We start from the raw sequence: 72,089 nt of genomic DNA, 5'->3' as shown, positions 1-72,089 counted from the left end.
CCACTCATCTTCCCTAAAGTGGGGAGATACAGCCTCAGAGTAGAGCAGAATATTTGGTTCCACAATGGGCTTTGATACTAGGCTTTAATTCTAACTTTTGACCCAGTCAGGGTAAAAAACAGAATTAAATAGGAAAAATATATCTATGAAGTTATGTGTTGGGATAGGAGTTTAATCAGAGATTATAGAAACCCAGCTAGAAAAATTGTTGTCTTCCATAACATTTCAAAATTATGAAATTTGGCTTTTCTGAAACAAATGTATAAAAACTTTCTGTTTCGAATATTTCATGTTTAGTCAATGATCATTTTCTAATATTAATACTACTATGACACTTTTGGAAAATTACTGTATGTAGAAGGTTAAAAGTACAGAGTAGGCACTCGCTGTACGTTGCCAAATGATCTATAAGAGTATTGCATAGAATTCTAGGAATTTGCGAAAATTAATTCCAAAAGATTCTTAAAACACTAAGTTAATATCTGTATTTTAATTTATAATAAAAATTATTATGTGTCTTTTAATTCCTTAATAAATATTCTGTCATTACTTAAAATTTTTTGAATAATTCATCCCAATATAGTTCTTTCCTTATAAATTTTCCCTAGGTTAACTTAAATTTAGAATTTTTCTGCTCATTCTAAATTTCCACCAAAAAGTGCATTTACATGTTACCAGGTTACTTTGATTTACTTATTTAAAATGAAGTGAAATTGTAAAGGAAATCATACTTGAAATTACAAGGTGATCCACGGACTAAGTGAGAAACCAGCTCATTCATTCATTCATTCACTCACAAAATTTCTTCATGAATCTTACATTATAGAGAGGTAAACAAACAATAAATACAACCCTTATAAATAAATAAATCCTATAGTATTTTAGAAAATATGTGTTTTGGAAAAATCAGAGCAGAGTAAAAGAGTTCAGACATACTACCAGCAGCTGGGCAGTTGCTTTTTAAGTTTTGTTTTAAAAATATAGTTAGGAGTGCCTGGGTGGCTCAGTAGGTTAAGTATCTGCCTTGAGGTCAGGTCATGATCTTGGGCTCCTGGAATGAGCCCTGCATGGGGCTCTCTGCTCAGCGGGGAGTTGGCTTCTCCCTCTCCCTTTACCCCTCCCCCCATGCTTGCTCTCTCTCTGTCAAATAAATAAATAAAATCTTTAAAAAATAATATTAAAATGGCACTTAGTTTTCTATGGGAAAATATATTTACCTTTACTAATAATTATTTTTTTTTAATTGTGGTCTGTGGTGGAACTCAAGAGAATCTGTCAAGTTCGGGGAGCAAGTAGGTGGATAGGATGAGACAGGGTCTCAAAACCCCTTTCTAACACACACGCACTGGAAAAATGAAATACTTATTTGCTGACTGTTACCTATGTTATAACTTACTAAAATGGGGAGTTGTAATATAAGCTCGTTATTTTGATAGGCATGTTCTATCTTAAGTAACTTTGAACGAAAGAATTTTTCAGTGAAACAAATATATTTTCCATGAAAAATTTGTTCATGATCATTAGTCCTGTAGAGGATATATCACCAAATGTGAAAGTCTTGTTTTATGTTTTAATTGATCTAGAACCCTCTATCTGGCACATAATTAAATATATCCTTTCCAATAAATATAGCAATGGTATTCTGGCTTATGGATCCTGATGGATAAAATAGCTGATGGGGAAATTAAAAAGAAGAAGAAGAAGAAGAAGAAGAAGAAGAAGAAGAAGAAGAAGAAGAAGAAGAAGAAGAAGAAGAAGAAGAAGAAGAAGAAGAAGAAGAAGAAAAATGGAAGATTTAGGAATCTTTCATGAAAGGTAAATTTTAAAAATTTGCATACTTTCTTATCTGTTTTAAATATAAATAAAAACTGAAGACTTTACCATGAAAAAACTATACCAGACATTGACATTCTAGCCAAAGAATCCAAAATAGCAAATTAATCATTGCTGCAAAAGGGAGTGCATTCAAACAAACAAACAAAAAATTCTCTTCCTATAACTGATGAAATAATGGCTTGGCCTCTTTAGGCATCTCTACCTAGCTTTATTTAGGAATCCTGATATTCTCACAAAGAAGGTAGGATTCAAGATCATTAAAAGGAAGATTTAATGGAAGTTAAAGTATCTTCTGTAAATCAAGTGAGGATCTTGCAAGATTACAAGTCCTATTAGTAGTGGTAGCTATAACATTAATATTTTGGTTGTGATTGAAAAATATTGAACACATTGATTAAGGTTACTATTAGGAAAAAAGCATTTGGGAAACTGTTGAAACCAAGTCCTCTTTTAAAGGAATAGGTAGTAGAAGAATGAACTATAATTAGGAGTTCAGAGATAAAATTTTAGTTACATTTATATATATGTAATATCTAATATATATTACACATTTTATGTATATACAGACAGTATATTAATGTAATATATATACATTATATTATTAGGTAATGTAATATAGATATATTATATTATTATACGTATTATATAAATAAATACACATTATTTATATACACATATTATATATTTTATATATATATATTACACTAAGGACTTGGGCGCCTGGGTGGCTCAGATGGTTAAGCGTCTGCCTTCAGCTCAGGTCATGATCCCAGGGTCCTGGGATCGAGTCCCGCATCAGGCTCCCTGCTCCTTGGGAGCCTGCTTCTCCCTCTGCCTCTCTCTCTCTCTCTCTCTCTCTCTGTGTCTCTCATGAATAAATAAATAAAAAGTTTAAAAAAAAACCACTAAGGACTTAATTTTGAAAGGTTAAGACTACTTAAGTAATAGTTTTCTAAGGAAATGAGTTTGCATTTGGAATATTTTTTAAGAACATTTGACAGTCAATAAACATTACAAGTGAAAATTTTACTATCCAAAGTTGAATTCTCCAAAATAGTGATTATATAAAAAACATGAAATGATGTTTCAGAATGATTCTGGGGCTTAGTCTTCATCTATGTAAAACAGGAGATGAAAAAATTGAGAACATACATTTCTCAGAGTGTGGGTTCTTTGGGGAAAAGCATTTTTCACATATTACCTATTTGTGATAATTTATGTTTTATGTGTGTTCTGAGATCTTCAAAGGGCAAGGATTTATACATAAATCTTCTTATTAAAGGCACAGTCTCTATATATTGATTAGCTAGGAGCGCACTATACTTTTCTTCTTTTACTCCATTATGTTGTTTTACATATACGCACACATATGGATGTATATGTGTGTGTATGTGTGTCTATTTATTATATATATTTAATTAGCTTATATATTTTTGTATGTAGAAGTGTGATACACTTAAAAATATGGAACTCAACTTTTTAAAAATATGTAAACTTGCAGGAAATTGCAAAAAGGCTTTTTATAATACTTAGCTTGTATTTAGCTTCTTTAATAGGTTTAAAATCCATTTCAAGTCTTTACCAAATGTTTCACTGAGAACTTATGATACATCCAACCATCAGAAAAGTCAAACATGTATTCTATTCTGGGAACCCTGGAACTTCATGTTTATTTAACAGTTTGATAATACACCAAAGAAAAAACGTTGCACTACATTCACCCTTATTTTCCATATTAGTACACCTCTATACACAACGACTGTGTTCTAGCTTATGGGTGAAAATTTCATCCACATTTAAGCTTTTGTATTTAGGTTATAAAGAAATAATTCTTGCCACTCTAAAATATTGAAAGCTTCTGGAAAGCAGAAATGATACATTGTGATGTTTATAGGCATATGTAGTTAGAACCAAAATGAGGTTAGATGACATTTCTCTGTGTAAAAATAGATAATGTTCAAGAACGATTTTTCCATGAAAAGGTACAAACTAATACAGCCACCACAATTCTAAGAAATTATTAGAACTTAATATGATGTTATCCCTTAATTTTTAAGTAAGAAATGTAAAACAATCTTTCTATATATTTTTCTTTACAGATATTTTGGAAAGTAAGAACAGTGCTTTTTGTTTAGGAAAGCATAGTAATTAAAATTATTATTCCCAGAAGAAGCACATAAGGAGATTCAAAATACTTATGGTGGATTAGTGTGGGAGTTTCTTTAGCTCAGGCCTCACAGAATATATTTCTGGAGTTAGAGGCGTGGACTGGCGTCTTTCTTCCTTTACAGCACAAACCTAGATGGACAGTGAACTGCCACCAAAGCATCCTGAATTTAGAATAGGCAAAGCAGTCCAGATACAATGGGCTGCACTGGTTATTTTTAATCATTTTGTATAACCTGATAAAATAACATCTATCTACCTGGAGACATAGCATATTAGTTTATAACTTGGGCATAAATTAAAGAATTCTACATCTGTGAGGACCGGATCTCAATAGAGATCTAGGTTAGCTCTCCAGTCTTCTTTATTATTCCACTAATTGCTTGTGTAAACACTTTCTAGGACTGAAAATGTAATAATGTTGTGATAATTATATTCATATATTAATGCATTTCTAAAATGCTATCTCTTTAGCAATCACAAACTTGTGAGATGTGAATGGTGTCATTACCATTTTATAGATGTGAAACTGAGGTTCAGATGTCAAATGACTTGCTGAAGGTCCCAAACCTCTCAAGTGGTAGCTCTTTCTTTGGATTCAGAAATGAGGTACCTTGCCCATGGTTCTATGTGTCCTAAGTCTCAGAACCTCTGTGGCTAAATGCATTCTTCTTTCTAATTAATCAAGTTACCTTTTAAGCTATTTCGGTACAAAATATAGATAAATATTGTGACTGAAAATGTCCCTACGTTCTTTGGGACATACAACCAGTAATCTGTATAGAGAATAACGGAGCCAGAGCAGGGAGAGGGCTGCTTGAGATTAGGAAGCGTTTTAGCTCAGGATAGAACATCTAAGATGAGAAGTGAAGGGTGGGAAGAAGCAAGCATGGGGTTACCTGTGAGTAAAAAATATCTGAGGCAGAGGAATCAGTAAAGACAAATAAAGCCTCTCAATCCTGGTTACCCACCTTTTAACACATTCCTTATCAATATATGAGGGCTAGAAATAAAGACAAAATTCCAGAAAGAATTTAACCAGCATGCTCTTAGATTACAGTTTTTCTTCCTGGTACTATATTTTTATCGGTGCAATTCAAAATAATTAGTCTTAAGGGAGCCTGGGTGGCTCAGTCAGTTAAGCATCTCCCTTCAGCTCAGGTCATGATCTCAGGGTCCTGGGAGCGAGCCCTGCATCGGGCTTCCTGCTCGGCGGGGAGTCTGCTTGTCCCCCTGCTTGTTCTCTATCTCTCTCAAATAAAAAATAAATAAATAAAAATGAAAAAAAATAATTAGTCTTAGTTTTTTGTCAGCCTAAGCATTCTTTCTTCATATTTGGTCATAATGAATACATAGAATAATATATATAGCATATGTGAGGTACAGCATGTTTAAAGAAGAAGCAGAGCAAAATGGTTAAGATCATGGACTATAGTTCCAGATGGTAGACCCCATATGGGTCTAGTCACAAGAATAGCATGTATATAACTAAAAAATCAATAAACAAAAATTAATATTTTCAAAAATAATTTAATTTCCATAAATTTTATTATTTTATTAAATACAACTTAAATTTAATGAGATTTAATTTAATTTTTAATTAAAATTAGTTCAAGATGCATTTTCCAAATAGTAGTTTTATTTTTTGGGGAGGTAATTCTTTATTTTACCCCCAATAGGTCAACTCCTGCAAAGGTCAACTTCAGGCCAAAGAGGAGACTGACACCCAAAGTAGCAATAGCTGAGAGCCAATAGATGGACACAATTATTGTGAAGAACAAAATTATTTTTATTTTAGTTAATAGCAGAAGAGAAACCGGAGAGATATAATGAGACTGAAGGTTCACATATCTGGAACCTAGCCAAAGAAAAAAACAAATATAGAAAGTCAGTCTAAATGCAAATTGACCTAGTGGATGTGGGTGCTGCAAAAAGAACAGCTTGGAGCCTGGGAGTTAGTACAGAGAGATGCTGGGGCATCCAACTCTAAACGACTGTGTTTTCTAAGATTCCCATATTGGCTCCTCTGAAGCAGATATGGTGGCTGACTCTCGACACTTTGAGGCAGTATTTTCATTCCACGTGATCTCAATTATGTCACATAGTTTTCCTTCCTCCGTTCGTCCCTTCCTCCCTTCTTTTTTTCCTTCCTCCCTCCATCTCTTCCTTCCTGCCTCCATCTCTTCCTTCCTTCCTTCCTTCCTTCCTTCCTTCCTCTTTTCTTTCTTTCTTTCCTCTTTCTTTCTCTCTCTCTTTCTTTCTTTCATAGATTTTTTTTTTATATAGCAGTTTTAGTTAGGTTCCCAGCAAAACTGAATAGAAGGTACAGAGATTTCTCATATACCTGCTGGTCCCACATAAGCATAACCTTTCCCATTATCAACATCCCCTACCAAAGTGGTACTTTTAGTATAATCGATGAAGCTACATTAACACATCATCACCCAGAGTACATAGTTTACATTAGGGCTCACTCTTGGTGTTCTACATTCTTTGGGTTTTGACAAGTTTATAATCACATGAATCCACTATTATAGTATCACAAAGAATATTTGCACTGCTCTAAAAATCCCCAGTGCTCTCCCTATTCATCTCTTCCCCACCCCTCATCTCCCTGACAACCACTGATCTTTTTTTAAAATTTTTATTTATTTGTTTTTATTATTAACATATAATGTATTATTCATTTCAGGGGAACAGGTCTGTGATTCATCAGTCTTACACAATTCACAGCGCTCACCATAGTACATACCCTCCCCAATGTCAATTACCCAGCCACCCCTTCCCTTCCACCCGCTCCACTCCAGCAACCCTCAGCTTGTTTCCTGAGATTAAGAGTCCCTTATGGTTTGACTCCCTCTTTGGTTTCATCTTGTTTCTTTTTTTCCTCTCTTCCCCTATGATACTCTGCCTTGTTTCTCAAATTCCTCGTATCAGTGAGATCATATGATAATTGTCTTTCTCTGATTGACTTATTTTGCTTAGCATAATACCCTTTAGTTCTATCCACATCGTTGCAAATGGCAAGATTTTATTCCTTTTGATGGCTGCATAATATTCCATTGTGTCCATTGTGTATATATATATATGTGTATATATATATACACATATATATATATATACACCACTTCTTCTTTATCCGTTCATCTGTTGATGGACATCTTGGCTCTTTCCATATTTTGGTTATTGTGGACATTGCTGCTATAAACATTCATAAACAAACAGGTACCCCTTCAGATTACTACATTTGTATCTTTGGGGTAAATAGCCAGTAATGCAATTGCTGGGTCATAGGGTAGCTCTATTTTCAACTTTTTAAGGAACCTCCATACTGTTTTCCAGAGTGGCTGCACCAGCTTGCATTCTCACCAAAAGTATAGGAGGGTTCCCTTTTCTCTACATCTTTGCCAACATCTGTCGTTTCCTGACTTGTTAATTTTAGCCATTCTGACTGGTGTGAGGTGGTATCTCATTGAGGTTTTGATTTGGATTTCCCTGATGCCGAGCGATGTTGAGCACTTTTTCATGTGTCTGTTGGCCATTTGCATGTCTTCCTTGCAAAAATGTCTGTTCATGTCTTCTACCCATTTCTAGATTGGATCATTTGTTCTTTGGGTATTGAGTTTGATGTTCTTTATAGATTTTGGATACTAGCCCTTAATCTGATATGTCATTTGCAAATATCTTCTCCCATTCTGTCAATTGTCTTTTGGTTTTGTTGACTGTTTCTTTTGCTGTGCAAAAGCTTTTTATCTTGATGAAGTCCCAATAGTTCATTTTTTTTTAAAGATTTCATTTATTTATTCATGAAAGACAGAGAGAGAGAGAGAGAGAGAGGCAGAGGGAGAAGCAGGCTCCTAAGGAGCAGGGAGCCTGATGTGGGACTCGATCCCAGGACCCTGGGATCATGACCTGAGCCGAAGGTAGATGCTTAACCATCTCAGCCACCCAGGTGCCCCCAATAGTTCATTTTTGCCCTTGCTTCCCTTGCCTTTGGAGATGTTTCTAGGAAGAAGTTGCTGCGGCTGAGGTCGAAGAGGTTGCTGCCTGTGGTGTCCTCAAGGATTTTGATGGATTCCTGTCTCACCAATGGATGGTCTTTCATCCATCTTGAGTCTATTTTTGTGTATGGTGTAAGTGGTCCAGTTTCATCCTTCTGCATGTTGCTGTCCAGTTTTCCCAACACCATTTGTTGAAAATACTGTCTTTTTTCCATTGGACATTCTTTCCTGCTTTGTCAAAGATTAGTTAACCATAGAGTTGAGGGTCCATTTCTGGGTTCTCTATTCTGTTCCATTGATCTATGTGTCTGTTTTTGTGCCAGTACCATACTGTCTTGATGATTACAACTTTGCAATAGAGCTTGAAGTCTACAATTGTGATGCCACTCGCTTTGCTTTGCTTTTTCAACATTCCTTTGGCTATTCGGGGTCTTCTTTGTTTCCATACAAATTTTAGGATTATTTGTTCCATTTCTTTGAAAAAAGTTGATGGTATTTTGATAGGAATTGCATTGAATGTGTAGATTGCTCTAGGTAGCATAAACATTTTTAACAATATTTGTTCTTTCAATCCATGAGCAGGAAACATCTTTCCATTTCTTTGTGTCTTCCTTAATTTCTTTCATGAGTATTCCATAGTTTTCTGCATACAGTTTCTTTGCCTCTTTGGTTAGATTTATTCCTAGCTATCTTGTGATTTTGGGTGCAATTGTAAATGGGATCGACTCCATAATTTCTTTTTCTCCTGTCTTGTTGTTAGTGTATAGAAATGCAACTGATATCTGCGCATTGATTTTATATCTTGCCATGTTGCTGAATTCCTGTATGAGTTCTAGCAGTTTTGGGGTGGAGTTTTTTGCGTTTTCCACATAGAGTATCATGTCATCTGCAAAGAGTGAGAGTTTGACTTCTTTGCTGATTCGGATGCCTTTTATTTCTTTTTGTTGTTTGATTTCTGAGGCTAGGATTTCTAGTACCATGTTGAATAGCAGTGGTGATAGTTGACACCACTGATCTTTTTACTTTCTCCATAGTTTTGCCTTTTCCAGGATGTCATATAGTTGGAAAAATAATAGGATATAGCCTTTTCAGATTGGCTTCTTTTGCTTAGGAATATGCATTTAAGCTTCCTCCATCTCTTTTCATGGTTTGATAGCTCTTCTTTAGGGTGAATAACATTCCATTGTCCAGATGTGCCACAGTTTGTGTTTTTTTGTTTGTTTGTTTATTTTTGTTTTTTTATCTACTTGCCTACTGAAGGACATCATGGTTGCTTCCAACTTTTGGCAATTATGAATAGAGCTGCTATAAACATTCATGTGCAAGTTTTTATGTGAACATAAGTTTTCAACTTCTTTGTAAAATACCAAAAAACATTATTACTGGATTATATTACATGGGTATGATTAGTATTATAAGAAACTTCCAATCTGTCTTCCAAAGGGACTGTACCACTCTGCATTCCCACCAGCAATGAATGAGAGCCCTGTTGCTCTACATCCTCACCTGCATTTGCTGTTTTCAGTGTTCTGGATTTGGGCCATTCTAATAGGTGTGTAGTGGCATCACTTTATTTTGAAATCAGAGTAGTATCCTTGTTATCTTTCTGTGAAGTTCAACATTATAAACTTAAGATTTTTTTATTCAACTAATTATCATGCTCAGCCCTATTCAATCTCTTCCTTCTTGCACTGACTGTGTTTCCTAAATATATTTTTATTTTCTCATCTTCTATTGTATAGATGTAACAGATTTAAAACATAACTAGGCTAGTTACATTCCCCTCCCCCAAACTAATTAATTGTCATTACTAATGGACACTTTCCTGACTTTCTCATATATTTTCCTAAATTTCTTTATTTACCAATAAAAACACACTTTTATGCTTTTACCTATCCTCTTATGATCAGTAGCCTTTTATGTTGTTAATTCCTAGATAGACAGGTGAAACTTTGTTAGTCTTGCTCTTTCCCTATTTTCACAAAACATTTGTTTTTTTAACATAGATATTGAAAAAATTACAAGATTGGTATCCCATTAATAATTTCTATAAATATATAGCATCTTCGTAGATAGTAGATATTTATGCATGCATAAAAACTATGTTTCCAGCAGATTTTATTACCTTTTTATTTTTGCTGTCATAATGGTCACCAGGCTTTTCTGTCAGACTCCATTGTTTAACATTGACTCACTAAAACCTAATTTATTTTAATCCTTTAAATTGCCACAACTTACCTAATGCAAGTCCCTTTAAGTTAGCATAGCACACATTTTTGGGAGAACACTTGCCATTTCATGAAAAACAAAGTGGCTTAGACTCATCTTAGTCTTCTCTGTTCCAAATGAATGACATATTCCCCAACTATTCTGTATTCTACTCTTTCATTTCTCAGCCACCCTGGAAGGTGGGTAGAGACCATGTGATTAGTTTTTACCAGTCTATTGTGACTGGAAGTGATATGGATGCCCATGCAGTGATGATTCTGGAAGCCATATGCAGACAGGGTGGTGTTAAATAATAGAAGCACATATCCTAGGTTCTGACATCATCAGGTCAAGTAGAGCCCAAACCAGCTTCACATGAATAAAAAATGGTGTGTTAGCACCTCAGATTTCAGGGTTTATATTCAATTAGAACTGCTCTGCTAAAACAGAGAAATTGGTTGAGATTATCAGTAAATACAGGGGAAAAAAGCCTTATAAAGCTATTAAATAAACAGTCACAAAGATGACTATTATAGATGGTGGATACATAGACTAACTAACAGAAGATGACCAGTGTTTGTCAAGTACAAAACACAACAAATGAAAAAGAAAACCATCTGAAGATATGACACAGACCATTTCCTTGGAATGAAAGTAGAAAATCTGCAAAATGAAAGCAAACCACAGTCCATGAAAAATGAAATAGCAAGACTGAGATGGATCATTACTGACTGTTTAATATGTAGAATTTCAAAGATACAGAAAGAATTATTCAAGCATACAGACAGAAAAGCAAAACCCATTGCAGTCAAGATGGTAATGTAAATTTGCATTTTAAATATTTCTCCTCTGAAAAGATAACTATAAAAAAAGTCATAGTTGCCTTCAGGGAAAAGATAAAGATCTTTTGGGCCTCAAAATGGAATATAATCACAATGGTAAACAGAGGCTGAAGCCATGAGCCTGCTCCACAAGTGGATATCCTAGAGAACACTGGGGTCTACAAATAACCTGAAATTAACAAGGCACAGGTCCAGGCACACTTCAATAAAACTGGATTTGAGATTGTATTCTCTTCTTGTAAGAAGCCATAGATTTCTCCGATCCCTGTCCAGGATTGTGATTTTTATATCTTACGTATCTACTTCAGTGAAAAAGAAGCAGAAAATGTCCTAAAGAGCACTTTGACCTTGCTGCAGTATTACAAACTGAGAAGGAGAGTTAGGTTGCAAATAAATTGGTTCTCCTCTGGGACACTCAAGTATGAGTGAAAGTAAGAACAAAACAGAATGGTAGAGTTAGATAAGCAGAGAGAGAGAGAGAAAATGCATAAGTGATTTGAAAAAATCTACTACATTTGGGGCGCCTGGGTGGCTCAGTTGTTAAGCGTCTGCCTTCGGCTCAGGTCATGATCCTAGGGTCCTGGGATCGAGCCCCGCATCAGGCTCTCTGCTCTGCAGGAAGCCTGCTTCACCCTCTCCCACTCTCCCTGCTTGTGTTCCCTCTCTCGCTGTGTCTCTCTCTGTCAAATAAATAAGTAAAATCTTTAAAAAAAATCTACTATATTAAAACAGCAGCATTTAGAAAGAAAACCAAAAAAGGCAAAAATTCAAACAATAGTAAGGCAATTCAGGACAACAAATGCAAAGAACAGAAAAATGTCAAGTTGATTTTAAAGGAAGTGAGCTTAAGGACCTCAAAATGTAAGCAACAGAATATAATCTATAATTAAAAAGGAATCATGTAACATATAGAGGCTGATAAAATTTTTAACTTCGATTTTGAACTAAAGATACATAATAAGTTATAAAGATAAAATCAAAAGGTCTTATCCTTTCTTATGGAAGGATCCTATCCCTCATCTGGCTTCTCCCAATGGTGATATTTTGCAAAACTATAGTCCATATCAAAATCAGAAAATTGCAATTGGCACAATAAAATTTACTAGGCTACAGGACCTAGTCAAATTTCACTAGGTTTTGCATGCACTCACTTTTGTGTGTGTGCATGGCGTATTTTACGGATAATTTTGTGACTTTTTATCACATGATCACATGTATAGATTTTATAATTATCTCAATACAAGACAAAGAATTTACCACAGTGAAGTTCTTCCATGCTATCTCTTACTAACTACACCCTCTTCACTCTCTTAAACTCTGACAACTACTAACTACTGATCTGTTCTCCATCTCTGTAATTGTGTGCTTTTGAGATTGTTATAATGGAATCATACAGTACATAATTATTTGATAATGTATTTTTTCTAAGAATAATGCCCTTTAAGTCTACTCAAGTTGTGTACATAAATGTTCCTTTTTATTGGTAAGTAATATTCAATGGTATGATGTACCAGAAAATGTTTAATTCATTTGCTGTGGAACATTTAGTTTTTTTCAGTTTGGGCTCTTAAAAATAAAGATGTTACATTGAGTTTATTTTTGTGTATGGTGTAAGAAAGGGGTCTAGTTTTTCCAACATGATTTGTTGAAGAGACATTTTCCCACTCTGTATTATTTCCTCCTTTGTTGAAGATTAATTGACCATGTAATTGTGGGTTTATTTCTGTACTTTCTATTCTGTTCTATTGGTCTGTGTGTCTGTTTTTGTGCCAGTACCATATTGTTTTGATTATTACAGCTTTGTAATATAACTCAAATTCTGGAATTGTGATTGCTTTGGCTTGGCTTTTCATTTTCAAGTTTGCTTTGGCTATTTGAGGTCTTTTGTAGTTCCATACAAGTTTTAGGTTTGTTTGTTCTAACTCTGTGAAAAATGTTGGTGGGTATTTTGATAGGGATTGCATTAAATGTGTAGATTGCTTTGGGTAGTATATACATTTTAATATTTGTTCCTCCAATCCATGAGCAGGGAATGTTTTTCCATTTCTTTGTATCATCTTCAATTTCTTTCATCAATGTTTTATAGTTTTCAGAGTATAGGTCTTTCACCTCTTTGGTTAAGTTTATTCCTAGGTATTTTATTATTTTGGTGAAATTACAAATAAGATTGTTTTCTTAATTTCTCTTTTTGCTGCTTCATTATTAATGTATACAAATGTAATGAACTTCTGTACATTGATTTTGTAAGTTTTGAAAGTTTTACTTCTTCCCTACAAATTTAGATGCTTTTTATTCCTTTCTCTTGTCTGATTGTTGTGGCTAGGACTTCCAGTACTATTTAATAAGAATGGTGAGAGTGAACATCCTTGTCTTGTTCCTGACCTTAGAGGAAACGGTCTCAATTTTCACCATTGACTATGATGCTAGCTGAAGGTTTTTCATATAAGGTCTTTATTATGGAAAGGTATGTTCCCTCTAAACACAAAGGCAGTAATTTCTCTAATATTGGCTATAACAAGATTTTTCTACCTATGTCTCCTAAGGCAAGGGAAAAAAAGGAAAAATAAACTATTGGGACTATATCAAATTAAAAAGTTTCTGCACAGCAAAGGAAACAACCAACAAAACTAAAAGATAATCTACCAAATAGGAGAAGATATTTGCAAAGGATATATATGATAAATTATCAGTATCCAAAATATATAAAGAACTTATGCAGCTCAACACCAAAAAGATAAATAATCCAATTAAGAAATGGTCAGATGACAAGTATAGACATTTCTTCAAAGAAGACATACTAATGGCCAACAGACCCATCAAATACAAAAATACTAATTCAAAGGGATACATGCACCCTTATGTCTATTGTAGCATTTTTTACAATAGCCAAATTATGGAAGTAGCCCAAGTTTCCATCAGTAGATGAATGGATAAAGAAGATGTCATCTATATACATGGAATGGTCTATTATTCACCCATAAAAAGGAATGAAATATTCTTATTTGGAAGATCTGAATGGATCTAAAGTATAATGTTAAGTGAAATGTCAGTCAGAAAAAGACAAATACCATATGATTTCACTCATATGTGGAATTTAAGAAAAAAAATGAACAAAGGAAAGAAAAGAGAGACAAACTGAAAAACAGACACTTCATTATAGAGAACAAACTGATGGCTACCAGAGAAAATGTAAGTGGTGGGATGGGTGAAATAGGTGAAGGAGATGAAGAGTACACTTAACCATGATGAGCACTGATCATATAATAATATATGGAATTGTTGAATCACTTTATTATACAGCTGAAATTAATATAACACTGTATTTTAGTTACACTGGAATTAAAATTAAAAAGTAAAAAATAAAGATGTTATGAGCATTTGTGTAGAAGTTTTGTGTGAACGAAAGTTTTCATTTCTCTAAGATTAATGCTCAGGACTGCAATTGCTGGGGAAGTGTAAGTTAATTATTTTAAGAAGGTATGAGACTGATTTTCTGAATGGTTGTACTATTTTACATTTTGACCAGCAATGTAGGAGATACCTAGTTTTTCTACACCCTTACCAGCGTTTCATGCTACAATATATATATATTTTTAAATTTTTGTCATTCTAACATGCATGTGATAATATTACATCATGGTTTTAGTTTGAATTTCCTAATAATAATATTGAGCAACTTTTCATGTTTACTTGCCATTCATATGTCTTTTTTGATGAAGTATCTGTTCAAATTCTTTGTACATTTCCTAATTAGATTGTTGTTGTCTGATCATAGACAAAAGGGATGTTAGTTTGTTCACCATCAGGAATATTGTCTCTGCTTCAAAGGTATAGATATTCTGGAGTATTATAAGGAAGGTTGTATTACCTAAGGTTAAATATTGCTTTAAGAGATAAATCTCAAATATTATTGGCTTCACATATTAAGATTTATTTCTCATTTACAGAAAATGAGAGTTTCTGATTGATGTGTAACTTTCCACTCAGCTATGATTTAAGGAACTTGACTCCAGTGGTCTTATGTTTCTACCAATCTCTATAGCTTCCAAATTTGTCATGCTTTTCTGCATTCATCATGTAGAAGAAGGAACATGGGGAATGTTTCATGGAAATTCTTATGATCAAGACCTAGAGTTGGCATATACCTGTCTGCACATATCCTACTGTTGAAAACTCAGTCACATGGCCACAAACAACTGTAAAAGAGCTGAAAGGCAAGGGTAGCTGTATGCTGAAGCAGGTATTTCATGAACACAAAGAAACCTCTGTTACATCTCCCACTTTACAATCATCTATGTCAAACTTCCTTCCATGCAAAGAACAATTCAACATTTCTCCATCACAGATAACCCCAAATTCTATCAAATTGAAAGTCTCTTACTCTAGGTGTTGGACAGTTCTCTCTAGTAAGATGTTATATTAATGGGCTATTGTTCTATGAATTCAAAAGTCAAATTTTCTCTTCTCTCAACAAATATACACAGTTAATTCAAGAACATGATAACTAGGTTCAAGAAATGAAAGAGAGGGAGGCATATAGTAATCTCTAACTTTAAAAGGAGTGAAACTCTGATAAGTCAATGTAAAAAGATTTCTCAACCCTGCAAATGGGAAAAAGTCCTGTGATTCACTCTGATTAGTTCTCTTTGGAAAATGATTTCTGGTCCCTTATTTTCTGATCTCCCTGGGCAATTTTTCTTTGGCCAGTAATCTTGTTTACATCTGAGTTTAGTGTTGCAGAGATGCGTTATATTAGGCTAATGTACCTTTTACATCCTATTTTATGCTTTGGCAAATTTGGAAAGAACAAGAGATGTTTTAAGTCTCAAAGAGTAAAATATTCATTGTCTAGGGTTCATTGTTTTGATGGGAATATTATTCCTTAAAAATTTAGTGTATTTCTGTTCTGTTTTTTTTTTCTATTTCATTCCATGTGCCAATAAATGTACCCAAAGTTCTTTCTAATATTTATCACATTCTGCAGAATCTAAAATGCCATCTGTTTTTAAGACACCATTATTTTATGTACCATTAAGAGAAAAATGCTTGACAATACTTTATCACTTATAACTTTTAGAATATTTCTTGAAAGAGCATAATGAAAGGGAATATATGCATGAAATAAATAGGATAAATTATTCCTAATACTCACTTTTAGAATCTGACTCTTCTGGATTCCAACTCAGAGTTTTCCATCTCTGTTTTTTCATACAGTATTAGACTTCGTTCCATCAAAAGTGTTGGTGACATAGTATGTCTTAAGAGTTCTCCTCGAGATTCAAGCCACAGAATCCATCCTTCAACTTTGTATGTGCATGTGCAGACATCAATCACCATTGCCATATAACTTGTAATGATTATTAGATGCATTCTGATTCTGAAATAATAAAATATGAGTGAATCTGTATTTTGGTATTGATATCCTCACACATGAAATATATTATTATTCCTCGTCTACACATTCTCTATGAACTTAAGTGAGGATTTCTTGTGGTCATCCGAAACCATAAGATCAAGGTGGGAAGGGTATCTTCTAAATTTTACACTTGGAGCATAGCTAGCAAATTTTTTTCCTGAGAAATTTTAAGGAAACCTTTTTTTTGTTCCTAAGAATCGCTGTTTATTTGCTTCTTTGTTTTTAAGATTTATTTATTTATTTAAGAGAGAGGGAGAGTGAGCACGAGCAGGAGGAGCAGAGGGAGAGGGAGAGAGAATCTCAAGTAGACTCTGTGTTGAGTGCGGGGCCCTACACAAGACTCCATCTCATGACCCTGAGATCTCAACCTGAGCCAAAACCAAGAGTTGGACGTTTCTGAATTCTCTATTCTTTTCACTTTCCTTTTCAAACTAGTCAGTGACATCCCAGATGTCTCTTTTTTCTTTTCATATCTTCCCTACTGCAACAAATAAATGCCAATATGCATGTTAATTCTCTTCACCCACTTGCCCCCAAACCACAGGCTCAATAAGAATGTGACTTTTGCTGCTGTATAACATGGGTCTCCATCTGTTCAGCATCTACTATCAGTTTGCACTCAATCACCAGTTGGATGTGTTTCTTATTTTCTTGTCATTTAGATGCAATGAACTTACTACTAATTTGAGGGTTAAAATACACTAACTACCTATGAAATAGAGCCCCAAATCTCAGTGGTTATATGTCCATTTAGACATTGAATTCAAAAATGGATGTTCCTGATTGGTGGGCAGTTCTCCAAATGGTGATCCAAGGACCATCTGTGTCTTTACCACCTTTACCATCCAACCTGCAAATTCATCATTTTTAAATTCATTAACCTAAAATCAGATAGAGTAATAAGAATCAGATTGTAGGTCAACTATAGAAAACAGAATTACAGAGGCAAAAAAAGAATTATATGAGAATTTTTTTACTACAAAAGACTATAAAGAGTATGCATGCCTTTTACTTGCATCTACTTAACTAGAACTTAGTAATAAGATCAGAGCCACACTTACCTGCAAGGGGGGCCTGAAAAATATAATGTAATTATGTACCTAGGAAAAGGAGAAATGATTTGGATATATAGTACTTTTTGACCTAAATAAAGATTAGTTAAGATAACATATATAAAAAGAAAGAAAAAGAAGAAGATAATAGAAGAGGAAGAAAAGGGGAGTATGTCAGAGGGGGAGACGAACCATGAGAGATGATGGACTCTGAAAAACAAACTGAGGGTTCTAGAGGGGAGGGGGGTAGGGGGATGGGTTAGCCTGGTGATGGGTATTGAGGAGGGCACGTTCTGCATGGAGCACTGGGTGTTATGAACAAACAATGAATCATGGAACACTGCACCAAAAACTAATGATGTAATATATGGTGATTAACATAACAATAAAAAATTAAAAAAAAAAAAAAAAAAAGAAAATCTCAAGAGAATGAAAAGAAAGTTCTTTCGCTCTGCACAGCTCTAGTGTTTTGCTCATTCCTATGGAAAATAAATTGAAATTTTTTAAAGATTTTATTTATTTATTTGACAGAGAGAGAGAGAGAGAGCACATATTTGACAGAGAGGGAAAACTCTGAGTTGGAATCCAGAAGAGTCAGATTCTAAAAGTGAGACAGAGAGAGAGCACAAGTTTAATATATTTTTTCAGCAATAGAAATAGCATAAATAGAAGACAGAGATAGATTGAGAGCAGGAGAGGGAGAGAGAGAAGCAGACTCCCTACAGAGCAGGGAGCCAGATGTGGGGCTGGATTCCATGACCCCGGGATCGTGACCTGAGCCGAAGGCAGACACTTAACTGACTGAGCCACCCAGACATCCCAAGAAATTATAATTTTTTAATAAAAAGCCATTTGTATTCATAATGACATATAATAATATTAAAGAAACTGAATTTAACTCTCAGGTCAAATCCTGGATTTTATTAATTTTATGAAATTATTTCATATTTATAAAATAGTTGTATTTATCATCTGACACCTGTAGGTACATAATAATTAATATATACCAATTAATTTACTATGACATTAAAACCTCAACTTTAGCTTTCTGAACAATTTTTCCCTAAGGAGCAAGATCACTTTTAAAAAGCATAGTCTGCTAATCCTTTGAGTTGACTCCAGTTCCAGAATAGCTTAAATACAAAAATAGAAAACTTGGAATCTCACTTCCTTGAAATGTCCCTTTCCCAAGTGGCCCCTTCTAAAGCTCCTGAGGACCCACAGATCTCTGCAGAGCAGAGATAGAGACTATGGTTCCAGACCAGTTGGGGCTTCATCTGCATGCAGAAAGACAGAGGTTGCAGTGAGGCAAGCCAGCAGAGGCATTACATGTTTTTACTCTGGAGATGTCATTTGCTTTCATGTACAGTATTTCAGTAATATTTCCATTGCTCTATCTCCTATCTTTCAAATGCTAACCAGTTTGAGAGGGCTTTTTAGCAATAATTTTAACATTATATTTAATAAAATACACATAACCAAACACACCCACATATATAACTTTCACTGTTCAAATTTTACACTATATAACCCTATAGATTCAAATATATATGTTCCTTCTAACAAGTGATATTTATTTGTTGCCTTAATTATTGTTCTTTGTCCATGTAAATTGTATCTATGAATGATTGTTACTATATTATCCAGAAATGTATAATACAATTTATTACAATAATTAGAACCAAAGAAACTTTTGCATATGCAAGTATGATTTTAGCTAATCCAGAGAACTACTGTAAATTTACAAATTAGGAACAAGAGAGAAATGCAGGTTTTCTTTGTAAACATTTAGTTTTGGCCAGTGTATAGCACTTGCTAACTCTACTTAAATTAATCACTACATCATATGGCAAAGCCAATATCCTTTTGGGATTATGCACTGTAATACTGGCTATAATAAATTTATACCCTAATTATTTTGTCCAGTGACATTAATATCCCTTATTCATGAATGTTAGAATTATAAAAAATTTGTGATGCTAATATATTTAAGCCTTTCATTTTGCATATATTAGCATGATTTTTTTTCAAAGAAGTTAAATGAGGATGTGGTTCAGCTTATAATAATAATTTGGCATCGATATGTTCTTGGCAGGAAAAAGATAAGAGTGGGTTATAGAACAAAGTGATATCAAAATAGAATAAAAAATAACTTATTGCAAAGCAAACATATTTCTTTTACTGCCAGGAATATTTTTACCCTCCCACCCTCATGCCCCAACCCCTTCTGCACAGACTTTTAGCAGTTTCTTTGACAAGAACGACAGAAAGTCATTTAATACTTTTCAGCAATAGAAATAGCATAAATAGAAGAAGGTACTTATACAGAAGATTAATTTTGGGGAGAAGGAAGAAAATAAATAACAAAATGTAATGGTCAACCATGGGGGCTTAAATGAGTACACTTGACAATTCTCTTTAAAAGAAGTGATGAGTGTTGAAATGTTTATTCTTCTCTCATTCTGCTCACTCTAGGAGTCATGGGTTTAATGTAAATTGTTCTAGAGTGCATGCTTTTTCATTACTGCATTAATCACAACACCTTATGCAGGGAGGCAATGAAACATAACAGAAATGAAGACAAGTTCAAGATTCCAACTGTCTGAACTCTTACTAAAATCCTAGGATAACCTCAGTATTTTAAGCTTTCTAATCCAAAAAAAATGTGTATTTTAATAGGGTTGTCATGAAAATGAAATAAAATAATCCATAAACAGAACCTAAAACAGCCAAATGACAGCTAATAAACGGAAACTGCAATAAACAAACACAACAAATAAAATCGTGTCCCTACACCTGAGAAAAAGAATTTTGCAATTCATTTATATGCCATGGACTGTGAACAATTTAGAATTCCATAAGTCTAGAAATATATCTTTAATTATAGAACTGTAAATTCACATTGATGCAGATGAGTAGTTCTTAGAACTATATTAATGATGAACAAAAAGTAAGAACTGGGTTTAGACAAAATTATATCATGAATATATAAGTATCTGTCTTGTGTGTTGTTATCTAAGTTTGAATAATAATGGGAGAAATCTCCTGTTTTTTGTATCTATTACTGCACAAATAGTGAAATATTTAGTAATAAGAAGCCTAGTAATCTATTCACAGTTTCATCTAAATTCTAATTTAGAACGTTTTTAGGCATGTGCATTATTAACTATTATGATGATTATGAAGGTTGTAACTACAATCATAATTGTTATTATAACAATTTAAGAGATTATCAAAGACCAACCACTTTTGTTAATATACATGTTATATATTATATATATCTTATATATAGAGAGAAAGAGAATGCTAATTGCTATATATATGTAATTATTTAATACAACTATATGATTTCACTATTGCTATTGGCACTTTATACTTGTAGGAACAGCAGTATCTTCACCAAAGCTTCATAGTGCTATTAAGTGACAGGATACAGATCTCCAACTGTTGGAATCCAAACCTGGTGTTTATGAGAGCATGATTATTTGCTTGAATGAATCAAGTTAAAATGGTGAAAGTTTAGATACCTTCTTATTCTCATATTTTAAAAAGGAACTTATGTAAATGCAGAAATAACAGGTTGTATATGCATAAGAAATATGTTGCTATATTGGGATGCCTAGGTGGCTCACTCAGTTGAGCCACCGACTCCTGATTTCAGCTCAGTTTATGATCCTGGGGCTGTAAGATTGAGCCCCCCTCCCCCACCATGGGCTCCACACTAGGCAGGGGGTCTGCTTGAGATTCTTTCCCTCTGCCCCTCCCTCCAACTTGTGCTCAATTGTGCACACCCATTCTCTCAAATAAATAAATAAATCCTTAAAAAATATGATGCTATAACAGACAATACAATTAAAACTAAAACCAATTTGAGTCATTTGGAAACAAAGGAAAAAATATACCTGTCAAAATCTAGTTCTTTTATCTTTGAAAATGACCTGCAAGAATAGTGTGGTCAACCTGCAGTCTGGAATTCACGCTTCTTATTCACTGTTCAACTTGCTATGAGTCTAAATTTTTCCCACAACACTCATGTTCAAGCTTATTTTATAACAGTTATCATTTGCTGAGAACTAAACTTAATGGACATATTATGATAATTGTCTTAATAGACATTTTGTAGAATCTGACACTAGAGATTACCTTTCTTTCTGGAAACTCTTCTTCCAAATGATTTACAGGATACCTCTTACTTCATTTAGTATATAGGTTAAGCTTCTGTAATGTAAAACCAAACCAGCCAACCAACGGACCAAACAAACCCAAAACAATAACAATAACAAAGAAAATAGTGGCTTTTTATTTCTCTCCCTCATGCAAATCCAGAGGCAGTCAGATGTTCCAGGATGAACAAATAGCTCTGCTCAATTAGGTTGTCCATAAACCTAGATTTCTTCTTGTTTATTGCCCCTCTCTCTAGCTGGAGTTTTCATCCAAATTGCCAAATCTGGATGACCACCCATATATTCATGTTCCATCCTGTGGGAAGGTGAAGAGAATGGAGGAAGGCCTCCTTGCAATAACATGATCTATTTCTCTACCATTGACCAAAAGGTAGTAACATTGCCACGTTTGTCTTGAACGAAAGCTGGAAAATATAGTGTCTATAATGGTGGCCATGGAACCATCTAAAACTCACAGTTATAAGATAAAGAAGGGTCAACAGATACTGACAGAAAATTAAAAGTTTCTGCTACATTATGTTTTCCATATTTTCTAGTTAGAATCTTATCATTTGAACTACTTCAGGAATTTTGTTTTTTATACTCACAAAAATAAGACTTTGTTTCTTCTCTTAACCCTCAAGACTTGTTCAACTTTATTCCAACTCTCTATAGTGTGTCTACACCATGCTTAGTGGATGAAAGCCTAAGGATTACATTTTGCAGTCTCTTTTATTCCTTGGTTTCCTTAAAATTACAACAAGTATACATATATGTGTGAGTAGAGACTATGATTTTGCTTCTTTCTATGATTCCACTTCTTTCTGAGATTTGGTTTACTTGTGAAAGCTGTGACAGATCAGTTCTTAGCATTGTGGGTAGTGAGAATTATGACAGCAGGCATACATTTTATACGTATGGATTGTTGCTCAGCCGTTATGACTATTCCTATATTCCATAGCAATCTCTGGGTTGTGGAAAATGCAATTTACTAAAGGAGACATGTTGTAGATTCCTCTGATTGTCAATGAAAAATAGAATTGGTATTGTGCTATATTGTCATGGAGACATTTCTGAAACCCCGATTTTCTGAGGAGCTTCATAATGCCAGCATGGTCAAGGAAAATGTAATAGATGATTACATGAATCTCATGCAAGTAGGACCTGAAAATATTCTAATTTTTCAAATATATTTTGGGTTTATCATCAGTAAAAGGATACTAACAGGCTAAGGAGTTGACAGAGGACAGGAAATCATGAAATAAAAAAATAAAAGTATTACAACTACCAAATACATCACATTTCATGACACGTTGAATAAATTAGAGCTATCAAATTGCTACGGGTAGAATTTACCTATATTCTTTTCATCCCATGTTGTGTTACCTATCTAGTTGGCTAACTTTAGAACACATATAATAACAATTTTCCTCTGCAATTTTACATGAGACATCTTGGTAGTATAATATATGACTTAATATTCCATTCTTTAGTTCCAGGGTATTAGTTAAACTGAGATAGAGGGGAGATAAACATTACTCAAAATGGTTTCAATGACTAATTCTCCCATTTAGAGAAGGAGAAAAGCACTCCTTTAGTGTAGGAAGTATAATTACATTTGTTATAGGAAATACAGTGAGGTAGAAGAATATAGCTATCGTTTTATTATAGGTTGGAAATTTAACTAGAAAAGAAATTGTATGGTTGGGGCTCTGGGTGGCCAATGGCGGGGGAGGAATATGGCAATGAAGATTACCTTATTCAACTCTCTCCAAAACTCCTATAGTATGTTCTAATTAAATTTATTTAGAAGGCTACATATAATATTTTCCAGAATCTCTCAAAACTGCATGTAACATTACTCCTGCCAAGCACATATTTGTGCTTCAGATTTGGAATGTGAAAATGAGCATAGATTAGTAATGGAGGCTGTGTTTCATTTGCTTTTTCCACTGGAATGAAGGTGCTGGCGATATTTGTGTTTGTTAGTGCACACCTTTAAAGCAGGTTACATTGACCAGATCTTATTTTAAAAGGTGTTGAGTGTTAGGGTGCAGGTATTCTTTTTGCTGCTGTGAATCCTAACAAGGATCTGCGTGCCCACCCTTGTGGTTGCAGCTTCCTGGTCATGGCAGATGCAGGAGATCCCATGGTGGACTAGATGGGTTTTTGTTTGTGTGTTTGTTTTGGGAATTCTGAAAGCTTAATTTGGAGCCTGTCCCTTCTGGGATTATAATAATTCTGTGTATCATAACATCTAATTGACTTAAATCAGTTCTGTTTGAATCAGCAAGGGTGAAATACATTGGCTTTCAAATGGCCCCCAGTGATTTCTATATCCAAATAGTCCCACTTTAGTGTAATCTTCTCCCCTAAACTATTCATGGGGCTTGTGACTTACTTCTAACCTATAAACTACAGCAAAGGGTTGGGGGGCATCACTTTCATGTTTGTGTTACGAAGTATTTTAACTTATGTGTTTCCTGAACACTCACTATTGGCTCTGTCCCTCAGTGGCTTTAATGAAATGCAATGCTGGATTGTGAATTGCCAAATGAAGTTCAAGGTGTTAAGGAACTAAGGGCAGCCTCCAGCCAACAACCAGTAAAAACAGAGGTCCTCAGTTCAACAACCAACAAAACACCAAATTCCAGCAAGTGCATCAGCTTGGAAGTGGATCCCTCCTCAGTAGAGATTTGAGGTAAAACCACAGGCCCAACCAACACCTTGATTGCAAACTTTTAAGAAATCCTGAAGGTGAATATTCACATAAATCATATTGTACTCCTTTCACACAAAAACTGTGAGATAATAAATGCATATTGTTATAAGCTGCTGGTTTCTGGTAATTTGTTATATAGCAATAGGTAAGCGATAGATACGCTCTCTAGTTTTCTATATGTAAGTTCATCAATAATATACATTATTCTATCCCATCCTTTTGAATTGACAGTTCTGAAATTTATTTGTTAACCTCAACTTCTTCCCTAGTACCTATGATCTAGCCATTACCTATTGAACAACTCCTCATAATCTGCCCTTAAAAGTAACCTCTCATTTTTATTCTCTATCTTAATGTACACTCTAACACACACACACACACACACACACACACACACACAGACACACACACAACTTTTGCTCTACCGTTTTTAATTTGTGATCATTAATCCTTCAAGATGTAATCTGAAAAATATTCTAGCCCCCTTTATAATATTCTAAGAAACATTTGTTTCGTACATCAAATAAGGCATCAGGTAAACACCATGCGGATACCTTTAAACTTTGAAATATGTTTCCTAATACTAATTAGAGTACTATCAACAAATTGTACATGAAGACCAAATTTTTAAAAGAACCCAATTGCTCAAATTAAATTTTTTCACCTGAGCAGTGTTAGCAAACAATGTCAGAAAAGACTTAATAATCTGCCAGATAACACAGAATTTTTAAATAAATATTTTTAAAATATAAGCAACATATCCATCAAAACTTATTGTTTGATTAAAAACCAAATATTTAATATTGAAAAATAATGGATTGTGGAATGACAAAGTGTTTCAGTTATAGAGTCATTCAAGAAGGAACTCAGATCTGAATTACACGATACTGCATTTTGCTTCTTAAAGAAACAAATGCTTGACGATCCAATCCTGATGAGAAACTTGCTATTTGAGCGACATGTTTTTGGATTAATTTTCATTAATTTCTGATATTTTTAGCCTTAGCTGGTAAGTAACACATTGAAAATGTGCTTGGATATGTTGTCAGAAAAACTGATTTTATCCGATCTACAGGGTGGTTTTCATGTTAATTTTCATTCTGAAACTAAGGAATTAATTTATTTGAATATGTTTTGATTACTTTTTGACAACTGAAAATGTTTATTTTGAGTCCTTTTAGGATATTCATCTAGATGTTTGGTTGTATAGCAGAATAATTAAGACTTTTTTTCTATATAACTGTCAGTCAGCATTAGCTTTTATATATTGATTTAATGTCAACAGTTTTAGAATAATGCAGTGGAATCCATGCTTATATTACCTTATTCATAAATGGTAGTCCTTCAATTTCCCCTATCAAACTCACAAGCTTATCTGAATCCATTTTTATTATATTTCCTGGGTCTTGTTCATACAGATATCCATTTAACTCCTAATATGTTTCTGAATATGTTGCTAAACATATTTGCTAGTTGCTAAACATAAATATATCCATAATGCTGCACATCAAAATTTATGAAATATTTTTTCATAAGTATTTAGATTTAAATTAAATAAAGTCTAATGCTAATAAGCAAAACACATAACTTTAAAATTAGGACATCAAAATATGCTGAAGGACAACAAAAGGAATCAAATAATATAGCTAAGAATGGAAATAATTGAAATGGAAACAGAAGATTTGAAACAGTACCAAATACTGGTTTGCCTACCACACTCTCCCTCCATGCACACCGTTTTTAATTTGTGATTATTAATCACATAGATTATAGAAAATAGATAAATAGAAAATAAAGAACAACACAAAGACCTGAAGGAAATGATTATAGAACTGATAAGAAAAGAGAAAAAATTTAGCAGTAATATTAGGACTGAAAACAGACATAATCACAGGACAACAAAATTTATAAAGTAAGTAAAAAAATATTATGTTCAAATATATGACAGTAAAAAGTTGATATAACCTAACTGTAGTAACCTACACTGAATCAAGATTATAGAGAATATTATAGGACACTTTAGGAAAGGAAGAGTTCTGGCCAATCTCACTCATGGTCAAAGATGTAAACCTTATTTATAAATGGTATTCCTTCAATTTCCCCTATCAAACTCACAAGCTTATTATAATCTGAATCCATTTTTCAAAGTAGCAAACAGTATTTGCTCTTTCAAATAAAATTAAAGTGAACCCTATTCAGTTCTATTTGTTCAGTTACTGTTTCTTTCACTAAGACTGTAGGAGTCTCTTAGTAAAAAAAAAAAAAAAAGTGATTTTTAAATTAATTTGTACAAATTATAGATTTTTGTTCAATTGTCAAGAGAATTTTTACCACTTTTTATGTTCCTATTATTAAATTATAACAGAGCTATTGATTTTTGTACTATAACTCACTTTATACTGGTTTTTATTATATTATCTTGATATAGCTATAATTTTATAGTTTCTTAAATTTTCTAGATTTACAGTTGTGCCATAGCAACTAAAACATGGTTTATTTCACCATTCAATGCTAAGTATGTCCATTATTTCATTTTTCTTATTCTATTTATAAAAAACTCACGTTAATATTGCATAATAAATATTAATTCCAGGCATCCATCTCTCCTTCCTTAAATATTTCTAAAGTTTAAGATAATATGAACTGCAGATTTGGGAAAATTACATTCATTATATTTAAGCGGCTTTATTTCTATCTTACTTAGTGTTTTACTAGGAGGACTGCTATATTGCTATATTTTATTAAATGACTTCACTCTATTGTTAATATCATAAGACTTTTTTTCCATAATTTGATGATGTTATCAATTATGTTAAAATATTTTTTCTTTTTGAAGCACATCTATCCTATTGGGATAAACATTCCTGATGTTTGTGTATTGTCCATTTGAAAGACCACAGGGTTCTATTTTTTAACAATTTATTTATGTTTTTTTCATTTATGTTTTCTTGAGTTCTGAATCCATCTATCAAAAGTAACTTTTAAAAAAATAGATCTTTATTTACTCTTTTAATTTCTTCCATAGAGATTAGCATCCATTTTTTCTACTTTGAGGTTTGTCAAGTTTAGCAAGAAAAATGAGCAATAGAAAATAATATGACTTTTAACATATATATATTTCATCATTTTTTATAAGTCACTCTACTGTCTTTCAAACAATGCATTTATTTCAATAATGCCCCCAAACTTTTTAAAACTCCTTACAACAATTTTAGAATTCTAAAATTGATTCAGTTGAAGAAATATGATTTTTATGTTCAAGTATACCTGAGCTGCTAACTCAACACTATCCACTTTTTTTTTTTCTTTGTGACTCTGAGTTTAGTTACTTAGTTTCTGAGTTTAGTTACTGAGTTTACCTTACTTACTAAGATATTGCCGGTCTTAGTGGGCACTTGGGTAGCTCAGTCCATTAAGAGGCCAACTCTTGATTTTCACTCAGGTCATGATCTCAAGGTCCTGGGATCTAGCCCTGGGTTGGGCTCTGTGCTCAGGGGGAGTCTGCCTCAGGATTTTTCTCTTCCTCTGCTCCTCCCCGCACTCACATGCTATCTCTCTCTAAAATAAATAAATAAAAGATCTTTTTAAAAAGATATTGCCTGTCTTACAGGTAGTGATACAATTAAATATAATAAAAATTCATAAGATTCTTTACAATTTGTGGTACATAATAGAAATTCAATATAATTTCCTCTACCCCTGCAGTGTGATACTACATAAGTCACTAAAAAGATGTCTTTTGATTTTATACATCTTTGTCTTTAATGAGGGAACGTGACTCATGGAAATAGCTTAAACTCATTAATGCCCAGGTGTGGAATTAATGTGGATAATCATGACATAAAATCCCATTTCTTGTTTCCAAAAAAAAAAAAATTGAAAGAGAGAAAGAAAGAAAGAAGAAAGAAAGAAAGAAAGAAAGAAAATGCATAATGATTAATATGGCATTTCTTGTAAATATATTACATATATATAATAAGTCTGAACAACAGATTTTATGTCTTTTGGTTAGGTGACTCAGTAACCAAAGTGGCTGAATATTAGTTATGTCATTTTCCTCCCTGATTTCATTGTCATAATACAAAGAGGGCCAAGTACTACACTGATCCTTAAGTGATATATGACAAAGGGCATTCAGGTAAAAAGAAAAAAAAAAAAAAGGAAGCATACCAATGTTAACTAAAGGAAACAAACATTTTCTAAGCAATTGGAAGGAGGAAGTTTCTATAGAAACCTAGAGATCATAATTCACTATTTAAAAGAAATTTTTTGAGAGAGTACAGTATGCAAATACAAGATACATTAATGGTGATCTTCTTCATGAGCCCTTGTACCATTCTGGCCCCACTCCCCCACACCGCCCCCCAAAAAAGAGACTCAGAAGAGCAGTGATAGAACAGTAACAGACAAATCCAAATTGTGCTCAATGTTGATGATGGCAAAAAATTTTTAATATTATCGTTAGTTCTTCAATAAGATGTTAGATAGAGGTCAATAGATGGATAGATCAATAGATTGGTAGATAAATGTTTGGATGAGAATTAAGATTGTATTGCAAGAGGGAGCAAAACCAGATAAGCTAAATTTCTTGAAAAACTCTTATCCAAATTTATTTTGCTTTGTTTTTTACTGAGTGTGTGATAGATAGACGGAGATGATAGATGATTGATAAATAGATGATAGATAGATAGATAGATGATAGATAGATAGATAGATAGATAGATAGATAGATAGATAGATAGATGATAGATAGACAGGCAGACCTTGGAACCACTAATGTAACATGAAATAATTTCAGTTGGCCCTCCCCAGGAACATGCTTGTCTATGTGAGAATCACGATGTTCCAGAAAGAATCGGACCTCCGTAGACAAGAAGTAGGAGTACATGTGGACTAGAGAATGAACAATGTAGCTGGAAAAGTTATCATTTGGGCTTCTTCTGTCGCTGAAAATCTGGTTCAAATAGAATTTCTGTATCAAAGCATTAAAATGGTATTCATTAGAGAATGTATCTTCCTGTTGGAGGAATTAAATTCCCTCCCTTTTGCCTGATTATTCATTATTTTAGAGGCAATTGGTAGGTTTCACTACAACTATAGTTTAAGATTAATGGTATATATTTTATCATGTTATGTGATATCCATATAAAAGCTGAATTTAAGAAAGAAATATAACTTATGTGTTTCCCCATTATAAAAATCTGTCAAACTTAGAATTAATCATTATCTACTACTAAAACTGCTAATGTCTTAAATCTGTAATGTTTTACTCAAAGTACTCACTCCTTAAGAATAGACATCAGGAAAAATCCACAGATGTTTGATTTCTGAAAGCCAGGCATTTTTCTGAACCAGGATAAACTTGTCTAACTCTACTTTCTTTTTAACAACAATCCCAGAAGCCTCCTCTACTCACATGTATTAGTCTCTATATCACCATTTTCCCACTGATGTCTAAATCTTAGGATGTTAACAATTTAGTTTCAAGGTAGAATTTTTTTTCTAAAATATACCTAGGAAGGCCTACATTTTGAAAGGGAAAAAGAAAAGACAAAACTTAAGTCTGAAACAAAATGAAAATATGAGGGAGCAAGATGGAGGAGGAGTAGGAGACCTAGATTTCCTCTGGTCTCAGGAATTCAGCTGAATAGGGATCAAACCATTCTGAACACCTACGAACTCAACAGGAGATCAAAGAGGAGAGTAGCAACAACTCTCTGAACAGAGAAGCAACCACTTACTGGAAGGTAGGACGTGCGGAGAAGTGAATCCGAGGCGATATTCGGGAGGAGAGACGGCGGGGGAGGGGGCCTCCATCGGCCGCATCTGGCAAGTGCTAGAGCCGCGGAGCACAAAATCGGAACATTTAGAAGTCGGCTCCGCTGAGGGACGTCGCTGCAGTGGCTAAGTGGGGGGTGGAATCCTCCCGGGACAGTGTGGTCTCAAGACCCTCGGGGTCACAGAAAGACCGGGGGTGCCTGAGTGCAGCAGAGCTCCCAGGTATTGGAGAGGGGAAGCTGGCTGCAGAGACGGAGCCGAGGCGCGGGCTCTCAGCTTGGGGTTGCCATAAACTGTGATCCGCGGCCCAGTTGGGCCACTGCTCCTCCAGCAGGGAACCAACAAGCGGCAGATCCAGGGAGACTCCCCTTCCTCCCCCGGGGGGAGCGGCACAGGAGCGCACCGCAGGGATCTGCTGGGTTTGGAGACTCCACACGGGGTTGGGTGCCAGAGATACAAACGCTCGGTCACAGGCCGGGTGAGCACGGAGTGCGGCCAGAGACCAGGGAGACGGGAGTGACTGCTTTTCTCTGGGGGCGCACTGAGGAGCGGGGCCCCAAGTTCTCAGCTCCTCCGGGTGGAGATTGGGAGGCCACCATTTTCACCCTGGTCCTCCAAAGCTGTACCGAAAGCTTGCAGGGAACAAAAGGTCCTGAGAGCAAACCCGAGCAGCTTGCTTAGCCCACACCGACAAGGGTGGGGCAATTCAGCCTCCAGCAAAGACATTTGGGAACCATGGCAACAGGCCCCTCCCCCAGAAGATCAGCAAGAACTGCCAGCAAGCCAAGACCAAGTTTACCGATCAAGGAGAACGGGAGAACTCCAGCGCTAGGGAAATACTGCACATAGAATTCATGGCTTTTTTTTACCATGATTCATTAGTTAATCAAAGTTAATTTTTTTAACTGTTTTTTTTAATTTTTCTTTTTCCCTTTTTCAACCAACATTTTATCAATCCCTTTTTTAAAAAAAAATTTTTTTATTTTTCATTTTTAGAGTCATATTTTATCCCTTCATAGTACTTACACTTATTTTTGGCATATATATATAAGTTGTTCTCTCTTTAAAATTTTGAGATACAGTTTCTTCTAACAGATCAAAATATACCCTAAATCACTAGTGTATGGCTTTGTTCTAGTCTCTTGCCTGATCACATTCTCTCCCTTTTTTTTTTTTAAATCTTCTTTCTTTTTTCAAACAACTTATCTTATCAATTCCTTTTATAAAATCTTTTATAATTTTCATCTTTACAGTCATCTTCCATCCCTTCATTGTATCAACCCTTATTTTGTACATATATGTCTTTCTTCCTTTAAAATTTTAGGAGGCCCTTTTTCCTAACAGACCAAAATACGCCCAAAACCTAGTGTGTGGCACTGATCTATGCACTAGCCTGATCATATTTGATAATATTCTGCTTTTTTTGTATTGTTCTGTTTTTGTTTTTATCTTTTTTTTCTCTTTCCTTTTCTTTCCCTCCCTTTCTTTTCCCCTGGTTTCAGGTCTTTTCTGATTTGTATACAGTGTATTTGCTGGGGACATTGTTAACCTGTTAGCATTTTGTTCTCTCATTCATCTACTCTCCTCTGGACAAAATGACAAGACGAAAAAATCACCTCAGCAAAAAGAACAAGAGGTAGTACCGTCAGACAGGGACCTACTCAATACGGACATTAGTATGACGTCGGACCTAGAGTTCAGAATCATGACTTTAAAGATACTAGCTGGGCTTGAAAAAAGCGTGGAAGTTATTAGAGAAACCCTTTCTGGAGAAATAAAAGAACTAAAATCTAACCAAGTCAAAATCAAAAAGGCTATTGATGAGGTGCAATCAAAAATGGGGGCACAAACTGCTAGAATAAATGAGGCAGAAGAAAGAATCAGCAATATAGAAGACCAAATGATGGAAAATAAAGAGGCTGAGAAAAAGAGAGATAAACAACTACAGGATCACGAGGGCAGAATTCGAGAGATAAGCGATACGATAAGACGAAACAACATTAGAATAATTGGGATCCCAGAAGAAGAAGAAAGAGAGAGAGGGGCAGAAGGTATATTGAAGCAAATAATAGCAGAGAACTTCCCTAATGTGAGCAAGGAAACAGGCATCAAAATCCAGGAGGCACAGAGAACCCCTCTCAAAATTAATAATAATAGGTCAACACCCCGACATCTAATAGTAAAAGTTACGAGACTCAGAGACAAAGAGAAAATCCTGAAAGCAGCTCGGGAGAAGAGATATGTAACCTACAATGGTAGAAATATTAGATTGGCAACAGACCTATCCACAGAGACCTGGCAGGCCAGAAAGGACTGGCAAGATATCTTCAGAGCACTAAACGAGAAAAATATACAGCCAAGAATACTATATCCAGCTAGGCTGTCATTGAAAATTGAAGAGGAGATAAAAATCTTCCAGGACAAACAAAAACTAAAGGAATTTTCAAACACAAAACCAGCCCTACAAGAGATATTGAAAGGGGTCCTCTAAGAAAAGAGAGAGCCTAAAAGCAGCATAGATCAGAAAGGAACAATGACAATATACAGTAACAGTCACCTTACAGGCAATACAATGGCACTAAATTCATACCTTTCAATAGTTACCCTGCATGTAAATGGGTTAAATGCCCCAATCAAAAGACACAGGCTATCATATTGGATTAAAAAACAAGACCCATCAATATGCTGTTGGCAAGAGACTCATTTTAGACCCAAAGACACCCCCAGATTGAAAGTGAGGGGGTGGAAAACCATTTACCATGCTAATGGACACCAAAAGAAAGCTGAGGTGGCAATCCTTATATCAGACAAATTAGATTTTAAAACAAAGGCAGTAATAAGAGATGAAGAAGGACACTATATCCTACTTAAAGGGTCTATCCAACAAGAAGATCTAGCAATTGTAAATATCTATGCCCCTAACATGGGAGCAGCCAATTATATAAGGCAATTAATAAAAAAAGCGAAGAAACACATTGACAACAATACAATACTAGTGGGGGACTTTAACATCCCCCCTCACTTAAATGGACAGATCATCTAAGCAAAAGATCAACAAGGAAATAAAGACTTTAAATGACACACTGGACCAAACGGACTTCACAGACATATTCAGAACATTCCATCCCAAAGCAATGGAATACACATTCTTCTCTAGTGCCCATGGAACATTCTCCAGAATTGATCACATCCTAGGTCACAAATCAGGTCTCAACCGGTACCAAAAGATTAGGATTATTCCCGGCATATTTTCAGACAACAATGCTTTGAAACTCGAACTCAATCACAAGAGGAAAGTCGGAAAGAACTCCAATACATGGAGGCTAAAGAACATCCTACTAAAGAATGAATGGGTCAACCAGGAAATTAAAGAAGAATTAAAAAAATTCATGGAAACCAATGAAAATGAAAACACAACTGTTCAAAATCTTTGGGATACAGCAAAGGCAGTCCTGAGAGGAAAGTATATAGCAATACAAGCCTTTTTCAAGAAACAGGAAAGGTCTCAAATACACAACCTAACCCTACACCTAAAGGAGCTGGAGAAAGAACAGCAAATAAAGCCTAAACCCAGCAGGAGAAGATAAATAATAAAGATCAGAGCGGAAATTAATGAACTAGAAACCAGAAGAACAGTAGAACAGATCAATGAAACTAGGAGCTGGTTCTTTGAAAGAATTAACAATATTTATAAACCCCTGGTCAGACTCATCAAAAAGAAAAGAGAAAGGACCCAAATCAAAAAAATCATGAATGAAAGAGGAGAGATCACAACCAACAACAAAGAAATACAAACAATTATAAGAACATATTATGAGCAACTCTATGCCAGCAAATTACATAACCTGGAAGAAATGGATGCATTCCTAGAGATGTATCAACTACCAAAATTGAACCAGGAAGAAATAGAAAACCTGAACAGACCTATAGCCACTAAGGAAATTGAAGCAGTCATCAAAAATCTCCCAAGAAACAAAATCCTAGGGCCAGATGGCTTCCCAGGGGAATTCTACCAAACATTTAAAGAAGAATTAATACCTGTTCTCCTGAAACTGTTCCAAAAAGTAGAAATGGAAGGAAAACTTCCAAACTCATTTTATGAGGCCACCATTACCTTGATCCCAAAACCAGACAAAGACCCCAACAAAAAGGAGACTTACAGACCAATATCCTTGATGAACATGGATGAAAAAATTCTCACCAAAATACTAGCCAATAGGATCCAACAGTACATAAAAAGGATTATTCACCACGACCAAGTGGGATTTATCCCTGGGCTGCAAGGATGGTTCAACATCTGCAAATCAATCAACGTGATACAATACATTAACAAAAGAAAGAACAAGAATCATGTGATCCTCTCAATAGATGCAGAAAAAGCATTTGACAAAGTGAAGCATCCTTTTTTGATTAAAACTCTTCAGAGTATAGGGATAGAGGGTACATACCTCAATATCATAAAAGCCATCTATGAAAAACCTACAGCCAATATCATTCTCAATGGGGAAAAGCTGAGAGCTTTTCCCCTAAGGTCAGGAACACAGCAGGAATGTCCACTATCACCACTGCTATTCAACATAGTATTAGAAGTCCTAGCCACAGCAATCAGACAACAGAAAGAAATCAAAGGTATCCAAATCGGCAAAGAGGAAGTCAAACTCTCACTCTTTGCAGATGATATGATACTGTATGTGGAAAATACAAAGGACTCTACTCCAAAACTGCTAGAACTCATACAGGAATTCAGTAAAGTAGCAGGATATAAAATCAATGCACAGAAATCAGTGGCATTCCTATACACCAACAACAAGACAGAAGAGAGACAAATCAAGGATTTGATCCCATTTACAATTGCACCCAAAACCATAAGATACCTAGGAATAAATTTAACCAAAGAGGCAAAGGATCTGTACTCAGAAAACTATAAAATACTCATGAAAGAAATTGAAGAAGACACAAAGAAATGGAAAAACGTTCCATGCTCATGGATTGGGAGAACCAACATTGTGAAGATGTCAATGCTATCTAGAGCAATCTACACATTCAGTGCAATCCCCATCAAAATACCATCCACTTTTTTCAAAGAAATGGAACAAATTCTCCTAAAATTTGTATGGAACCAGAAGAGACCCCGAATAGCCAGAGGAATGTTGAAAAAGAAAAGCAAAGCTGGTGGCATCACAATTCCGGACTTCCAGCTCTATTACATAGCTGTCATCATCAAGACAGTATGGTACTGGCACAAAAACAGACACATAGATCAATGGAACAGAATCGAGAGCCCAGAAATGGACCCTCAACTCTATGGTCAACTAATCTTTGACAAAGCAGGAAAGAATGTCCAATGGAAAAAAGACAGTCTCTTCAACAAATGGTGTTGGGAAAATTGGACAGCCACATGCAGAAGAATGAAACTGGAACATTTCCTTACTCCACACACAAAAATAGACTCCAAATGGTTGAAAGACCTAGATGTGAGACAGGAGTCCCTCAAAATCCTAAAGGAGAACACAGGTAGCAACCTCTTTGACCTCAGCCGCAGTAACTTCTTCCTAGAAATATCACCAAAGGCAAGGGAAGCAACGGCAAAAATGAACTATTGGGACTTCATCAAGATAAAAAGCTTTTGCACAGCCGAAGAAACAGTCCACAAAACCAAAAGACAACCGACCAAATGGGAGAAAATATTTGCAAATGACATATCAGATAAAGGGCTACTATCCAAAATTTATAAAGAACTTACCCAACTCAACACCCAAAGAACAAATAATCCAATCAAGAAATGGGCAGAAGACATGAACAGACATTTTTCCAAAGAAGACATACAAATGGCCAACAGACATATGAAAAAGTGCTCAACATCACTCGGCATCAGGGAAATCCAAATCAAAACCTCAAGGAGATACCACCTCACACCAGTCAGAATGGGGAAAATTAACAACTCAGGAAACAACAGATGTTGGCGTGGATGCGGAGAAAGGGGAACCCTCCTACACTGTTGGTGGGAATGCAAGCTGGTGCAACCCCTCTGGAAAACAGTATGGAGGTTCCTCAAACAGTTGAAAATAGAGCTACCATACGATCCAGCAATTGCACTACTGGGTATTTACCAGAAAGATACAAATGTAGGGACCCGAAGGGGGTATGTGCACCCCAATGTTTATAGCAACAATGTCCACAATAGCCAAACTGTGGAAAGAGCCAAGATGTCCATCGACAGAAGAATGGATAAAGAAGAAGTGGTATATATACACAATGGAATATTATGCAGCCATCAAAAGGAATGAGATCTTGCCATTTGCAACGACGAGGATGGAACTGGAGGGTGTTATGCTGAGTGAAATAAGTCAATCAGAGAAAGACATGTATCATATGACCTCACTGATATGAGGAATTCTTAATCTCAGGAAACAAACTGAGTGTTGCTGTAGTGGTCGGGGGTGGGAGGGATGGGGTGGCTGGGTGATAGACATTGAGGAGGGTATGTGCTATGGTGAGCGCTGTGAATTGTGCAAGACTGTTGAATCGCAGATCTGTACTTCTGAAACAAATAATGCAACATATGTCAAGAAAAAAGAAAAAGAAGAAGATAGCAGGAGGGGAAGAATGAAGGGGAGTAAGTCAGAGGGGGAGACGAACCATGAGAGACGATGGACTCTGAAAAACAAACTGAGGGTTCTAGAGGGGAGGAGGGTAGGGGGATGGGTTAGCCTGGTGATGAGTATTAAAGAGGGCACATTCTGCATGGAGCACTGGGTGTTATGCACAAACAAGGAATCATGGAACACTACATCAAAAACTAATGATGTAATATATGGTGATTAACATAACAATAAAACAATTAAAAAATGAAAATATGAGTAGAGTGGTTTTAATTATGGTGACAAAATAAAACACACAGTTATCTAATCCCTAATTCCACATGGGAAACATGGTCCATAATCAATTTCATTCTCTTACTGCCTTTGCTTTGGTAGCTCTGGTCTAGTAATGAAGAAATGCAATAACTTCCTTATTCCACCACCAGGGCATTTATTCCTTTACTGCATCTGTCCTGTAAGCCAGAATGGCCCCCTCCTGATTAGAAGTGGCTCCGTGAACAGGTAATTTCTTTTAAAGGAGAAACTTGGGTACTTGACATAGGTTGCCAATTATTTCTTTTATCTCTGAAATGTGAGTGAGATTTGCTGAGTTTACAACCTTTCCAGGGATTTTTTTTTTTAAGATTTTATTTATTTATCTTAGAGAGAGAGAATTTATCTTAGAGAGCGAGAGATCACAAGCAGAGGGGAGGGGTAGAGGGAGAAGCAGTTTCCCTGCTGAGCAGGGAGACTGATGCGGGACTTGATCCCAGGACCCTGAGATCATGAACTGAGCCAATCACAGATGCTTAACAGACTGAAGCACCCAGGCACCCCAGGGATCTTTTTTAAAAGGCAAAATTCCAGCACTTACTTGAGTTATCACAGTATATATACATTACCATGATTTGGTAGTTCTAAGCAATTTTTTGTTCATCTCCCATTACCAAACAAACAAACAAACAAACAAACAAAAAAAACAAAAATAGATGAGTGATCTATGATTTTATCAGGGAGAAACATATTATTCTACTGATGTTTAAAGCAAAATGTACTTTAATGCATAGATAATGAAAATTATCCAACTGTTTATTATATGGGATCATGTAGATAGGAAGAAGTCAAGAGTGGTAAAGGAGGAACCATAGCCAAATCCAGAAATAATAGTTTGCTACTTAAAAAAAAAATTGCACTTGTAAAGAGATGAGCAATATTTTATATTATGTTTCACATATGTGTTGCACTTAATTGATAAATAATAGTCAGTAAGTGTTAAATATTTATTCAGTAAATGTAAAATCTAAGATGGGACAAAGCTTGGTTTGTCTTATAGCTCTGAACTTACCGATCCTGGAAATATGCTTTCAGTTTTTAAAGCTCATGTACATTCATGTGCAAACTGGAATACTAATAATGAATTCTTAAGGTTTTTATATATATTACATAGAATAATGTATCTTAAAGCATTTACTATAATAACTATAAGGGCATACTAATATCCATGGGTCTGCTTTGCTAATAATTTATGCCCCTGAGAATTAATGTTCTTTAAATATTTGCTCAATATTTAGAACGTAAGGAGAAGGTTGTAGAGAAGAGAGACGGTAAAAGAAAGATCACTGCTGGCATCTTTGAGCTTATACAAGTGGCAAAAGCTAATTCAGTGCTCAGTTCAAGCTTTCATACCTACCTACCTCAGAAAAAGATTTGAGGTTACCATACTTTCTCTCCTATTAATATAGTTTAATGTGCATCTGTTGTTACTTGATTATAATGCTTGGGATCTCACCTTCCATCTCTGATCTGAGAGCTCATAAAATTATTTCTTCCACCTATGCACTGCATACTTCCTGAGAAAGGTTCTAAGAAAATAAAGTTTTCTCCAACAAGTTACAGGTTCACTGATAAATTTAGCATCCAGTGATATTGTAGAAAACATCTACAGTGTAGATTCTTTCCCTATGAAAATGCCCAGCTCATCCATATCTTAATCCAAATCTGGGTGCCTGATAAATAGAAAGTGTTCATAAATATTAAAACGCTTTCTACTTTTGCCACCTTCCTTTCTTTTTCTTTCTACTTTTTGTTTCTCCCCCTCCCCCCACTTCTCTTTTTCCTCTGTTCAGAAGAAATTACACGAGCAAACAGTTGAAGTGAAGATGCATTTGTCATATTCAAGGAAGCATGAATGGAAACAGTTTAACTGAAGTGAATGTTTCCTAGGAAAGAAAAAAAAATAAGTAATAATTAAAACCATAATGTCAGCAAAGGCCAGTTAATGGAAAACAATGAAGGCTAATTTGATGAGGTTAAACCTCATCCTCCAAGACACATGAGATCCTGAGTGTCTGAGGTTGAATGTCAGGGGCAGTTGGAATGGAATCTTATACTTCAAAAGGAAGAATGGCCAATGACAACCAGTGTAAGCAATTAGGAGACATGGTTGGCATTAACTTGTTTTTATTGTCATGAAAAAGGACCATCCCAGGATATCAGCACACAGTTACAACTTTATAGTAGAGGAAAGTAAAAAAGCTAAGAGTCCTGGATGGTGGCAAAGCAAATGGAGAGGAAAAGATGAGTGCAAGAGAATTTTCAGAGGAGAGCATGCTTATAACTGACTACTCTTAGGAGCAAAGTAAGGAGAATTGAAGAGAAATTTAAGTTTTTAACCAATATTCTTGGTAGAATTACTTTATCATTACTTAAAAAGAAGAGTCCAAACACAAGCTTCTTTAGGGAATAACATGATGAGTATTGTTTCCAATGTTAGAAAATTAATGTAAAATAGAAAAAAGCTTTAAATGATATAATGATTTTAAATAAGAATAGGACACAATATTAAAATAAACAGCAACTAAATAAAGACATGGTATAGACAACAAGGAATAATAGAGATTCAGAAAGAAAATTTGTGTAAGTTGAAATCAAAGTAGGGCATTATTACTGAATATTAAAATAAGCAAATTTGAGATATGAAGGCATTAAAACCTCATGTAATACATAAAAGCAGAAAATAATTGCCTCCATATAAACATTTATTTCAAAAACTGTAATATCACTTTTTCATATATTATGTGGATGGTTATTGGGTAGATGATGCATAACTAGAAGTTATATGAACTATTTATACTGTTCATTACCTCATTGTGTAGAAGAGTGAGCTTTTATTTCCCTATTGGATATAAATGAAGAGATGCATCCTTCCAAACATAGCAGAACTAGAATGCAGTGTTTCCCTAGTGAACCATGTTCTGTAATACATATTCAGCCTGAGAGCATGCAGACCTTTTTCTATGCTCACAAATGTGTGCATTTCCTAGCTTACCAGACTCTGCCAAAACAGAACTATATAAAACACCGTTGAACACTTTCATTAATTAAATTATTACATAGAACTACCATTGAATAAGAGTTTTTTGATCCCTAATGATTTAGATCATGAAATCTATTTCCTTTACAGAACTGCAACAAGCAAGTATATGTGAATATGTAGATTTGAAGACCATAGTAAAACGTGCATTTGTCAAAAGTGAAATGGCTAGAGTGCTATATTACTTATTTAATTTTTAAAGATTTTATTCATTTATGTATCTGAGAGACAGAGAGGCAGAGGGGGAGGGAGAGGGACAAGCAGCCTCCACGCTGAGTGGGGAGCCTAAGGCAGGCCTATCCCACCACCCGGAGATCATGATCTGAGCCAAAATCAAGAGTCTGAAGCTCAACCAACTGAGCCACCGGGACACCCTGAAATAGTGCTATGTTGAAGTACAATTTATCCTTTATTTCTATACTTGAAATTATGTCCATCGAAATAAGAATTACATAGTTTTGTCAGTGAATTGTTTCATTGTATCATAAACGTATGCCCCTAATTTTTTCACATTATTCTGTTGAATACCACATATTCAAACAAGCACTCTATTCCATTAACTTGACTACTCAGTTAATATTCATTTAGTTAATGACAAATATATCAGAAAACATTTCAGGTAGTCAGAACAGGAAAAAACAAAAACAAAAAACCCCCAGAACATCCTAATGAAAAGTGTGAGAAATATGATGCAAGGCCTTGGTTGAACCATAAAGAAAATGCTGAGATGTCACACAAGGGGAGGTAATACAACCCAGAAAATTAGCAACTGCGGGAAGCTTCTACCCCTATGAGCTGCAAGGGCAGAGACGGTATGGGGAGACTAGGGGCCAGGGGCCAGATTATCCAACAGAACTAGAATTAGGTGAATTCCTCTGGCTCGTAGCCTCTACGGAAATGCCTCCTAAGTGGCGCCTGGGTGGCTCAGTTGGTTGGGCATCTGCCTTCAGCTTGCGTCATGGTCCCGGGGTCCTGGGATTGAGTCCCTCATCGGACTCCTTGCTCAGCGGGGAACCTGCTTCTCTCTCTGCCATGTCTCCCCCTGCCTGTGCTCATTCTCTCTCCCTGACAAGTAAATAAATAAAATCTTTAAGAAGGAAAAAGGAAGCAGAGGAAAGGAAAAGAAGGAAAGGAAAGGAAAGGAAAAAGGAAAGGAAAGGAAAGGAAAGGAAAGGAAAGGAAAGGAAAGGAAAGGAAAGGAAAGGAAAGGAAAGGAAAGGAAAGGAAAGGAAAGGAAAGGAAAAAGGAAAGGAAAGAAAGAAAGAAAGAAAGAAAGAAAGAAAGAAAGAAAGAAAGAAAGAAAGAAAGAAAGAAAGAAAGAAAGAAAGAAAGAAAGAAGGAAAGAAAGAAAGAAAGAAAGAAAGAAAGAAAGAAAGAAAGAAAGAAAGAAAGAAAGAAAGAAAGAAAGAAAGAAAGAAAGAAAGAAAGAAAAGGAAAGGAAAGAAAGAAAGAAGAAAGAAAGGAAGGAAGGAAGGAAGAAAGAAAGGAGGGAGGGAGGGAGGGAGGGAGGAAGGAAGAAAGAAAGAAATAAATGCTTCCTGGGACAGAGTGGGAAGGCAAGAAATAGCCTGACCCTTCTGGTTCTCCTACTTGCCAATCCCTGGCCAGTGCTTGCCATTGGCAGATGACAGTGAACAGCAATGTGACATGGAACACCAGGAAAGGAAACTTCCAAGGGTGAGGCTCTTGAGATACCTAGCAGAGCAGGGGAAGGGCAGAGGATGGACAGGAGGACAAGTAGGCCCTCAGAGGAAGAGCAATTACAGAGAAATCTACTCATTTGAGTTTTGAGAAATATGCTATGTACATCAATGAAGCATTGTAAAAGTAAAAAATACCTGAAATTTTGACCAGCAACTCAAAGTCCTAACCTTAAATAAGGAATAGGATTACAGAAGAATGACTAAAAAATGCACATTATAATAACATAAATAAATTCCACTCTTGGGATGGTGCATAGTCATTGAAATATTTGGATAATAGAAAAAAAATGTGCTATTTTAAAAATATCACTTATCCTTCTTGGTATACAAACAGAATACTAAGTCTATTTAATCTCATTTTAACTTGAACTTTTCAAGGATCCTGAAAATAGGAGAAAGACTATTTTTCCTAGACTCGAGCCTTCAGATTTGTTTGTTGGTTATAGCACTTGCTACCTCTGTGGCTTTTGGCAAATTAGTTGCTTCTCTGAGCCTTATTTCTGTACTATAATAGTTATTGCTCAGTGTATCTTGCAGAAGTATTGAGAGTTCAAACAAGAAACAGTCCTCTCTTTAGAAACTACAAAGTCTGTTAAATTATAAAACAATTTTTAATATTTTAATTTTCATCAAAATATAAGTATAAAATTTGGATCTTTATTAAAATTTCAACAGACCTATTCTTTTTCTTGTTATTGTAAAAAACATGTTGTTATAATGTAAAACTAAAAATTGGAATCAAGTTATAATTGCCGGAAGTAAAAACAACAACAACAACAAAACCATTATTTATGGAACTGAGGATACAAGTTTGTCTTTAAGGAAGAATCATCCTCATATTTTGACAGCGGTGTTTTAAAAATCATGCCCTCAAATCATTCCATACATAATAAGTAAATGTTTTATAAAATTATTACTTGCTCATTATAACACAGAAACATATTATATTATATATAATAGATTATGTACATTATCATCTATAAAGTCTTTTACAAAGAATTAGAGATATTTTTGAGCTCACACTGAAATTTGTGAGTATATGTATGTGTACCTGTGTGTTTGTGAGAGAGAAATTTGGTTTAGCCTTGATCCACGATATAGAACACTTTAAATTCATCCAGTGCTATTAAAGAAGTGTACTTTAAATCATTTTGATTTTATCAAGGCAATTTATTTTGCCTTCATACAAATGTAGGAATGATTTACAATGAGTGTCTTTATCTCATAAAATAACTAAATGAGTTTTCTGCTTCAAAAGTACTTAAATCATACAAGTTCCTCCATTTATGCAACAATTTACGCTTTCAGCAATACAAGCATAATATCAAAGTCTGTTATTTTTGGTATCTTTTTTACATGTTCATTGTTTATAACTCAGTTTAATCTAATCACTCTTTGTTGTATTTTCTAAACCCAGTTGTGTATTTATCACCAAAGGTCTTATCTAGATCACCATTATCATTAATCATTTGTAAATTACTTAGCTTCTTATGCATTTTTATAGCTTCCATTTCATTTGCTGTCTGGTGTTCCCGCGGAAGTAGCTAAACCAAGTATCTTCCATTTAGTGTAGCTTTTTCAGTAAAAGATTTCAAAACTATCAGTCCTTTTTGTATTCGAGCAAGTAATCTTGTATCTTTTTTTCACCGTTAAAATCACAAAACAATTTTGTTGGCTAAATAGTAAAAGACTAAATTCAGTAAAAAAAAAAAGTCACAAAAATCCTAATGAAGCAGTAAAACTTGGATATGTTTTTCAATAATTGGAACTATCTCCGTTGATCACAATTTCTTGTGGCTTTTTGGCATGGTGGCACCAGGGAGGTCACATTTTCTGTTGGATTTTTGGCTCTGACAATAACAGGTCTTACAAAATGTGAATAGATACCACGTGTCAGAATACAAACACAGTTACCTCAGTGAACTAGGAGCAGTTGCTGACAGATGTTAGGGATAAACAGTGGCTGTTCTCTTGAGTTTAAATAGAAGATTTTCAGAAAATGCCCCTGCCACAATATAAAAGGCACGCTGAGACACTCTTTGTAACTCATGCTATTTCTGTAAATTTGGATCTGTCTTGGCATCTGTCTTTGAAAATTTTGCAAGTCACTGATTTTTAGAGTTATGAGGCAGGAATTTAGAGGAATCTTGCCCGAATTCCTTAATGTAGTGGTAGAAATATAGAGAAACTTGTTCTGAAGCTAATGAGAGACAGGTGTAAAGTTCACTTGCCCAAGCTTTGAGAAGGAGCCAGGACCTCACCACCAGAAGTCCGCGATTTGCCAGCAGCTTATCTATTGTCCTGAGAATCACTCATTCTGTCCACATGCAGCTGGTCCTCGGGGGTCATCAGAGCGGTTTTCCTCCTGGTTTCCGGAGAGCCAGCAGAGGTGTCTTTACCACTTGGACAGCTTTTCCGCTGGTTGTATGTAATCAAGTTCCTCTAATAAATTCATTCTCCTTGAAATAACTAGAGCAGTGTCTGCTTTTCTGAAATGAATATAACTTATACATCTTAATTCTATTTGAGTGTGCATCCCACAATTTATTGAGAGCAAAAACTGATTTAGATTTATGGGATTTTTAGTTAGAATATCATAAATGGAAAATATGTATTGAAGCAATTTGGAGCCAAAATGTTGAGTTTATGTTAATATATATGAACCTTTAAAAAGACTCTTTCTACAAGAAATAGATATGGGTTTTCTATAGTGTATACTAACATAAACTGTATTACTGATATTTCACATTACCAAATTTTATAGTATGCCAGTGGACTTACATGTGCGTATACACACACACATGCATACAGACACACATACACACACACGTATATATACTGAATTTTATTGAATAGTTAACTATGGATAAAGATGCTTTTATAAGTTCTTTTCACTTAACTCTTAATTCTCAAAACTATCTTTTTATATTATTTGTTCATTTGTTCATTTGACATCTCAAAACAGGTTAAGAACATTTCTAAATTAACATTTTACAAATACAAATCAAACGTACTTAATCTATCTCCTGAAAAAAATACTCTTACCCACCATGCATACTGCCCCTTGCAGTTCCTTTATTGGTGAAGGGTTTGTTCCCAAATCTAATTATTTAAGAATACAGTGTATGTCTGATATTTATTTTATACAGACACAAATGTTAGTTATAAAACATTATTTTGGGGGGGCTTTATTTTATGTTTGTCAGAAATTAAAATAGAAGAGTGTTTGTATCCATTGATAAAGAAAAGAGGAATAAGAGAACAAAATGCTTCAGTAACAGTAGCAAGAACAGTAACAAAAAATTCTGGTTGAGATTGTTCTCTGAGTTAAAATTTTTTTTGAAAAAAAATGGTGATCATTAAATACAGTATTCTCTGAAAGTGTGTATTATGGCTTTTTCTAATATATATTTTGAAAACAGGAATATTGAACTTAAATAAGAATTAAGTGTTTAGAATGCATAGATCTGCAGATAAATAAAAATAGAAATTTTGTAATTTCCAGTCCTCTTCTTTATAGCACTTTTAGGAGTGAAACAATGTGATCCCAGAAGTGCTGGGATAAGAACTGGTGGAAGTATTTCTGGAGGAAAAGCACTGTCACAGATGAAAATTTTTGAAAGGATCTCATGTTGTCTTTGATGACACCATTGTTGAATGGCCTTTCTCAACCACTACTAAACTATTCCAGTCACAGTGAAAATTTGGAAAATGAAAAGAAAGCAAGCATCATCTGTTGGCTGCTTATGAGACTTCTTTTTTTAAATATCACCCAGTGCTCTCTCCTTATCCTTCCACTGATGTTTTGAATAATGCTATAATTCTAGACACCTGCTCCTTACAACAACAAATCCAGGTCTCCCAATATCAGTGGGGCAATATATGGTGAGAAATTTGTTGACAAACTCAGCTGCTGTGTCATTTTTCATTGTGAGTAGCATCATGATACATTATTCCATGTTACGTTTCCCTAAGACTAAGTTCACATAACATAAAAATCAAAGCAGTTTTTCTCTATTTTGTTTTTGTCATCATCTCAAAAGATGGGTTTCCCTGTGATCAGGTCCTGCCTCATTCTAGCCTATGCCAGAAAGCATTGCCAACAACAAATAAGTGAAAGTAACATTATTATTGGGTTAATATTGACTTTGCTGTAAGTCATACACACATATGTACCAATTATTACATATACATTATCAGTACAAATTATTTGCTAGTAATTCACAACAAGGTTCAACTTGTCAATTTTCAATGTCTTAATTTCAAAAGAATGGAGAAACCAACAACCAAGGCCATATGTAAAAATTAGCCTTTACAGAGATGAATTTAGTTTTAAACTATGACTTAGAACAATACAATTAGGATGTGGTACCTGTTATTTTGAACAATACACTAAGAACTCGGTTGCTACATTATTCAGATGAAATATATTCAACAAGTAAGGAAGGTGGTAGGTTGCCAACATGGCCACAAAGTTCCCTTCCTTCTCATTTCCCTTACATGGTGACTCCCAGCTTCTGATATCAAGAGGTGACTTCTCAGTGACTTTTGGTATCACCATTGGCCTTACCTCAAACAATGGAAAAGTAGGAAATGTAGTACAAGTAGAGACTTGAGGAGTTTCTGGAGTCCTAGGTAACTGCCATTAAATAAGTGCCTTGCATCTTAGTGCCTGTTCTCTTAATATACTTATAATCCTGTAGGCAGGTGAATAAATGCATGGTAGCCTGTCAGGCAATAAGCAACTATGTGAAGATGGGCTCCAGTCAGCAGCATCCCCAGCAAGACTTTCATAAACCAACTCGTTCCAGCCAACAGTCCAATAGCTTACCACAGGCACAGGTACCAAAAGGACCACTTAACTGAACCCAACTCAAATTACCAGACTGCAGAATCATGAGCTAAATGAAGGTTGTTGTTAGGAACCATTAAGCTTGGGAGATGTTATTTGGCAAATTTCACTGACAGAAAACCTGAAAATAAGGGGTGCCTGGGTGGCTCAGTCATTAAGCATCTGCCTTCAGCTCAGGTCATGATCCCAGGGTCCTGGGATCAAGTCCCACATCAGGCTCCCTGCTCAACAGGAAGCCTGCTTCTCCCTCCCCCACTCCCCCTACTTGTGTTCCTGCTCTCGCTATCTCTCTCTCTCTGTCAAATAGATAAATAAAATCTTTAAAATAAAAAGAAAACCTGAAAATAAATAATGGTCTGAGGTGAATCGCATTCAAGCTGTCAGAATGATACATTATGTAAATCCTCCATGACATTTTGTATAAGCTGAAGGCACTATAGGAAAAGTTTTCAGATATAGATAAAGATGCATACACATACACATGCATGCACCCAACACTGAAAACTACTAAGATAAAACTTTGTAGTGGGTCCTCACAAGAACTTTCCTACAAGCTATGTATACTACAAGAGAACAGTTGACTTTTGAACACCATGAACTTTGAACTGCATGAGACCATTTAGATGCAGATTTTTTCAATAGATACAGTACAGCATTGAAAATGTATTTTATTTTCCTTATGATTTTCTTCATAGCATTTCTCTTTTCTCTAGCTTACTTTATTGTAATAGTACAGTATATAATACATATGGCATACAAAATGCACTTTAATCCACAATTTATGTTATCAGTCAGGCTTCCAGTCAACAGTAGGCTATTCCTAGTTGTTTTTGAGGAGTCAAAGCTATATATGGATTTTCAACTGTGTGGGGGGTCAGCATCCCCAGCCCCAATTAAGTTGTCCAAGGGTCAACTACATATATAAACAAATTTGTGCTTCCTTGGTTTGAATTTCCAGACATAGTTTTGATTTGTTTTTGCAACACTATTTTCTAAGTGAATATAGATGAAAGATGCATAAAAAATGTGAGAAGCAAGTTTGACTTGGTGATTTTCAATAAAGATAAATATTAATTATGTGTCAATTTACATTACTCAGAGAAACCTTTTCAGTGTGTAGTTTGTGTGCATATATATGTGTGTGTACATAATTATATCTCTGTATCTGTATCAGCAAAATTCCATGTGATAACAAATTTGTTAGTATCTCTCCTTCTGATATGAAGATGGAAGGTAAAAATTGCCTAAAAAAATCTAGGAAATGTGTCCTCGAACTCTTTCTACAAGTCCTGCTTTTTATATCTACTTCTAGACTTGCCTAAATAAATCTCACTTATATTCACGTCTCCTGACCTCCTCAGATAATGATTTTATTTTAGAGAGAGATTGGAGTCCATTCTTTACAAATTTTGAAACAAAATTAAATTTCTTAGGTTTAAGAAATGACCATATTCAGTAAAAAGGAAGATGATAGTATAGTTGGAGGTTTTTGTTTTTGTTTTGCCTAGGCCGCTTTACTGTTACTAAAACCCATATACATAGAAATGATGTTTATCCAATAAAGTTGTCTAAGCATAAGATATGTACAAAAATTTAAGGAAAGGAAATTCTATAAAAGATAATATCTTTAAATAGATAACAGAGGAGATGATTTTGCCTTACCGAATATTGCTATGATCATAATAGAGTAAGTTCTATTATCAAGGAAATTAATTAAGTAGCATTGCTTTTAAATCAACATCTGCAATCTTTGACTTATAAAGCAATTTCTGGACTTGGGATCAAATTGTCATCCTACATACACATGAAAATTTGTTTCTGGAGTCCTAGGTAATCACCACTAAGTAAGTGCATTAGTGAGTGAAACTAAGCCATGCAAATGAACTACTTAACATGTAATTATAAACTAATGCAGCACATAACTTTAATTTAATTTAAGAAAATACAAGAGCCTTTAATACTAAGATCTATTATTTTATTCATATTTTTAGGCTCACATTTCACAAATTGATCTCAAAAGACACAAATCTAAGGCAAAATTTTATTATATTTTGTAACAATCAGGACTTTTAAAGATATTAAAACTATAGTATGGGCAGGACTTCCAGAATGGTGAAGTAAGGGACACAATGATGCTTTTCCCAGTAAAATAACTATTTAACTGATGAAAATTATAAATAAATTAAAAAAAACCATAATCATTTAAAGTCTTTGGAAATACCCAAAGAGCATATAGCAAATAGAGAAACATTCAGTCAGGAAAACCTACTAAGGCTCAGGAAGAACAGCAGGTAATCTGACATTTGAGCTATGTATCCCTGCTTATCGAAAGTCTACATTATGCCATGGCTTTTATGAAAGACCCTCATTAGTAACTGTTTTTGCTAACGGGAAGAAATCTGAGAATTTTGACTTAAAAAAAGGGGGGCAGAGCGCCTGGGTGGCACAGTCGGTTAAACATCTACTCTTGGTTTTGGCTCAGGTGGTGATCTCAGGGTGGTGATCTCAGGGTTGTGAGATGGAGCCCCACTTTGGGCTCCATGCTCAGTGTGGAGTCTGCTTCAGATTCTCTCTCCCTCTCCCTCTGCCCCTCCCATTCATGTTCTCTCTTTCTTTCTCTCAAATAAATAAATAAATCTTAAAAAAAGAAAAAAGCCATATAGTGAAAATAGCACTCAGTGTTTGTTTTATAGAGAACCGTTATAATCCCTTACCCAAGAATTACACTCAGCATCTCAGCATCAAGCTGCCATAGCTTGAACTAGTCTGTGAGCATCTGTGCTTTATCTCAATTTATTTTATGCATCCATTAATAAATGGTATCAGAAAAACCTAAGAGAGATTATTTTGGGGATCTGGAAATACTCAAAAATTTTCCAAATAAGTTAAAAAAACATTTCGGTTTATGAAAGTTTTCATAGGAACCCTCTACTTTGGGATGGTAGGGGAAACCTGTATTCTGGGGAGGTGTGATAGATAGAACCAGTATTCTCTTTCCCCATTTAGCCCCCATTCTTGGAGCTGAAGCTCTACCCCAGGTGTGGCACGTGAAGTATAGTGGGGCTCTGGTCGCCTCACCCCATCTTATTCAAAGTGTACTGACTCCTTGTCAAGGGAGGAAAACCGAAAAGACCAGGGGATTCCCTCATCCTTTCCACACACACACTGCCCAGTAATAGCAGCCTCACTTGGGAAAGGTGGGTCCCCACTCGCAGCTCCTGTGTAGTGGCACAGAAGTTTTGACCAGAGCAAGAGACAGGACTCAAGGATCCCACGCTCCTCAGCTGTGCTTGAGGGGACTATTTGAAACAGAAAGTGGAGAACTTTATGCCTGAGGGCATTGTCCAAAATAGTGAAGATCTTGGTGGAAAGCAATTAAAAGGAAGCTGATGGGAGCAAAGCAACAGGGCCACCATAAGCTTAACAAAGAAATGTTTAAAAAAAAAAAAGTGCTGAGAAGACCTGTCCTGGGATCCAAGTCAACCCTGGGGACTGGGTCGGCTGTACACATGTTTTAAGTTGTACCCACTCAGGGGTAATTAGAGTGGGATACGAGGCAGAATTTAAAGCATTCCTCATAGGCTGCACACTGACCCATCAACCTAAGGCAGAAGGCTCACTGGCATAGGAGGCTTACACATGGCTTCTGTCCAAACCCTGACTGAACAATAAGCCACTCAGAGCTAGAGATGGCTCCAAGAGCTTAAAAATAAAACCACCCATATCCATGGGAGCCTGGAGGACTGTGCCTGCCCTAGGCTGCACCTCTCAGGAGTGACCAGAGAAGGAACATCTGAGCCTTAGATGTATAAAGCAAAAAAGTCACCTCTCTACATAATGATAGCAACATCCAAGCCATGTACATAGCCAACAATAAAGGGTTCAAATCTTACTAGCTAGGAGAGAGAAAGCACAACCTAGAAATAGTATGTGACAGTAAGTAGCTGACAAGGAGACGAAACCTAAGTATCTTTCCTAAGATAAAAACAAGGAAAAATTAACTCAAAATCGACCATAGACCTAAATATAAGAACGAAAAATGATAAAACTCTTAAAGAGAATCAAAGAGTATTTCCTTAGATACAACACTAGAAGCCACAAATGACAAAAAAATGAATAGAACTATAATAGAATTTAAAACTTTGTGCTACAAAGAAAACCATTAAGAAAGTGAAAACACAATCCCTAGAAAGGGAAGGCATATTTGTAAATCATGTCATATGCAATGTGCCTAGAAGGTTATGCCGTGCTTTTTCATTTAAAAAATGCCATAGAATTGTAGAAGTTTCTGCTTCTATTCCGACTTTAGAGCAGTATGTGTGCATGTGTGTATGTATATGTGTATGTGTGTAAAATAAAAATAAAAAGTTTCTTGATAAACCCTGTGAGATTATTTTAATAGAGTCTCAGAGACTTTAGAATATTCTCAACCAAACTTAGCCACACAGTATCTGCCAGACTCCTTGAATTGTGAACATAAGTTAGACCATACAAAGAGGAATGGGCAGGGCATTCTGGAAGATCAACTGCAAGAACAATGGTGCATTAGTAGAGCTATGGCACATTGAAGATCATGATGAGATTGGTCCAGTAGAAAAATCTTTCAGATTATTTAAAAAGAGAATTATGAATGGGTAATGTAAGCCCCACATGTGACTAATCTGAATAAATTCTTATAATAAATTGCCCATTGCTGTGCCTGAGTAGATAATCAAAACTATAATGCTCAAAACTCAGAAAGAATATTTAATTTCCTTTAATTTTAAGGAACTACAAAAATTTAACAGTCAGACTCTCACAGTAGAAATATATGTATAGGATGATACTATCAATATAAGAAATGCATATTAATCTGTGGATTCAATAGTGCAGACAATTGAGCTCTACTCTGAGCATTCATCAAACAACTCCAGTTACCAGTGAGATGTTTCTTCATCCTGGACCACATAACTCCTTCTGTTACAGCAGCTCTCCTCCTTCTATACTGAGGGGGTGGACATCTCTGGTAGAGCTGGGATCCCCAGTGGATTAGGTGCGCCATGCTCTTATTCTCTTGAGGTCTTTGATTGTTGTTAGATACTACAATGGAAGCTGTGTTTAGGCCTCAATAAACACAGAACTTATTCATCATTGTTGTTATTTTTGTTTTTTTTTTTTCCTAATACCTGATTCTTTTTTCTCTGTTTACTGGCACTCAAAATCATTTCTCTCACTCCCATTACATTCAAGGACATATGAAAAAAAAATTCAATAAAGTTAGGTATGTAAAATCAGAAAAGAAAAACAATGATGTTAAGATTACAGTTCTTACAGACAAGCTAATAGGTTATGGGGTGTAAGAAAAATACACAGCTATTGCAACACAAATGCTTTTATCAGAATATTATATAGAGAAACCCATTTCTTGATTTTTGTCCTCTCAACTGTACCTACTTTTCCATACTCTTAGCAACCACCTACGAAGTTACAGTCTTAAAGTCTGACTGTTCACCTGAAGCAGAAACATTACTTTGGTGGACTAAGTTTCTCACTGATTGGTACTGGATGTTTGATTTATAATGAAGCCTGTATCAGCTAGATTTAGATTCAATTGGATACAACATATATATTCAAACTAACAATGGTTGAAAAGCTAACATTGACTTCTTTTCCGTAACATGGTAATAAGGAGGTAGGCATTTTGGAGGTAAAGTCGCTTGGGGTACTTTTTCTCATTGCTCTATGTTCTTCAGTAACGCTTCGTGATTTAAGATAGTGCCTCTGAAATCCTCTATCATAGCACACAATTTTAGCAGTTTAGCAAGAGGGAAGTGATTTCTTTTTTTATGGAGTACTCCATGGGCAGTCTATGGACTACTTTACATCTATTACATTCAGAACTTAATAATGTAGCCACACCTACCAAAATCTGTTTTGTCACTCATGAAAGATGGAGAGTGTGACTATGAACAGAAAACTAACTGTCTCTGACCAGGTCTCTATACTCTTTATCTGAGACACATATCAAAGAGGAAGATGAGCCCTAAATTTATATTTTGGGGGAATTAACAGAAAATAGCCACAATCATATACTCAAGTGCAGAACTTAGCAATTTAATATTTTTAGGTAGTCTTGAATTGAATACGTTTAAATTATCTAACACCAGGCATGTGTGATATGTTTTTTTTTCTTTAAGTTTCTCCAACAGATCTCAACAGTTTTCTTGGTGTTAGAGTAATCATCCCTGTTGGCTAAGACAAATGTTTAGATTTTTCTTTTGAACTATATGTCATATGTATGGTAGGCAGAATAATGCCACCCCCAAGATGTCCACATCTTAATCACCCAAACCTGTGAATATGATCATTTATGTGGCAAAAGGATTTTGCAGAGATAATTAAATCAAAGATCTTGAGGTGGGAAGATTATTACAGCGAGATCAATGTGGTCCAAAAAGTCCTTACAAGAAGGATGCAGGAGTGTCAGAGAGAAAAAGATTTGAAGACATTATGTTGCTGGCTTTGAGGATGGGGTAAGGAGTCATGAGCCAAAGGGATGCAGGCAGACTCTGAAGCTGGAAAAGGTAAGGAAACAGATTCACCTGTAGAAGTTCCAGAAAGAATGAATCCCTCCTATGCCCTTGATTTTACCCCAGTGAAACCTCTGGCATACATAAATATCAGATATAAATTTGTATCGTTTTATACCACTAAAATTTAGCAGTAATTAGCTATATCAACCTTAGGAAACTAATATGCTTTATAACAAATAACAATGTTAACACAACTTAAATAAGCAAAGAAAATGCAATTTCTTTATTTTCTGGAATGTACTTAGCTTTTCTCCTGGAAGACCATCCTACTTACTAAGATAAAAATGGAAAACTGAACTTTTCCGTTAGTTATATCTCGGTTTCTTCCATGTGACTTGTCTTTGCTTATTGCTCCCAATTTCACATTACCCCTCTCTTTGAGCCCTAATTATCTCCAGGATGGTAACTGGATATATCTGTGCAGTTGGCCAGAGGGTCCACAGATCTACGACTGGATCACGGTTTGTCTAATTTTTTCACTGAACTGGTACCTATGAAGGGGGAACTAGTCTTAACTAGACCTTCAGTCATAATGCTGGAAATCTTTTCAACTCTGATGGTAAATGTGAAGTATGTTGGCACTTGAGTTTGCTGTTCATGGACCCTCTCAGCTCATATATTATCCTTCCCCAAACTTGAGGATTCATGCACTCTGAGTCACTTGTACATCATTCAGTGTCTCAGGAGCTATGAATTCTTGCACAGACTCATTCAACTAGACACCTTCCTTGGGCAATGTTTCACTATCACCATGTATTAGGTATTGCCTCAGCTGAATGTAAGGATGTAAAACTTCATTATGAAGCTTACAGACCTCCAGATTACTCTCAGGAAAGAAAGCTATCAACTCTGATGTCTTTAGCTTCCTTAAAATATATCTAGGTATTTCTTCCACACTGCTATGAAGGAGAAGTAGAAAACAGAGAGGGGAAAAAAAAGAAAAAAAAGAAGGACACTGCCCTCTTTTCCCTCTTTCAAATATTTTGCTTTCTCTCTTCTTTCTTCTATCTATTGGAGAGTAAGAAGTAGATTGTCCAACTGCCTTTCTGTCCAGATGGAATTCTTTTTATATGACACCCTGATTCTCTTTTTCTTCTGCCAAGTTTTCCAGTCTATGCTTCTGAGATGGAAAAGTCACTCAACGAAATTGGATCTCTCTTTTCTGTCTGAGAAATACCTATCTCTTAAAATAGTTTCACTGTAGTTTGAAAAACAAAGCCATCTTTGAGACCCAAGTTACAGGATTCTTTTATTGTTGGTAGTCTCTTGAAGGGATGGATGCTATTTATTTAAAAGTTTGGATCTGCAAATTTACTGGACATGAAAATATATATTCAAATATATCAAAGAATACTGCTTTTATACCCATAGTTTTGGAATATTATTATTCCCTTTTTATGATGCCTCTGCTCATATTTCTTCAATATTGGACTTTTCAATATACTGGTGAAATAATTTATTAATACCTTCCAGGTGATTCCCTTCTATCTTAAAAAAAAAGCAATTCAGGGATAAATGTTCAAAACACGTCCACAAGGGTAAATTCGTTTTAAAATAATTTTATTTTGGACTTTATCTTATAGGAAACTAAGAGCAATTGCAGATTGTTGAAATGGGAAATGGCATTTTGAAAACACTACTTTAGAAAGATTAATCCACTGGTCATAGGTAAAACAATTTAAGAATGATTCAAATATATTTAGTTTCCATCACTAAATAAATGTTTTGGAAAACATTGGATGAAAATTTAGATATAGCTATGTAAGTATTTGAATTGGAAAATAATATATAACCGACCTTTTAAATATATTTTAAATTATTAATGTTTTTACATTATAAATTATGAAATTTATAATGTAAAAATTACACTTAAATTGTATTTTCTCAGAATTATAATAAACTGAAATAAAATATTCTAATTTGAATAATATGTAGTAAGGTTTGAAAGCAAATTTCAATATAAACACTCTCTAATAAATTAATCATGTCTCTAATGAATAAATTATTTGGTTCTATAGGTGCTACTGGGCACAAGTTTCAAATAGTTTTTTTTTTAAATAAACCATCCAGAATGTAGAATTAATAGAAACACTTACATGTGTGTATGCATTTGTGTGTGTGTGTGTGTCTGTGTGTGTGTGTGTGTTTAACCAATGGAACAAAATAACCTATTTAGCAAGGACTTTTTAAGTCTCTAGCCTGATAAAATGAATGAATTTGCCTACGCTCATCTGACCAACTATTGCAAAGAAAGATAGAAAAGTGACCAAAATTGTGTTATATAGAATTGTATAGATACTAAAAAGAAATCACTTGCACAAAGTTTGAAAACAATTCAAGTTTTTTTTTTTTAATTTATTTTCTTCACTTGAAAACAGAGGCCAATACAATAATATTAGCCAGTTCTGATGATGAACATGAAGAAAATACAATATCCAGAGGAGGAATTATAAATGAAAGCAAATCCTTTAAGATATTCATTTCATTTTCAACATAATTACTGATGCCATGGATTCTTTTACACTTCAATTTCATCCAATCTAATTCTCAATGTGATTATTGGCTGTCTTAAATGGACTCCTTGACTACAAAATCCAGTACTTTCTGCCTCATTTCTACAGTATTTACAAATCAATCATGATTTTAAATCATCAACTCTGTCTGTGACAAGATGCAAAACAGTGATGCAGCAATGTAAATTTGCTTAAAAATGCCAATTTTTCATAGACATTTTGTACTAATAGGTTAGGCTTGTTGTACAGTGAAAGCATAGTTTATGTCCTGTAGTAATTTATAAAACATCAATCTGTATTTGTCCCATTTGGAAAGTTCAGTTCTGCTAGATGGAGCATGGAGGCTACATAAATTTAGTATTTTGTATCATGTTTGACTCTTTTCTTTTGGAGTAAGAAATTTAACTTCTTTTCCATTTTATTTGCACAAACTCCCTTCTGTGTAAATACTCCATACTTAGACCAAAACAATCAGAAGGTTAGGAGTTTACATATGCCATATGAGAAAAACATACATGTGTTTGTTTTCAGTGCAGTTATTTAAAAAGAAAATTTAAATAATAATATAAATGTAAACATACTACTGTGAGTTCAATTTGAAAGAAGGGTGTGCAATTTACTTCTATACGGATAAATAAGTATAGATATAATAATCATATACCTCTGTCAATATATTTATGCTCGTGCATATATACATATATTTACGCATATAGAAATAGTATGGTGCATGAATAGAAAAATACAGATAGGAAATGCATGCATGCACACATGTCTGTATATATATATATATATATATATATATATATGTATTTCCTATAAGAACAGCTATTTCTATTTTTTCAAGTTGTCTCTGTAATTAATCAGTCTACCTTTATAATTATATATAAAATCAAGAAACAATTGAACCCTAAATTCAAAAGATACTGAAACTGGTTTTACTGAGTACTTGGTTCCAATATATGTATACTCCTGCACATTTAAAAGGAATAGACAGGAATTCTCTATCACTGTTTACCACCATCTTTTGCAAACTTATTTTTGATCTTGATGGTATTGTCAACTTAAATATTTAAAGTTTGAGGGTATTTTTTAAGTTTTTATTCAAATCCCAGTTAGTTAACATACAGCATAATATTAGTTTCAGGTTTACAATATAATGATTCAACACTTCCATACAACACCCCGTGTTCAATCACAAGTGTCCTCCTTAATCCCCATCACCTATTTTGCCCATCTCCCCACCCATCTCCCCTCTGGTAACCATCAGTTTGTTCTCTATAGTTAAAGAGTCTGGTTCTTGGTTTGCCTCCCTCTTTCTCTCTTTCCCTTTGTTTGGTTGGAAATCACTAAATATTATTAAAATTTCAAAATGCTAAGAGTTGCACATAAGCCAGCTACCTCAGATATTAAAGCCACTGATTTCCTTCTTTCTTCCTTCCTTCCTTCCTTCTTTCCTTCCTTCTTTGAGCGAGAGAGAGTGTGCTTGTGCGAGGGGGCAGGGGAGGGACAGAAGGAGAAGGAGAGAGAATCTTAAGCAGGCTCAACGCTCAGTGTGGAGCCCGAAAAAGGGGCTCCATCCCATGACCTGAGCTGAAATCAAAAGTCAGACGCTTAACCAACTGAGCCACCAGATACCCCAAAGCCACTGATTTCAAAGAAGAGTAAACAAGTAGAGAGAGAGGTTCAACAAAATGAATTAGCACAGAAAGAAAATTAAAACTCAAAAAAAATGGAGGATCAGAACCTCCATGTTTGTATTGAGGGAAAGAAGAGGCATACACCTTACCAAAGAGAACTTCAAGACAATGGTTGGGAAAGCTGAGATATAGTTGCACATCCATCATCTGTTTACACAAAACTAAATAAATAAATTTGACTTAATATCCATAATTGTGAAAAGAGGAAGATGCAAATATTACAGGTTCTGTATTTAGCACAAGTTTATGTTGCTTTGAGGACCAAAAAAGAATCATGAAAATGGGATTTTATAAAACAAATAGCTTTATGTGGCCACTCTCCATAGTCTGTTTTCCTATTTTACTGCAATATAATTTTTTCCTCAATCAATTTTCATCAAGTTTTAAGCTCATAACTAAGAATGAGATCAACCATTCAACAATGCATCATGTCTGAGAATTACTGCTTAATAGCAAAGCTGGAGATTCAATAAATTTTCTCAAGGATAAAGGGCAAGTGAGGGCCAAAAAAAAAAAAAAAAAAGCCAAAAAAAAAAAAAAAAGGTAACTTCAAGGATCACATGAAAGATTTGGAGACAACTTATTAGAAGACTCTCATGAGACTGTATGAGAAACTGTGTGACCTATGCAAGACAAAGGCTATTATAATATCTATCTTACTACTTAAAAAAATTAAAGCATCAAGAATAATATTAGAAGTATTTCAACAGGAAGAGGTTTTGGTATGCTTGTGGTTTGGAAAGTTTTCTAGTGATCAATATCAATGATGAACAAGGTTTAAGTGTAAATTATTTCCAGGTTTAAAGTATCCATTTATCTGCAAGTAAGCTTTTCTACTAGTTCAGCTAGAAACTCAACTTTTCCATCAATAACAGGAACAAAATCAGATTGCTCTCAAGATCTGCTTCCCCTTATAAAGAAACATTAATCTTCTAAACCTGATTATAAAGTTCTCTTTGTTTAGGGCTTGATTCTATTCTCAGATATGGAGATGAATCCAAGTTCTGTGCCTTGGAAGTCAATTATGGTGACTGCATTTCAAATGCAACAGAATGATTTTCCAAGGGATTAAGATGTATGAGTTTGTGAGGAAAATAAATTTTGGGTTTTCTGGCTTTAAAAGAAGTGAAATGGTTAAACTCTGAGTGGTATCATAGCAGGGTTTTTCAAAAAGACCTGATGTTTTGTCAGTATTGATTCAAGCTTCTCAGTGTCACTGGAGTAAAAATAATAAAGTTCTGTTGCTGCAGGGACATGAAGAAAAAAAAGTTTGATTGATTCTTCCATTATCCAATGACAGCTATTATAAAACAGAGAATAAAAATGGCAATTAGATGCTTGGTCTAAAGAAAAAATATATGACGCTGTGTAAGGATTTAGTGGGTGAAGATAAGAGTCTAAAACTACAAAAATAAAAAAAATGCTCAAAATCAAATATGTCTCACTCAAAAGATTAGAACACTGTACTAATGGTCTTAAATTACAAAAAATAATCTGTATGTTTATATACCACACTCGAGTTTATTGTAAGGAAAAGATGTAAAACAATTTTGCAAGTTTCACCAAATAAATAATAGGATACTTTTGAATAATATTTTTAAATTTAAAAAGAAATTCCACAAACATTGTTTTACCAGTTCATTAATCATGCTGTGACTATCCCATTTTATGCAAGCAGAAATCAAAGCACAGTGAAGTCAAATGAATTAGCAATGATGTTTACCTAGAGATAATGCTAGAATTCAGCTTCCTTTCTAAAAACTACTTCACATTCTATCTTGTCTCTTTCTCTCTCTCCCTCCTTCTCTTTCCCCCCACATCTATCTATATGTATTTATGTCTCTCTTGTGAAAATAATTTACTTCTGAAAAACTTTATAGAATAAGTGTTCCAGTTGGAAGATACATATACTTAAATAAAATTGTGTCAGGATATTTTAAAAAGCATTATGTATATATTACATATATAAATCAAACTAACAAAAAACTGGGCATGGTTCATGAACAACAATATTTTCAATTGGAGACTTAATCCATTAACTAGGTTAGAATCATGTACATAGTTACAAATGGTAATTAGTAATTGTTTATTTTATGTACTTAAAATACAAAAAAAGAAGAAAATAAAAATAAAAGAGAACTAATTTCATTTCTACTCTAACTTGGAGGCATTAATTTATTCATCTTACATATATGTATTTAACACTAACTATGTGGGAAACACATAAGATGCTAAAGAAAAAATAAGCACATGGAGGTTACAGTCTAATAAGGAACATAGATATCAAATGAATGAAGGCAAGAGTTATCAAGAGGAAGTGCAAATTGCTACTGGGATATAGAAGCCATGACTTTAGTCTTAAAAATGGGATGGAAGGGAAGGAGACATTACTGGCAAAAATATTAGCAGGTGCTAACCAGAAATGGGAAGAACATTTCAAGAATAAAATGTGGCAAGATAAAGTGATTGAAGCAGGAAATAGAAAATTCATTTGAGAAAAGGAAAGAAACCCAGCATTAGATGGATCTTAAAAGACACATGAGAAAGAAGCACAAACTGAGTCTGAAGAGAAATACAAGAGTCAGATAATATAAGGAAATGACATTTAGGGTTTGGTATATTTCTCTTAAGAGCAAAGGGAAAGCATTGAACTATGTTAAGCAGCAAATCCACATTAACAATTAGAGTTTTTAACAAAACCACTCTGGCTGTATTGTGTATAATAAATTAAATGGTGGGAACACATTTACTGAATTTCTCATCAGTAAACCAAGAGGAGAGAGGAAGGAGCATGAGAAAGAAAATGACTGGATGAGGCATTTGTTGTCGCTGCTTTATTTTTTTCTTTTTAGATGGAAAACACTAGACCTTGTTGAAAGAATTATGGGATAAAATCAGGTGGAAGAGTGAGACTGAAAACAGTAGAAAGAGAAAAATTGCACAAGTTCTGTACAAAGATGGAAGGATTGGGATCCAGAGAACAAATGGACAAGTTGGGTTTTGGTAAGAGGAAGGAAACTTCATCTAGTGTAAGAAAAAAGGGAATTGGGATGCCATGAGATTAATAATTACTCAATATATTGAGCAATCTATAATTTTAAATTTGTTACCATTTGTCAAATATAATTAGCCTGAGCTTATCTTTTTTTTTTTTACTCTTTTATTATTTTTATTTATTTTTTTAAATCTCAGTAATGCCTTCAAGCTTTATCCATATACTTTGGTACTTTGGATCAACTATGCATGTATAAATTATCTTATCTCTCCCCGGGAAAACTGAGTTTACTGATGAATAATCTCTTAAAACTCTAGTCAAGATTTTTCATTTAAATTCATTATTAATAATGCAAATCTTACAATCATCTAACTTATTAAGAATGACTTATTTTTTTGCCCGAAACTTTCTATCTAATGAATGATGTGAGCTAGCAGTAATGGCATTTCATGTGTTAAATGGCAGCAGTATCAAAGTTTCACACCTTCAGATAAATATTGCTAAATAAATTAATTGATAAAATGTCAGCAATATGAATTATTCCTAGGTAGATGGAGTTGGAAAAATTAACTGTCTGGTTCTCAAAGCTCTGAAAAAAATATAGTTAACTACTCATGGAAGAAAAACTTGCATACTCACTTAAATATGCTAGCTATTTGGTATATTATTTCAGAATATCACTCCTTTGTTTTATTCAACTCTATTAATACAAAAAACTCTAACATACCATGTACATACTAATGCACAAAATTTTTAGCTCACTGCCCTAGGATAAGAGCCATAGAAGTAATGTCATCCAGCATAACCCACTATCCTTCAATTGGGTTGACTTTTAATGTCTTGTCTCCACTCCTTTATTCTTGGGGAGACTCCCATTCTTGGGAACAAGTTTGTCACACTTACTGGAGTGGCTTTGCCCTTGTTCTGTCTCTTCCCATCATTACATGGTAGCCACAGCAGTTCTGGGCATTACCTTCAAGCAAGGTAGAAACTGACCATCTGCACAACACCTGCTACACGGATGTGGAGTTAAAACAATAAAGTTCTAATCCTTCTACAAAAAACTCCCTCTTCCCTTTTATAAACCAGCACTGAGTTATATGCTGCCTACCTAAACAAATGGTAGAGCTTAGAAAATAGGCATCTTTCCAAAGAGGAGTAATATTTACCTTACATGTATTACATGAATCTCTATATTGATTCAGGCCACCTTATCTATTTTAACAAATAAGCCAAAAGTATACAATAGAAAAAAAAAACAATAGAAATGATCTTCTTCACACATAATTATCCTCATTTTTTTATGAGAAGTGGTACCCTGCCATATGCCAATGGACTCAAACTGTGGTTCCCAGACCAGCAGCATCATTGTCACCTGGGAACTTGGTTATAAATGCACATTTTCAGATGCCACGCAGGCCTAATGCACAAGAAATGTTAGTGATCTGTGATTGAGCAAGCTCTTTGAGTGATTCTGATGTACACTAATGACTTGAGAACCACCACTCCATGCAGACATTTAGGAAGTGAAACTGATGGAGGCTTTGCCCATCTTAACATATGACTCCCAAGGTCAGCACAGTGGTCCAATCAGTTGGTGGGAAAGCAACCAGCCTGGAGAAACATCAGAGAGAGATTTTTTTAGACCAGACTTGGGGTTGGCACACTTAACTTCCATTCCCTTTCCATTTGCTAAAGCTCAGTCATAAGGTCACACTCTACTGTAATGCAGGATGGAAAATATAGTCATGCTGTGTTCAGGAAGAAGAATAAGCATGTTTTGGTGACATGCTGGCAGGCTCTTCTACAATCTCCACTCTCCCTTTCTACTCTGGGCACACTGAACCTTGCTCACATTCTCTAGTGCCTTACTCCCTCCTACTTCAAGATTCCCACACTGTGCTACTCTTGCTTATAATATTCTTGTCAATTTTTTAACTTTGTCATAAATTTTCAGTTGTCTAATTACTACTCATCCTCTAGATCCCATTTCAAATAGCTTTCTTCAGGAAAACAACTCTATTATATACTCTTTTGCTCATGAGTACCATATACTCTTGGTACTGCGTTGCTTCCTGTTATAATACTTACAGCTTGATGTTACACCTTATAAGTGTTAGATGAATATGTGTGTCCACTACTTAAGCTAGGTCCAGGACTGGTTTTATACACCTCATGTCATCACACCTGACACATTGCCTGGAAATATTAGAAATGTAATAAATTATTTCTTAGGAATGCATTTTAAGGGTATATGTATAGAAATATATACATATTTGAGTTAGAATTAGCTGTGCATGCCTTATATAGGTGAATAAACTATTTTCGTAAAATTGAAAGGAAATATTGAAATTTTTCTTATATAAAAATGAAAAATAGTATAAAATACAAATATAAAATATAGTATAGATAAAATATATAAATAAAAATATAAAAGATAGTACCTATTTTGTTCTATACACCTTTTATTTAAGAGTGTATTATTTCCCCATTAAATTTTCTGTTTATTAGCAATTCTCTTCTCCATCTTTCATGATTAAAAAAAGCACATGTGTTTTAAAATCTAGCTCCTTTCTCAATTTGCAACCCCTTTTGAGGTGGGGTTGGCTGAAAACAAGTTTGCCTTAGAAAAGAGTATTGAATCCTGATGTGAAGGAGAGAAAAGTGGGAGCATTTAATGCTAATGCCTGGTCGCCAATTCTGAATTTGAGATATTTTTTTATCCCATCTTTTAGGGGTCCCCATTCCTGAGCTCCCATTTCTCTGAATCTTAGTATTTGTAAAAATAAGATAAATGATGTCCAACAGTCACTGAAGCATAATTTTTTATAGATCTGTAACTGACTTAAAATTTTAGTTGTTTCTGACTTACAACAATGTCTCTGTAAATGTTCAGCTGCCAATCCTGAATACCAAGAAGCCAGAAACAAAGCAATACTTGTTATAATCATCACACATGATGGAAATATAATTTGGGAAAAGGTCGGAGTTGTAGAGGAGGATTCTGCCACTTTTCAGGCATCCAAGGCACTTTGACTTATTACATCATTTTATAACAAAGGTTGTACATGAGTTCCAAGTGATAGGGTGTGAATTTCCTATTAGGATGATGCTCCAGCTAGTTAATCCATCCTCACTGTCATTTTAAACATCTCTTCTGCAGGTTTTTTGATACCCTTTGCAGGTTTATGTGGAAAGGAAAGAACTGTCGACCCATGTGTATGTTCTAACAAAAGATGATGGAAAAAGTTATGACACAGTCAGTATTTTCATTAGTTATTTTTCTGTTAGCAAAACTTTCTAAAGAAGTGTGAATTAATGTTTATAGGAAACAAAACTATTAACCACACAAAACAGACAGTTTTATGATATTGCCTACCTACTCATGAACCAACAAACAAATGTTTGAGCTACATTGAAAGTGTCTACTGGAGCCATAATTTTGGTCACAGCCTATGACACAATGATTGACAGGCAAAATTGGATTGTTACTGTGAAAGTCTCAATCTGTTTAGGTCCAGCAAGTGAAATGAATGTATTGATCAGTTGGGGTTTGAGTGACCATAGCATTATATCGATGCCTCAACTGATGCTCCGTAGTGATCGTCAAAAAGGTTTGATTTTTTTCCTTTGACATAATTCTATTTTCTATGCTTGTTTGAATGTAGAATATCCTGGTAGAATCTACAAGGAAAAGAAGTGTTCTGGGAAATACCAAGGCATGTATTTTGCTAGGTGACATTATGCCAGGCTAGGAAAAGGTAAATTTCCCCGAACTATGACAGAAAGCAATTTGTTGTCTCAACCATTTTGCTAAACTTCATTTAAATTACACTTCATGTTTCCCAAATGAATCTTCACACATTTGATTGCTGCATTTTGAAACATTAGCATAGTTTCTGCACCTTTTTGTTCGCTGTCAGGTTTATTTTAAATAAAAATTTCAGGTACTCATAGAAATGTAATACACTCTGATTTTCGCATGTTATTTTGTTTTAGGGACAATGTATTGGTGAGATGGGGAAGGAATTGTAAATATATTTACATGTGAAGACAGTGGTTATTTTCCCAGACTGCAGAAAAATACAAAAATATTTTAAAATACAAAAAAATATTTAAAAATAAATAACATGACAGAAGGTGCTGATATATGGGTAATGCAGAAGAGACAATGTAAATCTGTTGAGCAAATAGCATTTGAAAAACCTGAATAATTTCCAAAGCCATGTAGGATAAATACATTATAACATCTGTGTATAGACATTTAAACCAAATCATCTTAAAAATTATTTAGTACTTACAGTGTGCTTATTTATTTATTCACTCAGTTATTCATACGTTGAACAGACCTGGAGGACTTTAGCTGTATTAGATATGATAAATATAAAATAATGCAGTATTAGTATAAAATATAGTTATTAATGCCAAACCGGCTTTTTGTTCATGTTAAGGATGCTTACATTTTTTTGTTTATTGCTTAATTGATCGTGTATTTTCAATTCAAGATGAGAGATTATTCGACAAAATTACAGAATCTCTCTGGAATAGTGCAAAACCGTTTGTCTTTACAAATCTAAGAGACAGCAGGGATCTTTATGGTTTTCCATGGACCTTATTCATATGATTTAAAGAAATGATATTGTACATGCTTAACTATGAGGCTGAGATACTTCTTGACTTAGAATGAAATACAGAAGTGAGGTTATGTTGAAAATAACAGACTATATATTGGATGAGTCTGAGAAATCACAATGACAACAGCCAAACAGAGGTCACAATGTGAGTACAAGAAAGAACAGCATATAATTTGAATTTGCCTATTTTATTTAGTATGTCTGTTTAAATAAGCCTCCACCCTGTTACTATAAAAGAGGAGTGCTTATTATCTACTGTCAAAATCAGAAGAGGCATTTTTATATGTCAGAAGTTGCCACTTTTTTTCTTCACTATTAAAAGCCATCTACTGTAACATGAAGCAAAATCTTTAAGCTTTCTAGCACTCCTCTGGGCTCCCTCCAAAAAGCAATTTATATCAGCTGGCAAGGTCATTAAGGAAACTGGTCAAAATGCAGGTGGGAAATGCAACCCTGTTGGGTAGAGTCTTAATGCTTCCATTTATCAGGAACACAAGGTCATATCAATGGCATTGAGTATTAAACTTTGATTTTCCAAGAATCCCATGGCAATTGCCAACTTGAAACGATCCAAAATATATGAGAAATATATGTCTGCAGGTATATTTCTTAAAAGTGTGTGTATAGGTGGGCAAATATTTTAATGATAATATATGAGTTTATTTTAAAAATAATATAAAGCCAAATATCTTTTTCTGCAAAATAATACAGCAGCGTGTTGTATATTCATGGCAATTTTAATAAGGCTTTTCTGTATCATTGATTTCTAATATTCCAGTCTTCCCTTCAAAATTACTAAAACAACCTGACCCAGTTTCCATGTGCCCTGTGTAGTGAGTTCCTGATGGAGTAGAATTTATACACACACAGTCTCGTATACTGGAGTTTTAAAAAATCCAGGTATTAAGGTTGCAACACTGTCCTTCTTTTCTCTTTTCTCAGAAAACTCTTTCTAGAATCCCTGCAGGAATATCTCAGGACATTTGGAAGAACATGAGGGTTTGGTAGAGACAATACCCTTTGTTGAATGGACAACCTTGACCAAATCAAGTTTCTTAAATTAATGTTATATCTCTAGAAAATAACGAAACTAAAATGGATTTCTCTTATAATTATTTCTTCCTTCTGTCCTCATTCCCTCATTGATACTTCACTGATGAATCCTCTTGCCGCACCTTGTTTCCTCACAGACTTTTCTAACAAGAGCCCCCTCAGGTCAGCCTTTCACTTTGGCATTATGCCTTCATCTTTCTGACCTAGCTGCTCTCAACTGTCTCCCACCTCCACATCCCGGCTTGGGGAAAAAAAAAATTAAAGGAAAAGAAACACACACTCACATACATGTTTTCAGTCCCTGCCGTTTATCATGCTAGTCATTTCTAGCAACAACCCTTCAAAAATGTCAAGTACAGTAATTCAGATAAAAAGGTTCAAGCCTGAAGTGATGTGCCTTTAAATATTTTTGCATCTCTGAGTGTGTACCATTAAAGAAAACAGATTTTTATGCTTACCTTTTTGAGGTTCACATATTTTGATTAAAAGATGATGGGAATATTTTGTGGGATTATATCACGAAAGTCATAATCAAGATAAATATTCTGTCATCGGTTAAAACCAAAAACTTGTGAAATGAAATCCCAGACAGAACACAAACAAACAAACCAACAGAAAAACAAGAAAACATCTAACAAGGCACAGAGGCATTAAGTTGCATGGGATGACTGGAAAAACGACAGTGGCTGAGGGTTGTTGGAAAGGAAGACATGTGGTGTGGGATGCCAGTTTGGTTCTTCTGTGAGGTGTCACCAGGATGGAATTAGACAGGTATGGGATTTATGAGAGCAAGTACGTGTGAAGGAGAGTTCACACACTTAGGTAGGGTAAGCCAGCCACCTCCTGTGAGAGAAAGAAGAAAGGTAGGAGGATTGGGTAGAAAGCTTCAGATGGTGGCACAGCCCTGAAAAAGACAGCCAGATTGAAGAAGGGTTCTTAAGGGAGGATTACCTGTTTGGGGAGTTATGCATCAGGCAGAAATGTTCTGGATCCTTACTGGGCTGCAGGCAGACTGAACCAAGGTTGAAGCACCTGATGACTTTGAGCTGACCACACGCTGGCTTCCTCGCAGGACCAGGAGTATCCATAAACACTACGCTGTACATGAGATTACAAACTTAAGACATTAAAATGTGTGGAAGCCAGTAAAATGTTTAACAGTTTTATGCTACCAATTTAATATGTAGCCCTATTGGTTTTATATTGGCTGCAAACTCTATACATACTCTCAATTTTTTTTTTTTACAAGTATAGATATGTTTTTACTCATGGAGTTAGACCATTTGACAAAGAGTGACAAAGATGAAAAGTAGACAAAGTCTTCAAGACTTGTTTTCAATAGGGGGTTTAAAATACCCTACAAACAGAACAAAAATATATTTTCTATCTCAAATCCTAACACCACTACAGAGGAAACTTACACTTTCGTTGTAAATTGTATTCATCACTCTCTGAGTGTTTTTACCTTTGTATTTTTGTTCATGGAAACTCTTCCACCTGGAATGTTTCTTCAGGTGAAGAAACCAGAAAATTCTACATCTTTTATGAAGTGTTCCCATATTTCTCCAAAATTTATCAGAAGGTAATACATCTTCCTCAGCATCCAAGTGGTATTTTTTTTTTGTCCTTTATATGATACATTTACACATGCATGTCTTCTTAACTAGAAGTTTGGCCTTCTTTCTTGAAATTATTTCTAACACTGAATCAATAGTAAATGCATCTCCTATATATTAAGTTCCTTGGTGTAAACTAGAAAATATCAACCAATAAAAAAATTATGGACCAAGAAATATTGATCAAAGATCCATCTTGACTCAGAAAATCTATTATTTAGACAAAAATCTCTAAGAATTTGCTGTTCTGGCTGAAATTGGTGCTGCAGCCATTGCCAGGTGATAGTAATTGACAACAGATGGACTATCAGAAAGTGTCATTTATGAGAGTTGATATTTTGACCCTTATTTTCCATGAGATAATTTCTGTGAAAAATAAATTTATAGTGACCAATGGATTTGGCAATATTGAGGCATTCTGTGACTTTTCTAAGAGTGATCTCAGTAGGGAGGTAAGAACTGAAGCCTGACTAAATAGGGGATTAAGCTGGAAGCTGTCAATCATGACAATAAGCCTGAACTAGAAAAGCTCCAGAAAGGGAGAACCTACTATTAGCTAGGCAGAAAAACACATGCAATGGTTCGTCTCCCCCATGGGTTAGTCTGGTGATGGGTATTAAAGAGGGCATGTATTGAATGAAGCACTGGGTGTTATACGCAAACAATGAATCATGGAACACTACATCAAAAACTAATGATGTAATGTATGGCGATTAACATAACATAATAAAATTTAAAAAAAAGAAACACATGCAGAACAAAGTAAAACAAACAAAAAACTAGGAGATTAGAAGAATAGAGTAAGATGTTTTTTGAAAAAGGATTTACCAGTAGATGATGAAATAAGATATGTTTTGGATAGAATCAGATACCATGATGTAAGAGATAAAGACAGTAAACTTACTTTTATTTCGATAAAGAACAGAGACATGAGAACATCTCTGGAAGGAATTTAATATTACCTCACACTGGATGTCATTAATTAAGTACAGGCAATGTGTAGGTTTTAGAGAATCAGTATGGGCTGTTATATACATAACAATACAAACCAATGTGTAGGTTTTAGAGAATCAGTATGGGCTGTTATATACATAACAGCTGATGATCTGCCCATTTGGCACAGACGGTATTGTTGGACCTCCGAGAAATGAATACACTATTTTTTAAGATTTCAAACTTGAAAATTAGGCAGAAAATTCATTGTTTTCCTTTTCCTTAATTTTGTGATTGGTTTGGTTTTCCTGTCCAAGATAGTTTGATTTGAATTTTTGTTTTTCAGTTAAAGGAACAAGAAAACTGATGCTTATATGGAATTAATTATGAAAATATGTACAAATCATATTTGTAAAACTTGTGACTCATTATTTCTAACAAAAGCAAGAAGTAAGATGTTTGATCTTCTAAAATAATCAACCTACCTCACCATCCTGATAGAATATGCTTAAATCTCTTGGTCAAATATCATCCTGGGTCAAATGCTCTATCAGCATTAGAAGCAGGAACAAATAAAACCATATATATCCTAATGTAAGTCATGTCCTTACTATCTCCCAATAAAGAGAAAGTCATCTTATATTTGAGCATCTCATATCATGGTTACACATTCTTGGTTACTTTACTTTTCATTTTTCAATAAACTTATTGTGATATACTTTACATACAAAAAGTTCATCAATTTAAAGTGCAAACTTCAATGGTTCTTAATATATTTGTGGAATTCTGTAGCATCACCATAATCTAATGTTTGAATGTTTTCATCATCCCCTAAAATAAACCTTGCATTCATTACTGGTGCTTCCCATTATGTTCCTCAATCCCCTTTGTTCCCACTCACCCCCTTGTCCCAGGAAACTCTTAATCTACTTTGTGCCTCTGCAGTTTTGCCTCTACTAGACATTTCATCTAAATGAAATTACACAATATGTTTAAACAACTGTCTTAACTTTATGGGAATATTACTTTTGCCTTAGATTGATTATATTTGATATTTTTGCCACCTTGGGAGTTTCTTATATTTGGCATATATGATTATTTTGCTACATTTAAAAAAATTATGGTTTATAATTTTGTATAATGTATATCATATAAATTAATTATACTTTGTATTAGTAGGTTTCCAGTGTGAAGCTTTGGGGTTAAACCACCCCAATAGACATTTCTCTGAGAGTTAACAGGGAAAAAGGAAATGTTTCTAACTTCTTATCTGCATTAAAAAAGAAAATTACTCATTACTCATAAATGATTAAGGAACCGAAAACACATAAGTATCTTTACAACCGAGGCCCAACGTTTTTCTAGTTGCTTTTCAGAGGTAATGACAGCACTGGCAATGGTTTGGATGTATAGCCAGGCACCTAAAAGCAGTGTGTTTGGAAGATTAGAAACAATAATATCTGGGAAAGTGGAATGAGAATAGCTAGGGGAGTGGATCCAAAGCACGTGGATCTTGGTATAACATCTCATTGCCTACCACAGGATGTCTTCTGCAATGGAGACACTGAAAAACTAAATGGAAAGAATTATTCGTTCAAAGGAGATCAACCAGCTATTTGTCTACAGTCATACTATGCTCCTACAATGAGCTGGTTGTGAATGGGTTGGAAACTATGAAAGAACATATTAGCATGTGTTTCCTCTCATCAAGGCCAGTGTAATTATTAATATTGCTGAATGCTTGTTAGTACCAGAGGCTGTCACTGAGCATTCAACATGGTACCATTCCTTGAAGAGTTTGTCCACTTCGTGTCTAGTTGAGTACATAGAATCATAAACTTTGTATACAGTAATAGTAATGGAGAAAGCATTAATTCCCTCCCATCCTAATAAGAGGAAGTAATTCATCTTTTTGAGATTCATATATAGATTGGATCTGGTTTTGCTTCCTCTGCCCGTAAGGCCTCTGCCAGGGCTTTCTGAGTGACTGAGATTTTAAAATAACTTTACCTTGGACCGAAGGTCCCATTTATGGCTAAGGTCATGGTCCATGGAGTGTGTATGAAAAAGAAGGAATTAGTCATTCAAAGGAGATCATCCAGCATTTGTCTATAGCGTTCTCATGCTTAATATATTTGTGGAATTGTGTAGCCCTCACCATAATCTAATGTTTGAATATTTTCATCATCCCCCCAAATAAACCTTGCATTCATTAGTAGTCACTTCCCATTATGCTCCTTAATCTGCTTTGTCCCCACCCCCTTGATTCTTCAGGCTGACCATCTAGCTGAAAAGTCATTCCACATTCTATCAAGTTAGTAACTTCTTGATGATAGATAGAATATAACCAATAGATTCCTTGCTCATTTATCCATTGCCAAAATCCTTAGCCATAAATGGGTCCTTTGGGGCAAGGTAAAGTTTTTTTTTTTTTTTTTTTAGAATTTCAGTCACACAGAAAGCCCTGGCAAATTCCTTATAGGTGGAGAAGGCAAAACCAGATCAGTATGGTTGGGTTCTTGATGAAATCACCATCTTCCTAGTTTCTTCCGAGTTTGCAGACAGGGACATCTTACTATATCCTCACATAACACAGAGAGGGAGAGATCTCTTTTCTTATAACCACAATAATCTCATCCGTGAGGGCCTCACCCTCCTAACTTAATTACCTTACAAAGATCCCATGTCCGAATATCATCACATTGGGGATTAGGGCTTGAATATTTAATTTGGGGAGACATAAACAATCAGTCCATGCACACCCTCTCTCACCCACATCTGTCCATACAACTTCAGAATTTACCTGTAACTTCTGCAATTTCCTACATGCTAACAGCTTCCTAGCTTTAGCACCTATATATCAATTCATTCTTCCACTTGAGGGCTTCCTCCAGGTCCACAGCACCACAAGCTGACATATTCCAGTCAATCTAGGATTGAGCTTCTGTTCATTATCCAGGGGCTAACCATTAAACAATAAGAGACAGTAGTCGGTAGAAAATACCCAGCCTCTCCAGCATCTTAAGGAAAAGTTCTCATGAGTGGGACACAGTTTTTTAAAAAAAATTCACAGTGAGATTGAGCCCAAGTTGCTGTTAGCATTGCTATCAGTCAACGGATTCTTTTATTAATTTTCCCCTCTTTCACATATCACAATCCCAACTGCCTCACTTGCACTTTCTAGGATCATCTACCAAATAAATTGCCTAAACTCAAGTCTCGCTTCAGTGTCTGCTTTGTGGAATCCAAACACAAAGAGAAGGTCTATTTGGAATTATTTTTAAAATTCCATTCATCATTTTGATGAAAGAAACTTTTTAGTATGATCTAATTTTGAGACTGGATTTTCATGAAGCTTGTGTCATGAGTGTTTCAACTTAAAT

The sequence above is a fragment of the Zalophus californianus genome, chromosome 1 (genome assembly GCF_009762305.2).
Source record: "Zalophus californianus isolate mZalCal1 chromosome 1, mZalCal1.pri.v2, whole genome shotgun sequence".
NCBI classification, from domain to species: Eukaryota; Metazoa; Chordata; class Mammalia; order Carnivora; family Otariidae; genus Zalophus; species Zalophus californianus.
This window is presented reverse-complemented; position numbering follows the sequence as displayed.